At 48.9% G+C, this 72,089-nt stretch overlaps 1 pseudogene; it reads right to left on the bottom strand.

Annotated features, from left to right (window-relative positions):
* Nucleotides 1-22,006: 22,006 nt before the first annotated feature.
* Nucleotides 22,007-56,488, bottom strand: LOC145360042 (small ribosomal subunit protein eS6-like; annotated as a pseudogene).
* Nucleotides 56,489-72,089: the final 15,601 nt, after the last annotated feature.

The following is a 72,089-nucleotide window of genomic DNA, read 5'->3' on the forward strand; positions in this document are numbered from 1 at the left end:
CCAGGCTTTTCCCACAGCCAATCCACCTAACCTACACATCCTTGGAACTGTGGGCGTACCCAGAGCAACCCACGGAGACATGGGAGAATGTGCAATCTCCATGCTAACCTAAGGTTAGAACCAAACCCAGCTCCCTGGCACTGTGAGGCAGTGGTGCTAACCAGTATGCCACTGGCCCGTCTGATGAATTAGAACATAGAAAAGCAACAGCACAAACAGGCCCTTCGGCCCACAAGTTGCGCCGATGATATCCCTACCTACTAGGCTTACCTATAACCCTCAATTCTATTGTCCCATGTACTCATCCAGAAGTCTCTTAAAAGACCCTATCGAATTTGCCTCCACCACCACCGACGGCAGCCGATTCCACTCACTCACTACCCTCTGAGTGAAAAACTTACCTCTGAGATCTCTTCTGTACCTACTTCCCAGCCTGTGTCCTCTCGTAGCGACCATTTCAGCCCTGGGAAATAGCCTTTGAGAATCCACCCAATCTACACCTCTCAACATCTTATAAACCTCTATCAGGTCACCTCTCATCCTTCGTCTCTCCAGGGAGAAGAGACCGAGCTCCCTCAACCTATCTTCATAAGGCATGCCTCCCAATCCAGGCAACATCCTTGTAAATCTCCTCTGCACCCTCTCAATAGCTTCCACATCCCTCCTGTAATGAGGCGACCAGAACTGCGCACCGTACTCCAAGTGGGGTCTGAATTAAAATTTAATCATGGGCTGTGGTGTGATTCGAACCCCTGGGTCTGCTGGATCGATAACACCACTGCACCAGTGCCTCCCCGAACACCTATGAGAGGGAAGGAGTACGGATTGATCATTGAGTGGGAGTGAGCGAGATTATCACACACTTTCAGTTCACTGCGCCACCCTGTGGCTCAGGGAGTATTCGGCACTGAGTGTGCTCCCAGCTGCTGCGTGCTTGGCCTGTTCTGAATTCTGAACATTCTTTAAACAAAGCCATGACTTCAAGTGTCCTCCTGCCGTTTGGACTCCATTAAGGCTGCCAACCCTTGGCCTGGAGTGTCCAAATAGTAAAGATCAATCCTGGGTGTACTACCCAGGAGCAACGTCACTGGGACACTAAAACAAGATTGTCTTTTTTTGGGTAATTTTCTTGACCAATCATAAAAATGTTGAAAAACCCACACTGTTAGTTACAGTGCAGAGATCTACCCGTAGTGTGCGAGAATGGGTAAACTGGGACCTGACCTGGGACCATGCCCAGTAAAGGCATCTCCTACCCATAAGCTTCAAGACATGATCTGTACCTGGTATGCAATCATCCGGTACTGACATTTCTTTTAAACACGGACATTAACACCTTGGGTGGCACAGTGGTTAGCACTGCTGCCTCACAGCGCCAAGGGCCCAGGTTCGATTCCTGGTTTGGGTCACTGCCTGTGTGGAGTTTGCACATTTTTCCCGTGTCTGCATGGGTTTCCTCTGGTTTCATAGAATCATAGAAACCCTACAGTGCAGAAGGAGGCCATTCGGCCCATCTGCACTGACCATAAACCCACCCAGGCCCTACCCCCATATCCCTACATATTTACCCACTAATCCCTCTAACTTACTCATCTTACGACTCTAAGGGGCAATTTTCAGCACGGCCGATCAACCTAACCCGCACATCTTTGGACTGTGGGAGGAAACCGGAGTACCCGGAGGAAACCCACGCAGACACAGGGAGAATGTGCAAATCCCACACAGACAGTGACCGGAGCCGGGAATCGAACCCAGGTCCCTGGAGCTGTGAAGCAACAGTGCTAACCACTGTGCTACTGTGCCGCGCAACACATTGCAGCTCCTGAAACCATCTGAAAAGGTATTTCCTGACTTGAATGGCTCACTCTGAAACTGAGACAGTGATTGTCTCAAAGCCCCAGAGTGAACATCCGATAACAGTAATAAGGCTCTGGTTAATCAATGTAAGCCTGTGTTTAGAAGGGAGCTGGGAGAATCCTCATGGTAAGACGGGTGGCACAGTAGCACAGTGGGTTAGCACTGCTGCTTCACAGCTCCAGGGTCCTGGGTTCGATTCCCGGCTCGGGTCACTGTCTGTGTGGAGTTTGCACATTCCCCTCGTGTCTGCGTGGGTTTCCTCCGGGTGCTCCGGTTTCCTCCCACAGTTCAAAGATGTGTGGGTTAGGTTGATTGGCCGTGCTAAGAAATTACCCCTTAGTGTCCAGGGTAGTGGAGGTTAGAGGGATTAGTGGGTGGGATATGGGGGTAGGGCCTGGGTGGGATTGTGTTTGGTGCAGACTCGATGGGCCGAATGGTCTCTTTATGCACTGTAGGGTTCTGTGATCTATGAATCCTCAAGGTAAGACAGAAATGTTGGTCTCTCTGTTTAATCTTTCAGCGCTGTCTACAAAACACAACAAGTGCAGAAACAACAGCAGAGAAAAGGGCAGCAGCATCTGTGCCTTCAGACCTGGAGTTGCAACATCGTAATGTCCTCCCTTCATATCCACCAGTGTAGCCAACTGATAACACGTTGATGGATGGGGTTTTATGATCTCTCTGGATCCGACACTGGAAAATCCCACCCAAGGTCAACAGATATTTCTATTGTCCGCCCCTCGCCCACTCTGTGGCGGGCATGGGTGGCAGAATTCCGGCGTATAAGTAACTAACTCCCTAACGCACAGAAAATCCAGCACTTTATTGATGACCAAGAGTTGACTGATGGGGTGGCAATCGGCCGGGTTGGATTTGTCCTGCTTTTTGGATGTACCTGGGCCATGTCCCACATTGCCGGGTGGGTGTCAGTGTTGTAATTGCGCTGGGATAGCCTGGCGAGGGGAACAGTAAGCTCTGGAACCCAAGTCTTCAGCACCTTTGCTGGAATATGGTCAGGGTCCAAGGCCTTTGTAATCTGTGTCCCAAAGCCTGAGAACTCTTTGAATAATGAGAACATTAACATTTCTCTTATCTCAACTGTAATAAGTTGCATTGATTCAGCACATTTTACATCCTAGGACCATCCCATGATGCTTCACAAGAGCATAAAAGCTTGATTAGGTTTTACAAAGCAGCCTAAACGGCAGTGAGGTCAAAGGTCGGAGAGGTCAAAGAAGGAAATTCCAGTGTTTAGGGTTTAGGTGCTCCCATCCAATCCGTGCAGCGCTGTGAGTCCTGCCAGGGAGGGATTACCATTCTGCAGAGTGTGTTCACAACTACTTGTAAAGCTGCAGCAATCACTAAAAAGGCTCAAAATCATTACCTTGTGAGGTGAGACCTTTAATGAGAAGCTAGCATAGGAGGAAAGTCTTGCATTTATTACCCTGCTGTGACACTGAAGTGTTTCCAGCCAGCTCAGTGCTTTTGAAGTGTCTTTCCGGTTGTAATATTGTAACGCAGGTTAAACTAAAGCGGCAAGTGCGGATGTAAGTTGCACAGCTGATGAAAGAATGCAGTGCAGCAATCTACAGGACAATTACTCCAAAGCTGGCCAGCTTTCACTCTTGTCCGCCCCAGTTTCTATGTCTGCCTAAGTCATAAAATATGACGATGCCTCCTTCAGTAACCGTTCCATTTAAATACGGCCACACTTCCCTGAGAATGTGGGACACAGCATTGCATCACCAACTTTCTAACCCATCATCAGAGACGTTCCCAGTCACTGTGAGAGCCTCAGCACCGGGAGACTGTGGCATGTCGAAAACTCAACTTCCCCATTTGACTCATAACAGAACTATGCATTAACATACTTGACCATCAGATTGTGTATATATTTACTTGCAAGCAAGGGGAAAGTGCCTATTTAAAGGTCAGGACATTGGACAGGCGTGGTACTATCGCCGGGCTGTTAATCCAGAAACTCAGCCAATGTTCTGGAGACACAGGTTCGAGTCCCGCCATGGTGGGGTTCAACTCAAGGGCAGCACAATGGCACAGTGGTTGGCACTGCTGCCTCACAGCGCCAGGAACCTGGGCTCAACTCCCAGCTTGGGTCACTGTCTGTGTGGAGTTTGCACATTCTCCCCATGTCTGTGTGGGTTTCCTCCCAAAGTCCAATGCCGATTAGGTTGATTGGCCCTGCTAAATTGCCCCTCAATGTCCTGGGATGTGTAGGTTGGAGGGATTAGTGGGGTAAATACATGGGGATAGGGTTCGGGTGGGATTGTGGTCAGTGCAGACACGATGGGGCGAATGGCCTCCTTCTGTACTGTAGAGTTTCTATGACACATTGCTACAGGACAAAGAAAATCGTCATGATTTATACAATTCTGTAGTTCACAATCAGCTGGACACAACCCAATCAAAAGGGTCACAAGTGACGTACATTACATATTGATCCAATAAAATGAAATACTGACCATTCCAGGGTTGCGTGATGATGGGACCGCGAGGAACACCGATATATTACCATCAAGCCTTGTTAAATGTCCCTGAGTCCTTACCTCAATCATTCCCATCATCAGAAATCCTTATATAAAGTCTCTTATCTTTTTCCACAACACCAGGTTAAAGTCCAACAGGTTTATTTGGTGGCAGGAGCTTTCGGAGCGCTGCCCCTTCATCAGGTAAGCGAAGGAGAGACACTCCGAAAGCTACCAAATAAACCTGTTGGGACTTTAGCCTGGTGTTGTGAAGCTCCTTACTGTGCCCACCCCAGTCCAACGCCGGCATCTCCACATCTCATTTTGTTAGCAGCCTCACAAAGCAGCTTCATTAGGACAGTCACATGTGGCTGTTTCAATTGATAAAGGGCGTCTGCTGAAGGCATTAGTGTTTTATGGCCTTGTTAGTGAAGTTAACTGAGGTTCTAAGGGAATGCGGTCAAATCAACTTGCCTTTGGGATATTCTCTGATTATTTTGATAAGATTGTTCATTGTCAAGATACTTGAAACACATGTCTACATATACGTGGACTAACTTGTATTGCAATAATAATAATTGTTACACGGTATTAAATCACCTCATTACAACTACTGATAGCTTCCTCACTACTGAATTAAACTAGAGCTTTTACTTCTAAACTGAGTAAAAATAAGATCCTACTTATTTCTTTTCTTATACTTCTCCAGGTAACATTGCTGAACCGGATATCCAGCAGCCCAGGCTAATGTTCTCCATACGTGGGTTCAAATCCCATCGCGGCAGCTGGTGGTATTTAAATTCTGGAATATAAAGCTTGTCGATGGTCAGCATGACAATTATCGTCCGTTATAGAAACCCTACAGTGCAGAAGGAGGCCATTCAGCCCATCGAGACTGCACTGACCACAATCCCGCCCCAGCCCTATCCCCTTAACCCCATGCATTTACCCTAGCTAGTCCTTCTGACACAAAGGTGCAATTTAGCATGGCCAATCTACCTAACCCGCACATTTTTGGACTTTGTTATGCATATTGGCATGCAGTCCCTTTAAGGGAACAGTTCAGGTGACCCTGGGTATGGGGGTGATCTGCCCGGGGACAGCCCTGAGAGGGCAACTGTCATTGAGAGTGTGGGTGAGTGAGGCTGTAATAATAAATACCCGTGTTCCCTGACACATAGAACAGTACAGCACAGTACAGGCCCTTTGGCCCTCAATGTTGTGCCGAGCTGTGTCCAAACCCAAGATCAAGCTATCCCACTCCCTATCATTCTGGAGTGCTCCATGTGCCTGTCCAATAACCGCTTGAAAGTTCCTAAAGTGTCCGACTCCACTATCACAGCAGGCAGTCCATTCCACACCCCACCACTCTCTGAGTGAAGAATCTACCTCGGACATCCCTCCTATATCTCCCGCCATGAACCTTATAGTTACATCCCCTAGGGACACCTGTCTATAGCACAAATTCTTAGGATACACCTCATTTATAAAGAATTTAACATCGTCAATTGTGGTTGAAAACCACATCTGGTTCACTAACGTCCCTTTTAGAGAAGGAAATCTGCCGTCCTTACCCAGTCTGGCCTACATGACTCACGGTTGATCCTTATCTGCCCCCTCTGAAAATGGCTGGGTGAGCCATTTGGATCTAAAGACAATTAGGGGATGGATAACCAATTCCTGCCCAGTCAACGGCACTCACATCCCAGGGATGAATGAGAGGAGAGGGAGATGAATTTCCAGCTAGAGATTGCTTCTCGTCAGGCTCAATAACAGCAGGTCAGCTATTGAACTCTGCTTTGAAAAGGTTAATGTAGAAATTTGTGAGTTGGCACAGCAAAGGGAACATTCTCCACACTCCATCATCAACAAACCGAATATGGAGATAAGCATATTGGTGCCATGGGTTAGCTTGTTCTTCAGCACTAGCTGTACTGAGCTGTGAATGCGAACAGTGTATATCACTGCACTGTGATTAAAAACTGCCCTTGATAATTTTGAGAAGTATTTTATTGGGAAATGGCAGACAATTTGCACACAACTTTTATTTATAGCTTCCTTAAGATGGATAAACACTCTGGCACCCTTTCTTGAGATACACTAGAAACCCAAGAGGCGCCAAACCAGATGTCAGGGGGGATTGGTCAATGGGTTCAGCTTTTCCAAGGATCTCCCAGAAGGAAAAAGGCAGTAGTGGGGGGATTTAGTTTGTGTGGCCATTGTAGTTGAAGCACATCTGTCAATGATGGTGTGATCGTAGAATCCCTACAGTGCAGAAGCAGACCATTCAGCCCATTGAGTCCGCACTGACTCTCCAATGCATCTAGAACCCATCCCCATAACTCCGCTAAGCCCCCTAACCTTCACATAATGGTGATACGGTGGCACAAAGATTAGCACTGCTGCCTCACGGTGCCAGAGACCCGGGTTCAATTCCAGCCTTGGGTCACTGCCTGTGTGGAGTTCGCACATGCTAAATTCTCCCTCAGTGTTCCCGGACAGGCACCGGAGTATGGCAACCAGGGGATTTAGAACATAGAACATTACAGCGCAGTACAGGCCCTTCGACTCTCGATGTTGCGCCGACCAGTGGAACCAACCTAATGACCCTCTAACCTAAACTATTCCAATGTTATCCATATGCCTATCCACTGACCATTTGAACGCCCTTAAGGTTGGCGAGTCCACAATTGCTGCAGGCAGGGCATTCCACGCCCTTACTACCCTCTGAGTAAAGAATCTACCTCTGACATCCGTCCTATAATTATCACCCCTCAATTTAAAGCTATGTCCCCTTGTGTTAGCCATCACCATCCGAGGTAAAAGGCTCTCACTGTCCACCCTATCTAATCCTTTGATCATCTTGTATGCCTCAATCAGGTCACCTCTTCACCTTTTTCTCTCTAATGAAAATAACCTCAAGCCCCTCAGCCTTTCCTCATAAGACCTTCCCACCATACCAGGCAACATCCTGGTAAACCTCCTCTGCACCCTTTCCAATGCCTCCACATCTTTCTTATAATGCGGCGACCAGAACTGTACGCAATACTCCAAGTGCGGCCACACCAGAGTTTTGTACAGTTGTAACATGACCTCACGGCTCCGAAATTCAATCCCTCTACCAATAAAAGCTAACACACCATACGCCTTCTTAACAACCTTATCAACCTGGGTGCCAACTTTCAGGGATCTACGCACACGTACCCCGAGATTTTCGCCGTAACTTGCAGTGTGAACGTAAGCCGACTTGCGACTAATAAGTAAACTTTATCTCAAAGAACAAAGAACAAAGAACAAAGAACAACCCAGCACGGGAAATAGGCCCTTCGGTCCAACAAGCCCGCGCTGTCGCATCACCCTACACCTATTCTACCCTGCGTATCTACAAATAGAACCCCTGACTTAGCCAGATTCAGGGGAGATGAAGGGGCAATTCATCATCGCTAGTCCACCTAACCCGCACGTCTTTGGAAGTGCGGAAGGAAACTGGAGCAGCCAGTGGAAACCCATGCAGACACGGGGAGGACGTGCACACTTCACACAGACGGTGACCCGAGGCTGGAATCGAACCCGGGTCCCTGGCACTGTGAGGCAGCAGCGCCAACCACTGTACCAGCGTGCCGCCCATGATTGGGAGAAAGGGTGGGGGGGGCAGATCAGCGTTGACGAGGAGCACTATTGATGTGGTGTAACGAGGGATGTGTTGCCCAGTGTGTGGCGAGCTGTAGCGTCAGTTGGGCGCGGCTGACATTCATCTGCATCGAGTGGTAAATGGGCTGCAGTACACAGGAGGTACTGTGTGAATCTAATCTGATTGATGCTACACTCTACCGTACAATTTAATCAATCGCAAACGTTCCTTTGTGAAGGTTCAGCTCCACAGAGACTCAGTGTTCCTGCCAACTCTCCCCCCCCGGCTGTTTGTGCCAGTCCTGTATCTCTTGCCAGAGCCCTGACTCATTGTTCACCCATGTGCCACAGGCAACAGAGGGGACATTGTTTTGGGTGCTTTGCCCAGTGCTTGTGGAGCGCTGCTTTATTTTGGTCTCTAGCATTCCCAAACACATCTGGATTGGAAATTTAGCTCCACTTTTGATTTTTCTCTCAGCATCTTTGTTGCGGACTGGCTTTTTATTACATGGCTGCAACACATTAACTGCCCAATGAGGGCAAACAGGATTGGAAGTTTTGGAAAGTACGTTCAGTCATTTTTCCTCCATGATGTTAATTTCAAGCAAATCACGTGTTGATTTCAGTCAGATGACCCTACGGGTCAGCCCATCCCACCCGGAGGATACAGAGATGAGTGTATCGCAGAGGTTCAAATGCAGTTTAAAGTTTATTTATTACAGTCACAAATAGGCTTAACATTAACATTGCAATGAAGTTACTGTGAAATTCCCCTAATCGCCACACTCCAGCGCCTGTACAGGTCGATGCACCTAACCAGCACGTCTTTGGACTGTGGGAGGAAACCCACACAGACACGGGGAGAACATGCAGACTCCACACAGACAGTGACCCGAGCTGAGAATTGAACCCAGCTCCCTGGCACAGTGCGGCAGCGGTGCTGACCACAGCGCCAGGAGGATGGGTTGTTGCTGGGATTTGGGAGCAGTTTGCTTCCAGGGGAGCTGGGGGAGAGGCTGGGTCGTCGGGGGAGATGGGGGAGGGGCTGGGTTGTCGGGGGAGATGGGGGAGGGGCTGGGTTGTTGGGGGAGCTGGGGCAGATGGGGAGGGGCTGGGTCGTCGGGGGAGATGGGGGAGGGGCTGGGTCGTCGGGGGAGATGGGGGAGGGGCTGGGTTGTTGGGGGAGCTGGGGCAGATGGGGAGGGGCTGGGTTGTCGGGGGAGATGGGGGAGGGGCTGGGTCGTCGGGGGAGATGGGGGAGGGGCTGGGTTGTTGGGGGAGCTGGGGCAGATGGGGAGGGGCTGGGTTGTTGGATGGGGGCTGTGGGAGGGGCTGCTTTGTTAGGGGGTTGGGGAGGAGTTGAGTTGCTGGGAGGGGCTGGGTTGCTGGGGGAACTGGGGGTGGGGCTGGGTTGCCAGGGGGCTGGGGGAGGGATTGACTTTCTGGGAGGGCTGGGTTGCTGAGGGAGGGGCTGGGTTGTCAGGGGGTTGGGGGAGGAGTTGAGTTGCCAGGAGGGTTGGGGGCGGGGCTGTGTTGCTGGGGGAGGGGCTGGGTTGCTGGAGGAGGGGCTAGGTTGTCAGGGGGCTGGGGGAGGAGTTGAGTTGCCAGGAGGGCTGGGGGAGGGGCTGGGTTGCTGGGGGAACTCGGGGTGGGGCTGTGTTGTCAGGGGGTTGGGGGAGGGATTGACTTTCTGGGAGGGCTGGGGGAGGGGCTGGGTTGCTGGGGGAGGGGCTGGGCTGCCAGGGGGCTGGGGGAGGAGTTGAGTTGCCAGGAGGGCTGGGGGAGGGGCTGGGCTGCTGGGGGAGGGGCTGGGTTGCCAGGGGGCTGGGGGTGGAGTTGATTTGCTGGGAGGGCTGGGGGAGGGGCTGGGCTGCTGGGGGAACTGGGAAAGGGGCTGTGTTGTCAGGGGGTTGGGGGAGGAGTTGAGTTGCTGGGGGGGGGGTCCAGGGGAGGGGCTGGGTTGCTGGGGGAGGGGCTGTGTTGTCAGGGGGTTGGGGGAGGAGTTGAGTTGCTGGGGGGGGTCCAGGGGAGGGGCTGGGTTGCTGGGGGAGGGGCTGTGTTGTCAGGGGGTTGGGGGAGGAGTTGAATTGCTGGGGGGGGGGGTCTGGGGGAGGGGCTGGGTTGCTGGGGGAGGGGCTGTGTTGTCAGGGGGTTGGGGGAGCAGTTTAGTTACTGGGGGGCCTGGGGGAAGGGGCTGGTTGACCCTTCATTGCTGGAGCCAGACTTACTGGGTTTTCTGGGTGGGTGGGACACAATGTTCGGGGGGAGGTGGGTGATTTAGGTAGTTTTAACTAATTAACAACCTGAAGAGATGGGGAAGGTAGAAAGTTCAATAGCCAGTTGGCATTTTGATTTTGATTCTTTGAGAGAGCTGTGGTGGAAGTCAGTCCATGAACACAAGCAGAGAAACGTGAAGAAACACTCTGGAAAATACTCAAACTGCACAAAGCAAATACAACTTCTTCAAGAGCCTGACCCTACGGTGTGTGAATTTTCTGAATACTGTCACGAGATATGATAACTAATTGATTACACTGAGACATCTACGGATACAGGCACATTCTCCATTTATATAGCAGACCTCTGCTATATAAACTGATGGGTTGCTGTGTAGACCTGTCCAGGATGTCCATTTGGGGAATCCTCTGTTACTGACCTGCCTGAGAGAGCAGGAGCAAGTTGTTAGGGCATTAACTCCATGGCTTTGGGCACCAAATCACGCTTGGAATAATGTGCACAGTCTAGTCATCTGATTAGAGAAAGGATATTATTAAACTAGAAAGAGTGCAGAAAAGATTTCCTAGGATGCTACCGGGACTTGATGGTTTGAGTTATAACAAAAGGTTGGATAGACTGGGACTTTTTTCTCTGGAGCGTAGGAGGCTGAGGGGTGATCTTATAGAGGTCTATAAAATAATGAGGGGCACAGATCAGCTAGATAGTCTATATCTTTTCCCAAAGGTAGGGGAGTCTAAAACTAGAGAGCATAGGTTTAAGGTGAGAGGGAAGAAATACAAAAGTGTCCAGAGGGGCAATTTTTTCCCCATACAGAGGGTGATGAGTGTCTGGAACAAGCTGCCAGAGGTAGTAGCAGAGGCGGGTACAATTTTGTCTTTTAAAAAGCATTTAGATAGTTACATTGGGTAAGATGGGTATAGAGGGATATGGGCCAAATGCGGGCAATTGGGGTTAGCTTAGCGATTTAAAAAATAAGGGCTCATGGACAAGTTGGGCTGAAGGGCCTGATTCCATGCTGTAAACCTCTATGACTTTATGACTAACCCCGGAACTCTGCTGTCCCATCTGCCACGGGAATTGGAGTGGATGAGGGGCGGACCATGGAAAAGTCTGTTGGCCTTGGGCGGGAATTTACAGTTTTGGAATGAGAAAGGCTGTAAAGTCATGCCCTAGATGTCCCCTGAGCCGAATATGAATGGGGCATTTTTACCTTGGGGTATGTAACATGGAAGAACGGGTGAAACATCATCGTCAAGACTTTGCTCCAAATGGGCGGCACGGTGGCACAGTGGTTAGCACTGCTGCCTCACAGTGCCAGGGACCCGGGTTCGATTCCCGGCTTGGGTCACTGTCAGTGTGGAGTTTGCACATTCTCCCCGTGTCTGTGTGGGTTTCCTCCGGGTGCTCCGGTTTCCTCCCACAGTCCAAAGATATGCAGGTTAGGTTGATTGGCCATGCTAAAATTGCTCCTTAGAGTCCAGAGATGCATAGGTTAGAGGGATTAATGGGTAAATATGTAAGGATATGGGGGTAGGGCCTGGGTGGGATTGTGGTTGGTGCAAACTCGATGGGCCAAATGGCCTCTTTTTACACTGTAGGGTTTCTATGATTCTTTGATTCTAGTGGCTACCTCACAAGAGGTTATTGCAGAAGGTCAGGGGGCATGGAGTTGGGGGTAGGGTGTTAGCGTGGATAGAGGATTGGTTGTCAAATAGGAGGCAGAGAGTGGGGGTCAATGGGTGCTATTCGGATTGGCGGTTGGTGACTAGTGGGGTGCCCCAGGGGTCGGTGCTGGGGCCTCAGCTATTTACCATTTATATAGATGATCTGGAGGAGGGAACCGAGTGTAGGGTGTCGAAATTTGCTGATGACACCAAGATTGGGGGAAACGCAAATTGTGCGGAGGGTGTGGAGAGTCTGCAGAAGGATCTAGATAGGCTGGGCGAATGGGCCAGGAAATGGCAAATGGAATTTAATGTTGGCAAGTGTGAGGTGGTCCACTTTGGTAGGAAGAATGGTAGGAAGGATTATTACTTACGTGGCGAAAAACTGCAGCAGGCGACGGTGCAGAGGGACCTCGGGGTCCTTGTGCATGAGTCGCAAAAACCCAGCTTGCAGGTGCAGCAGGTGGTCAGGAAGGTGAATGGGATGCTGGCCTTCATCGCGAGGGGGATTGAATATAAAAGTAGGGAGGTCTTGCTGCAGCTGTATAGGGCATTGGTGAGGCCGCAGCTGGAGTACTGTGTGCAGTTTTGGGCGCCGCACCTGTGCAAGGATATTTTGGCCCTGGAGGGAGTGCAGAGGAGGTTTACTAGGCTGATACCGGAGTTGAGGGGGTTGAGCTATGAGGAGAGGCTGAATAAACTAGGCTTGTACTCGCTAGAGTTTAGAAGAATGAGGGGAGATCTCATTGAGACGTATAAGATGATGAATGGGATGGATAGGATAGAGGTGGAGAGACTCTTCCCGCTCAAAAAAGACAGTAGGACTAGGGGGCACAGCCTCAAGATAAAGGGGAGGTGGTTTAGAACGGAGTTGAGGAGGAACTTCTTCACTCAAAGGGTGGTGAATCTCTGGAATTCTCTGCCCGTTGAAGTGGTGGAGGCTGCCTCGCTAAATATTTTTAAGACGCGGGTTGATGGGTTTTTGATAGGAGAGGGGATTAAGGGTTATGGGGAGAGGGCGGGAAAGTGGAACTGAGCCACGACAGATCAGCCATGATCTTATTGAATGGCGGGGCAGGCTCGAAGGGCTAGATGGCCTACTCCTGCTCCTATTTCTTATGTTCTTATGTTCTTATGCTGTCTCGCAGTGCCAGGGACACAGGTTAATTCCCAGCTTGCGTCTGTGTCTGTGTGGAGTCTGCATATCCTCCCTGTGTCTGTGTGGGGTTCCTTCAGGTGCTCCTGTTTCCTCTCACAGACTGAAAGACATGCTGAGTTAGGTACGTTGGTCAGGCTAAATTCTCCCTCAGTGTACCCGAACAGGCGCCAGAGTGTGGCGACTAGGGGATTTTCACAGTAACTTCACTGCAGTGTTAATGTACTTGTGACACTAGTAGATAAACCTTAAACCGTATTTGAAGCTCCATATTTGAAGCTAATCTGTGTATCCTCCGGGTGCCCGCAGTTTACTCACAACCAAGAAGTAAACTTTAACTTTAAAAATAAAATGTGTTCATTAGAGAGCAACGTTCGTTGTTTTGTTGGGTCTATCCACAGTCTGAAATTAGCCTGATATTTGTGAGATTGTGGGGGGGCGTTGTTGAATACTCTCTCACCTAATTGTAAGATCAGGACTGGATAATTCATCGTTCTTGGGAGAATGTTTCCCAGTGTTCTGGCAGATAATACCCTCAATTAACATTATCCATTTTCTGAATTATACTCATGATTACACTTGAAAGGTACATCAGTGACCGGGAAAAAAACCTTGCGATATCTGGGATTGTGAAAGGGGCTGGATATAGAACTCACTGCGCAGAATGTGATCTTGACCCTTTTATTAACAAGGCGTATGAGCCCCCGGCCACCCGGCCCCTCCAGCCTAGTCCGCACCATTCCCGCTGATCTGACTGTAACCTGAATCCCACATTCCCAAGCACCCCACCTCTTATTCAATAATCTAATCCTGGCACCAAACACTAATACCTTTGTCACCGAGTGTTTGGTGAGCAACTTTATTCTCATCACAGAATTCCATTAAAATTCATGTCACTTTAGCAACATTCTACACGGAAAGAGAAATACTCTGCAGCGATGGAGGTGTGGGACTCTCTGACAGTTTGCAGCCTCATGGCACGTAAAGGACTCAAATACTAATTGTCACCTTGGAAGCGAGCTCTGGTTTTTCAAACTAACCCAAAACACAAAGGGACGAACTTTGAAATGAAGCACTGTCAATATTGTAGCTCTTGTGAGGTTTCTGACAGACAGGGGAATTAAGGGTTATGGGGAGAAAGCGGGAAAGTGGAACTGATCCACTTCAGATCAGCCTTGATCTTATTGAATGGCGGGGCAGGCTCGAAGGGCTAGGTGGCCTACTCCTGCTCCTATTTCTTATGTGAGGTTTTTGACATGGGAAGATAAAACCTTGAAATACAGGAAATTTTTAATAGAATTGTGTGACGCACAAAACTGAAAGAGATCTTTGTGAGTCCGACTGAATGCTATTGGGATTCACCAATTATTCTGTTCAAAGATTTGTATCATAGCACGTTGTTGATTTTATTTGTTAGTGAACTTGCATGTTTAATTGTGCATGTGAGTGCTTGTTAGCAATGCATGTGTGGCATGCGTGCATATTGTGTGCATGTCACGTTACTTTGGATATGTAGTCCCATTTATATATCACACCCCTCATCTTCCTCCTTTGATGAGATAGCAATGTGCTATTATACTAATAGAACACTATTACGGAATGATGGTCCTCTGGTTTGTTTTCGGGAGGTTGACACAAGAAAGTAATTATATAATCTCGATTGTGGAACAAGGGATACAGGAGACTGTTCTAAATAAGGATCAAGAGCCTTGGGACGTTCCTGGGAATCAGTTGATTCCTATGGACCGTCCAACATATTTCATGGCTCACTTGTCTTACTTCTGAGTTTCTGGGGATTCCGTGAATGTCTCTCTGTACAAGTTGTGCATGTTTATTGATGTCTTTTCTTTTGATCCACAGGAGATTTGGTCCGCCTTGTTGTCCAACAAGGGGTGGTGGGTCGTGCGAGGGCTGCTCTTGGATGTTGCTTCGAGAGTTGCCTAGTGCTTCACGTCATTAGTGTACCCTTAAACTGGACCAACTGACGGGCATCATGACAGCTCAGTGACTATCACTGGTTGCAGTGCAGGTACATGGATTTGGGCCGGTGTCTGTGGGAGTTTGCACATTCTCCCCATGATTGCGTGGGTTTTCTCCGGGTGCCCCGGTTTCCTCCCACACCCCAAAGATGTTCTCTTAGGCTGATTGGTGTGAACAAATTGTCCCTAAATTAGTCTTCCCTCAATCTGCTTATGGTTCCGTTATTGTGGAGTCCAATAGACGTAGACAAAGGTCTTAGTTAGAAGAGGGCACTCACGATGTTAAAATGGCGGCGTGGGCTCGTTGGGCCGAAGGGCCTGTTTCCCAGGCTGTGTTGTTCTTTGTTCTAAGTTGCCAATGACCGAGCCAATGCCCTTACTGAAATCAATGAGGAAAGCTATGAGCACCATGACACTTCAGCACTGAATGGCACTGGATTTTATCTTGGTATGATGTGGAGCTGCTGGCATTGGACTGGGGTGGGCACAGTCAGAAGTCTCACAACACCAGCTTAAAGTCCAACAGGTTTATTCAGAATCACAGGTTTTTGGAGCACTGCCTCTTCGACTGATACATCCGATGATGGAACGACGCTCCAAAAACTCGTGATTCCAAATAAGCCTGTTGGACCTTAACCTGGTTTATCTTGGCAGCGGGGGTTGGCACATGTGCCATAATTTGACCATAGTGCTGCATATAATCCAGAGTCCATTATCAATCGAGCGAGTCATGTTGAAAAAGAAGTGGAAAAACTCAAGCCAGGCCCAACACTTCAATCTCGGGGATGGGCTTCAGGCTGGCTAGGTTCCCTGGGAACATCAGTCATGCAAGGGATTGTGTTCTTTTCAATTATGGTCTGATCATTTGTAGCAATTGTGTGCCTGCTCAAATGCTGCGGCGCACTGGTAGTCAGGTCCATACACAGTGCAGTGATAGCAGTTAGTGTGGGGAAAAGAGGATCCCAAATGCCAAACAACCCTTTGGAATCCAAGAACATTTAGTGGCCTAATCTTGCCCTAGCTAAGGGCCAAAAGGCGGGGGGAGGGTGTATTTTAGAGGATTTCAAAATACTCTGGGCTTAAAACACTAATAAAAACTATTAGAACAGAATGGCTTAGCTTAGGATAAGAATCACAGACTGCCTTATATATATTTTACAGAGGTACTGTCTGCACAGAAACACATATAACCACAGTTAGACAATTTAAACATGTATTTCTGAAAAGTGTGTTATTGAAGGGGCATGCAGCATGGCTAATGGCACAGAGTTCTCAGGCATCATGGGAAAATAGCCAAGCAAAGTGAACCACATTCCTTATAACAATACACTCATAGAAGCATAGCTCTTATCAATATTGTATCAGATAGTTCAGTGAAGGAGACATTCACTGGGCAAGGAAAAGCTAGTGGTTCCAGACAGCTTAATGAATAGGCAGAATATTAAACCAGATAAGAGTTCAGAACAGGTGGCCATGGGAAAGTCAGGCAGAAACCACTAGAACTTCTTGTCTCCGTGCTATCAGAGGCGAACTGCAATTGGCCAAGATATATGACATTTGCTAATAATGACTGACATGTGCTAATGAAGATTGGTTCATTTCCAACTGGCATCAGCCAGCGGGCGTGAAGAATGACTTTTGGAAATTGTATAATTATATTGCCGATGTGATGTAACTGCAGAGAAGTGTTGGATTGCCCAGTCCTGCTCTCCCAGAGTACGTTGTTCAATAAAAGTCTTTCGCCAGGATATCAGCAAGTCTTTGTATTAGCTGAAGTTAAGCTCAATACTTCACCTCTGAAAAAACCCCTATAGTGTGCCATACATGTTGTGTGTGCGTGAATGTGTGTCATGTATGTGTATAGTATGTGTGCGTGTTGTGTATATGCATTGTGTGCATGTGTGTGTGGTGTGTGTCCATATATTGCATGTGCTTTAGGCATGTGTGTTGTTTGTGTGGGTGCCATGCATGTGTGGTGCATGCGCATGCTGTGTGTCATGTATGTGTGCATGTTGTGGGTGTCATACATGTTGTGACACATATGCATTGTGTGTGTGTGTGCATCATGCACGTGCGTGGTGTGTGCATGTGTACGTCATGCGCGCGTATGTGTGCATGTTGTGTGTCATGCGTCTGTGTTGTACATGTGCATTTTGTGCATGTGTGTGTCATGCATATGTGTGCATGTTGTGTGTGTGCCAAGCATATATGTGGTGTGTGTGTGTGTCATGCATGTGAGTGGTGCACATACACATGTGCGTGTCATGTATGAGTTTGGTCTGTGTGGACATGTGATATGGGTGTGTATATACTGTAAGATATGTGTGTGTGTGTGTGTGTGTGTATTTATGTAGGGGCAGCGTTCCATGCTGGGAAAGTGCTCCGGTAACTTTTCCAATACAGTTGAGCCTTGGCTGGGCTTCAAATAGCCCTGAGCTCTATGTATTTTACATGGATTACTTACTTACTGATAACTGCATAGGCTGATTCACATTGGAAAGTGTGTTTCCAGCCTCTCTGAATGCCACAGGAGCAGCGAGATAATAACCTGTACAAACTTTCAAACTGTGCTGGTCTGAGACAGCGATAGAATTGTTAGGAGTGGCTTCAACTTTTCTTGGGCTAGTGGGACAGAAATCAGGTCAAGTTCCCCTTCTCCTCGCCGATCTGTCACTGCAGCTGGAAAGTGTAGGTATTGGAACACGGCAGGCATCAGGCTGGACATTGAAGGCTTTCAGAACTGATCATTCTCCTTGCTTGAAGCGAGAGGAACGAGGGTTTGGAGAAGGTACTGGGAGGAGTCCCTGTGGAATTCTACCCCAGGCTTGTTGGCAGGAATGGAGTGGGAAATTCAGGAAAAGAGAACAAGGACGGCGTGCATTCGAAGAAATCAGGAGAAATGTGAAGCAGTCCTGAAACTAATAAATTACCCAAAGCCTGTGGTGCAGATGTTGCAGGGACGCACACTGAACATAACAAGGAACAGATGAATCTTGGCACAATGCTGCAGGCTTGAAGATAGCGATTCTCTGTGGCATGTTAGACCATTCAGATACACATGGAAACAATCTGAGTTCGTGCCAGAGTGGAACCCTGCATGCTTGCTGTCAATTTTTAGAAAGGGAGGGCAGCACAGGATTCAGAGTGTAGCCTTAACCCCTTATTATCAAGGCATATAATCACGAGCCCAAAAAAAGGCACCATCGTCAATAAAATGTGTTTAGTGAGCAGTCTGAAATTTGTTTACTAACAGGGCAAGGTCTGCTACGAGGAGACTCTCTGCTGGGACACGGGAGATGGGCCAAAGCATCTCGGGGAATCCAGAACAAGGGCACACAGTTGGCGATTTTCAGTCAAGGTTATAGGCACTTAAAGGGTCTTCACCGTGGTCCCGATGGGGACCAAAGCTGTAACAAAGATCCTTAGACAGCAAACTCATGACCCACTTCCATCTAAAAGGACAAGGGCAGCAGATACATGGGAAGACCAACATCTGTAAGCCTGCCCCAGTCGCTCACCGCCCTGACTTGGAAATATATCGCCATTCCTTCACAGACACTGGGTCAAAATCCTGGGATTCTCTCCCTAACGGCATTGAGCGTCAGCCCACAGCACGTGGACTGCAGCGATTCAAGAAGGCAGTGACCTTCTCAAGGGCAACTAGGGATGGGTATTAAATGTTGCCCAGCCAGCGATGTCCCGTGTCCCACGCATGAATAAACAAAAACCTGGCTTTAACCTGCGTTTAGCGCCTGAGGGCACCTTGGTAACAGAGTTGAAGTCAGTGCGAGGGGCGTCAGCCCTGGGGGTGCTTGGAAAGAAGCTGAAAATGTCAGCCAGAACCTTCCGGAAGGAGCACAGCACTGTGGTGGATTGTATCAGTCCCAATACCACGAGCAGATTCAGAAAAACGCGAGTCAGCTTGAGGTGATGCAGCGACAATACCCATTTCATAAATGTTGGAATGGCGGAGAGAGTCTCTAACACACGGCAGATTATTTTCAGGCCCAGCGATGGGTGACTGTGTGGAGGTTGCACATTTTCCCCATGTCTGTGTGGGTGTCCTGCTTTAGAACGTAGAACAGTACAGCGCAGGAACAAGACTTTGGCCCACATCCTTCCTGTAACATGGCGACCAGAATTGAACGCAAGTGCGACCTAATCAAAGTTTTATAAAGCTGCGGTATGACATCCTGATTCTTCCCTGGCCTATTAAGGCAAACGTGCCAGATGCCTTCTTTACCACCCTATCTACTTGTGTGGCCACTTTCAAAGAGCTATGGACTTGAACCCCAAGATTCCTCTGTACCTCAATGCTGTTCAGAGTCCTGTCATTAACTGCATACTTACGCTTAACATTTGATCTCCCAAAGTGCAACATCTCACACTTGCCCAGATTGAACTCTATCCCATTTCTCCACCCATATCTGCAGCTGCTCTATATTCAGCTGTATCCTTTGACAACCTTCTACACTATCCACAGTTCCACGTGTCGTCTTACTAACCCGGCCATCTACATTTTCATCCAAGTCATTTCTATATATTAAGAAACACAGTTTCCTCCCACAGCCCAAAGATGTGAATGTTAGGTGGATTGGTCATGCTAGGTTGTCTTTTAGTGTCCCAGGATGCGTTGGTTAGATGGATTAGCGATATAACTGGGTGGGGTTACGGGTATAGAGCTGGGGAAAGGGCCTGGGTAAGAAATTCTGTCAAAACTCAATGGACTGAATGGCCTCCTTCTGCACTGCAGGAGTTATAAAAAAAAATTAACTACTTACTGTGTTTACCCCAATCCAATGCCAGCATCTCCACAAAATGCAGGCACACAGGGTACACAGATTGCAACATTTGTAACATGGACCAAGCATCGGGGTTGCTGTGGTAACTGGCTTTGTAGGCTTTTGAATTCTGAGCGCCTATCAGTTTAGAGAAGACACTCAGCCATCAGGAACCTATCTTCCAGAAATGAGGTGTGTTACTCCACCTTATTAGATGGCTATCAATTTCACTGGGACTAAGAGAGTGCTTTGCCAATGGGAATCTTTGCTGGGGTTCTGGAGGAAGAAGGGAGGACGAGGTGAGGTCACCTAGGAAACGACGTGTGGGGTGAGGTGACACACTTCCTCAGTACAGGTACAGAATAATCCTCCTCCACCACAACCATCATGCTTTTTCCAAGAGCCAAGAGCTCTCTCTCAGCCCAGGGGCATGCCGCTGTATGTCAGCCTGGGCACTCTGAACCTTCAGTGGAAATGGGCGCACGGAGTGCCCACCCTCTGCTCCGAGATGGTCCATCTATCCATGAACTCCAGCCGAGGTAGTTAGTCATTAGACGGACTGGAATCATACGCTGGTATCTGCTGAACACTTGTTGATTAATATTACATCTAACCAGGTTACCGAGTAGGTACATAGCTTCTCGACAACCTTTCTCTATCCCTTTCCAGAGAGCCAATCACTCAGTCCCAATTAACAGTTCTTTATGTGCACGTTTAAATTTACCTCCCTGATTTTATGTTCCACAGCCTGGTTATTAAAACTTTGACCCAAACTCCCCCCCGCCACCTCCCCACTGCCAATACATTCACTTGACAATTTATCTCATGATTTTAAAGATTGATGTAAGTCTAAAATGGAACCTTCAACTATATTTTCACCTTTAATCTCTCTCCCAAAATGTACCAATTTACTTTCTTTACCTAGAACCATAGAATCTCTACAGTGCAGAAGGAGGCTATTCGGCCCATTGAGTCTGCACTGACTCTCCGACAGAGTACCTTACCCAGGCCCTCCCCTCTGCCCTATCCCCATAACCCCAAGTATTTACCCCGCTAATCCCCTAACCTGTTGGGACACTAAGGGGAAATTTAGCATGGCCAATCCACCTCGCCCACACATTGTAATGTCCTGATGTAGTGGTATTTACTACCTATCTGCCCAATCCATCATCCTGTCTCTGTTCTCCTCATTTTAACCATATTTGCTATGTTTAGCTTATCTCCTGTTGTGGAGTTGAATTTGTGGAGTGTGGTCCCTTTAAAAGCTGGTTATGTGTAGTGCTGGGATGTTTAAAATGCAGGCACAGTAAGAAGTCTCACAACACCAGGTTAAAGTCCAGTAGGCTTACTTAAATAAACCTGCTGGACTTTAACCTGGTGTTGTGAGACTTCTTACGGTGTTTACCCCAATCCAATGCCGGCATCTCCACAAAATGCAGGCACACAGGGTACACAGATTGCAACATTTGTAACATGGACCAAGCATCGGGGTTGCTGTGATAACTGGCTTTGTAGGCTTTTGAATTCGGAGCGCCTATCAGTTTAGAGAAGACAGTCAGCCATCAGGAACTTATCAAATTTGAATTTGTTGTTGTTGACAACATCAGACCAATCCTGGGGCAGGAAAGTTGATTAGATCATCAGGATTATAAAGAGGAGCTTGATTAGCGGGGTAAATACTTGGGGTTTTGGGGGTAGGGCAGAGGCGAGGGCCTGGATAAGATGCTCTGTCGGAAAGTCAGTGCAAACTCAATGGGCTGAATAGCCTCCTTCTGCACTGGAGAGATTCTATGGTTCTAGATAAAGAAATTAAATTGGTACATTTTGGGAGTGAGATTAAGGGTGGAAATATAGTTGAAGGTTCCGTTTTAGACTTATGCCAACCTTGAAAAGTGGGAGAATCATTAGATAACTTGTCAAGGAAATGTATTGGCATAGGGGGTGCGGGGGAGGAGGTTGGGTCAAAGTTTTAATCAAGTACAGTTACTAAAGAGCTGCCACCTCTAAACGCCTACAGAGGGTAAGAGCTGCTCCCTGCCAGCTAAAAAAATCTCTTTAGAAAACTCTCCATCTATCTAATGAAGGGTACCAAATCAGAAAGAGTTTTACAGTCAGCGGAATCAACGGAAGAACTCCAAAGGCTTTCTCAAGACGAAACACCTGGTTGTATATTTTTTTTCAACAAAAGCTGTTTATTTTGCCTATTCCATCAGTATTTTTACTCTTGGCTAGATTCAGATGTGGAAGCCCTCAGTGAAGAAAGGCGATGTCTCTTTGTGATTTGCCCTTGACATTTCTCCTTAGCCTCCTTCATTCTCTTGGCCAAAAATGTTGCAGTCTCTGCTGCCGCTTCCTTGAATTTTTGAATACAATGTTCCTTCAGGAAAATGAGTCTTTTGTGCTGCAGAACCCGAGGAGTTACCAAACACTGAGAGCTTTGATTCCAGGCTTCTTACCTTCCTTGCTCAGAGGTCTCCTCACTGGCGTAAGTCACCCTCTTTGGAGAGGTTAAACATCTCGTGGATTTTGCTAGCCTTCTTTGGTCCAAGACAACAGAGCACGGAACTGTTCTTCAGACCAGGGATGTCCTTCTCACCTTTCTTAATAAGAACTAAATTCAGGACACTGAGGTGGGCGTCAACAATGCATCCATGGGCAGATTTTCGTTTGCGTTCACCACTCCTCCCAGGACGATGACAGGAATGCACCTTGCTAAGCAGCAGACGGACACGGCCATTAGTCAAGATACCTTATAAGAACATAAGAAATAGGAGCAGGAGTCGGCCATCTAGCCCCTCGAGCCTGCCCCGCCATTCAATAAGATCATGGCTGATCTGAAGTGGATCAGTTCCACTTTCCCGCTTTCTCCCCATAACCCTTAATCCCCTTATTGATCAGAAATCTATCTGTGACTTAAACACATTTAACGAGGTAGCCTCCGCTGCTTCAATGGGCAGAGAATTCCAAAGAGTCACTACCCTCTGAGAGAAGAAGTTCCTCCTCAACTCTGTTCTAAATTGACTCCCCGATATTTTGAGGCTGTGCCCTCTAGTTCTTGTTTTTACCTTGCTTAGTGGGGAAGTCCTGCTTGTCATTGCCACCACTGATGTGCACAATGTATCCCTTCGTCTCCAAGTCCGCAGTGACCTCGATGCCCACGCACTTCTCATAAAAAGTCCAAAGTTTCCGTTCATTGTCTACTTCGATCAGTTTCTGGCAGTTACCATCTTTTGTAGCCAAGGCGTGGACCTCGTGTTTATTTCGACGGCATTCCAGAAGTATCTTATTTTAACTGATGTTATTTGTTTAGCTAAAGTTCCCAGTTGGTTAAATAAGTAACTCGTTAATTGTTCACTCAAACTGAGTGTCAGGTTACTGACCCTCCAAACATTAATGGAGAACAGTTCACACCTTCCCAAACACTTTTAACAGATTAGGAAGCGAGGTAGTCACCTTTGGGGGATTTGGCGTGGTTTCTCATAAAGGGATCGATCTTTCCACCGTAACATTGCCAACTCCTGCCCCCATGCAGAGGGGTGGCACAGTGGTTAGCACTGCGGCCTCACAGCACCAGGGACTTGAGTTTGATTCCCGGCTTGGGTCACTGTGCGGAGTCTTGCACATTCTCCCCGTGTCGGCGTGGGTTTCCTCCGGGTGCTCCGGTTTCCTCTCACAGTCCAAAAGACGTGCTGGTTAGAGTGCATTGGCCGTGCTAAATTCTCCCTCAGTGTACCCGAACAGGCGCTGAAGTGTGGGCGACTGGAAGTTTCATAGTAACTTCATTGCAGTGTTAATGTAAGCCTCACTAATAAATAAACTTTTAAACTTTAAATGTTGAAATTGTACCCCCCGCTACCTGAATCCAGATCATTCCTACAAAATGAACAAAACAAGGTGTCCACACTGAGACGGGAAGCTCAGCACTAACATGAGGAATGCATTTTTATCATTTTATAATGGAACATCTTTAGGCTTCAAAATTACACAATCTTCACAGCAAACACATTCTGTCCAGCAGAGAGGGGAGATTAATGAGGTGTGCTCCAATTGTGACAGACTAATTCATTGGGAGATGAGTTACAATACTGCACTGTCAGGAAGTGGCTTTGGACAGGAACAAAAATATACTTCATTCATAAAAATCTCAAATAAACTATTGCAAATCTACATGGCTTTGAATTGCAAACAGTGCAGAATCAAAACATTTTTACAGTTTTATACAAATTACAGTCATTACATTTCAATACTTAAAGCTATATCCATGCCTCAATAAATTACTGTGTGCCGTTAGTGCTCAGATTGGCACACAGTTACGCAGGTCGAGGGTGTTCTGCAGTTCCTGGGCCCTCGGTCTGCCTCTGTTAAAAGGCCTTACAGTGTGGCCTTTCCCCATTGCCCCTTTGCAGCGGCTGCCCCAAGCTTCAGCGCGTCCCTCAGCACTTAGTCCTGGACCTTGGAATGTGCCAGTCTGCAACACTCGGTCAAGGACAGTTCTTTCAGCTGGAAGATCAGCAAGTTTCGGGCGGACCAAAGTGCGTCCTTCACCGAGTTGATGACCTTCCAGTCAGATCCTTTATGCAGGCTCGAGTTCTCGACATCACCGCACGCTGCCCTCGAAGCGGCTGCGGGGCTGACGAGACGGTCGCGCACCTCCTCGTGGCATCTGCCTTTGCGAAGAAGGTCCGGAGCGAGGTGCAGTGGTGTTTGTCGAGGTTCGTCCCGAGCAGCTCGGTGACGCAGGACTCTGTGCTCTACGGGCTGTTTCCGGGGACGCACACCGAGACAAATATCTGCCTCTCCTCTGAAATGGTGCTTTCAATAGGACCCAGTCCGAGCGACAGGTCAGCCAGATAGAGCTGTGAGTCCCCCTCATCCTCAGTGTGGGCTCATTTCAGTTGCAGCCTCCCGCTGGCTTCCTTCTGTCGCTTCTCCCAGTTCCAGAGTGGTTGGCCTCTTCCAACCGGGCGTTCACGGCACAGTGCTTAGAACTGCTGCCTCACAGCACCAGGGACCCCGGTTCGATTCCCGGCTTCGGGTCACTGTCTGCTCGGAGATTGCATGTTCTCCCCGTGTCTGCGTGGGTTTCCCCTGAGTGTTCCGATTTCCTCCCACAGTCTGAAAGATGTGCTGGTTAGGTGCATTGGCCATCTAAATTCTCCCTCAGTGTACCCGAACAGGAGCCAGAGTGTGGCAACTAAGGGATTTTCACAGTGACTTCATTGCAGTGTTAATGTAAGCTTACTTTTGACACTAATAAATAAAGCTTTAAACACAGGCCATTCCAAGATTCCCTGTTACTATCCGATTCCCCTTCACTCCGGCCACTACCCGCTGATACTTGGGGTTGAGTGAGAGCAGCAGTCACTTTTGCAGGCCTCTCTGACTGGATCAGATTCAACTCCTTCACCACCTTGTACCTTCCCGTGTTGCCGAGCGTGACTCGATCCCAGTTGTGGAGTCCCATTCCGGACACCAAAATGTCACCTGAGACTCGAGCACACAGACTGTACGAAGGATCCTGGCATCAAACCTGTGTCAACGTGATGGAGAAGCTCAGCTCCCAGAAATAAATTATTTGTGTTGGGTGTGGACGGCACGGTGGCCCAGTGGTGAGCACTGCTGCCTCACAGCGCCAGGGACCCGGGTTCAATTCCCGGCCTCGGGTCACTGTCTAGATTTTCAGAAGGCGTTTGACAAAGTGCCTCACAAGAGGTTATTGCAGAAGGTCGAGGGACATGGAGTTGGGGGTAGGGTGTTAGCGTGGATAGAGGATTGGTTGTCAAATAGGAGGCAGAGAGTGGGGGTCAACGGGTGCTATTCGGATTGGCGGATGGTGACTAGTGGAGTGCCCCAGGGGTCGGTGCTGGGGCCTCAGCTTTTTACCATTTGTATAGATGATCTGGAGGAGGGAACCGAGTGTAGGGTGTCGAAATTTGCTGATGACACCAAGATAGGGGGAACGGCAAATTGTGCGGAGGGTGTGGAGAGTCTGCAGAAGGATCGAGATAGGCTGGGCGAATGGGCCAGGAAATGGCAAATGGAATTTAATGTTGGCAAGTGTGAGGTGGTCCACTTTGGTAGGAAGAATGGTAGGAAGGACTATTACTTACGGGGCGAAAAACTGCAGCAGGCGACGGTGCAGAGGGACCTCGGGGTCCTTGTGCATGAGTCGCAAAAACCCAGCTTGCAGGTGCAGCAGGTGGTCAGGAAGGCGAATGGGATGCTGGCCTTCATAGCGAGGGGGATTGAATATAAAAGTAGGGAGGTCTTGCTGCGGCTGTATAGGGCATTGGTGAGGCCGCAGCTGGAGTACTGTGTGCAGTTTTGGGCGGCGCACCTGCGCAAGGATATTTTGGCCTTGGAGGGAGTGCAGAGGAGGTTTACTAGGCTGATACCGGAGTTGAGGGGGTTGAGCTATGAGGAGAGGCTGAATAAACTAGGCTTGTACTCGTTAGAGTTTAGAAGAATGAGGGGAGATCTCATTGAGACGTATAAGATCCGCTCAAAAAAGACAGTAGGACTAGGGGGCACAGCCTCAAGATAAAAGGGGGGCGGTTTAGAACGGAGTTGAGGAGGAACTTCTTCACTCAAAGGGTGGTGAATCTCTGGAATTCTCTGCCTGTTGAAGTGGTGGAGGCTGCCTCGCTAAATATTTTTAAGATGCGGGTTGATGGGTTTTTGATAAGAGAGGGGATTAAGGGTTATGGGGAGAAAGCGGGAAAGTGGAACTGAGCAGCGACAGATCAGCCATGATCTTATTGAATGGCGGGGCAGGCTCGAAGGGCTGGATGGCCTACTCCTGCTCCTATTTCTTATGTTCTTATGTTCTTATGTTCTGTGGGGAGTCTGCACGTTCTCCCCGTGTCTGCGTGGGTTTCCTCCGGATGCTCTGGTTTCCTCCCACAGTCTGACAGGCATGCTGGTTAGGGGCATTGGGCCAGGCTAAATTGCCCCTTAGTGTCTCAAGACGGGTGTATTGGGGAGATTGGTGAGATAAATGCCTTTAGTTACGGGAATAAGGCAAAGGGGGGGATCAGATGCTCTGTCAGGGTTGGTGCAGACTTGATGGGCCGAATAGCCTCCTTTTACATTGTAGGAGTTCTATGATTGACGGACAGTGAGCAAAGCAAATGCCCACTGACTTGGGCAGAACCCAAAGATCCCATCCCAGCCAATGGCGAACTGCCTCTTCTGTTGGAAAACACGCCACGATGGAGGGTCAGGAAACCCCTTGGCCTGATTGTAAATCAGCTGGGTATCAGTGTTCAGTTGGTGGAGCCCCTGTTGCTAATTCCCCCTTACCATGTGACCCAGATCACCTCGTCTCTCTCAGTGAGGGGGACCTTCCTCTCCTTGTGGCTCCTTAGCCCCAGGAGTGTTGTCTCTAACAATGGTCTCCAGCAATGATATGCCCACTCAATTCTTTAGCCACCACGGCCCTTGAACCCACCACAATATGAGTTGCAAGTCTTGGTCTTCTGCCTCTTGCTGCTGCTCTCATTCTCTCCCCACTCCTCGTGGCGTAAGGCCTTCTTCAGCCCACACTCCAGGTCCCAGGCCCCACTCTCAGCCAGCCCAGGTCCTAGGCCCCACTCTCAGCCAGCCCAGGTCCTAGGCCCCACACTCAGCCCACACTCCAGGTCCTAGGCCCCACTCTCAGCCCACACTCCAGGTCCTAGGCCCCACACTCAGCCAGCCCAGGTCCTAGGCCCCACACTCAGCCAGTCCGGGTCCTAGGCCCCACTCTCAGCCAGCCCAGGATATTTTCCCTTGTCCTGGGGAAGGACGCCCAACAAGAACTGAGTCCCCTGCCAGCTGATGGGGACCCAGTGCCCCACAGGGAATAAATACCCTGCAGTGGGCTGAGCCTGGCATCTGACCTCACCCCAATTTAGAACTCAGAAGCTGGCATCCTGGTTTCTCCCCCACCAGCACCAACGCTCACGCACCACCTCTTTCCCCCACCCCACCACTATGTTCCATGCTGCCCTGACCTTAAACAAAGCTGTCAAACCCGTTCTTGCCATCCCACACTGACCCAGAGATTGTTGCAGGGACTGAGGTGGAGCCCCAGACATCTGCAACCTTTCGAGTGAAAACCTACCTCCTAATTTCACTGCTAAATCTAACTCTAGTTTTACGATCTCGGAGGTTACTTTGGCTCCAGGGTGAAAACAGAAGCTAATGAGACACGACTGTTTGAAAGTCTGGTTAGAACGAACATTTTCCGTCTTAATTATTGATTACCATAATCTGAACTTGCCCGGAGGAGCAGAGCCAGGATTCTGCAGAGCTGGCTCACAAATGTTGATTAGATACAATTTTTGTGGAATCATGTTTTGCGTGGACACATTTCCAGCGAAGGAATCGCGTATTCTGTCTGGCACACAGCAAAGGGAAGCAAAATACATTTTTAAAATATTAATTTATAAGATGTGGGTGTTGCTGGCTAGGCCGGCATTTATTACCCATCTCTAACTGGGTGGCACAGTAGCACGGTGGGTTAGCACTGCTGCTTCACAGCTCCAGGGTCCTGGATCGATTCCCGGCTCGGGTCACTGTCTGTGTGGAGTTTGCACATTCTCCTCGTGTCTGCGTGGGTTTCCTCCCACAGTCCAAAGATGTGCGGGTTAGGTTGATTGGCCATGATAAGATTGCCCCTTGGTGTCCAGGGATGCGTAGGTTAGAGGGATTAGTGGGTATAATATGTAGGGATATGGGGGTAGGGCCTGGGTGGGATTGTGTTCGGTGCAGACCCGATGGGCCGAAGGGCCTCTTTCTGCACTGTAGGGTTCTATGATTCTTCAACTGTCCTCGAGAAGGTGGCGATGAGCTGCCTTCTTGAACTGCTGCAGTCCCTGAGGTGTAGGTGCACCCACAGTGTAGTTCGGAAGGGAATTCCAGGATTATGAACCAGCAGCTGGGAAGGAACAGACGATATAGTTCCAAGTCAGGATGGTGAGTGACTTGGAGGGGAACTTCCAGCTGACGATCATAGACTCATGGAATCATAGAGAGTGGAATCACAGTGCAGAAGGAGACCATTCGGAGCCACACCAACCACAATCCCACCCAGGCCCTATCCCTGTAACATCACTCTGCTAGTCCCCCTGACGCTGGGGTCAATTTATCACGGCCAATCAACCAAACTCGCACATCTTTGGACTGTGGGAGGAAACCAGACCATCCGGAGGAAACCCACACAGACACGGGGAGAACATGCAAACTCCACACAAACAGTGATCCGAGGCTGGAATTGAACCTGGATCCCTGGCGCTGTGAGGCAGCATTGCCAACCACTGTGCCACCGTGCCGCCATGTTCTCAAGTATCTGCTGCTCTATGTTCCTCTAGATGATAGTGGTCATCCAAACCACCCCAATAGGCCCCACTCCCATCGCACTTCCGCATGCCCAGTGGTCAGCACCAGGGTGCCACCTGGACGTGGGCACTTTGACAGGTGCTGTCAAAGGAACCTTGGTGAATTCCTGCACTGTATCTTGTACACGGGGCTGCCATTGTGCATTGGGGGTGGATGCGGTGCCAATCAAGTGGGCTGCTTTGTCCTGGATGGTGTCGAGCTTCTTGAGCTGCACTGACCAGGCGAGCGGGGCAAATGGCCACTTTCAAAAGACAAGTGGATAAATACTTGAGAAAGACCAGAAACTATGAAAAGAACCGGGTAGCTTTTACTGAGGGGCCCGATCAGTGCAACAGACTGAGGGACCTTCCTTTGTGTGAGAACCCCCTACGTCCCAGATTCAACTGTTGGAAAGTGGTTGATGAGATCCCACTTCAGTTAAAGAGCTTCCGCAGATGTCCAGCTTCACCAGAGAATTACTTACATTCTTATTCCAAAGTGTTGAATTTGTGGGGAAACGGGAGTAATTCATGCTGTTTCTTCCAGTCAGAGTTCAGACTAGAATCTCCTCCACTCTGTCCTCCAGTTTCCTCCCACAGTCCAAAGCTATGCAGCTATGTTGATTGGCCATGATAAATTGCCCCTTAGTGTCAGGGGGATTACCAGAGTAAATATGTGGGGTTATGGGGATAGGGCCTCGAAGGGCTGAATGGTCTCCTTCTGTCCTGTAGGGTTTCTATGATTCTAAAAGTTGTCTTAAAGTAAGAAAGTATGAGGTTCTCTTGAGTGGAAAGGTGAAATTGGGCAACATTTGAGGTCACTCAACACTTTTAAAAGATGATCGAATTTCCTGTGACTGACTGAAAGGATTTCCAAGAAAGTTTCAAAGCCTTTACTCTACTGAAGAACTGATGTGGAGGTGCCAGCGTTGGATTGGGGTAAGCACAGTAGGAAGTCTCACAACACCAGATTAAAGTCCAACGGGTTTGTTTGGCAGGACTAACTTTTGGAGTGTCGCTCCTTCATCAGATGAGTGGGAGTTGTGTTCACAAACAGGGCGTATATAGACCACAAACTCAATTTACAAGGCAGTGGTTGGAATGCAAGTCTTTACAGGTCATCAAGTCTTTCCAGGTGCAGACAGTGTGAATAGAGAGAGGGTTAAGACAGTAAAAAGTGTTTACTTTAACAGTAAAACAGTAAAGCTGGCATATCCACATCATGACTACTATCGAGATTGTTTAGCACAGGTTAAAGAGATGTGTATTGTCTCCAGCGGGGCAGTCAGTGAGATTTTGCAAGCCCAGCAAGTTGTGGGGGTTACAGATAGTGTGACAAGAACCCAAGATCCTGGTTGAGGCCGTCCTCATGTGTAGAGAACTCGGCTATCAGTCTCTGCTCAGCAACTCTGCACTGTCATGAAGGCCATCTTGGGGAGCGTTTACCTGAAGATCAGAGGCTGAATGCCCGTGACTGCTGCAGTGTTTCCCAACAGGAAGGGAATACACCTGCCTGGTGATACTCTCACTCTCTCATTCTCACTCTCACTCTCACTCTCACTCTCACTCTCACTCTCACTCTCACTCTCACTCTCATTCTCACTCTCACTCTCTCACTCACTCTCACTCTCTCACTCACTCTCACTCTCACTCTCTCACTCACTCTCACTCTCACTCTCACTCTCACTCTCACTCTCACTCTCATTCTCACTCTCACTCTCACTCTCACTCTCACTCTCATTCTCACTCTCACTCTCTCACTCACTCTCACTCTCTCACTCACTCTCACTCTCACTCTCTCACTCACTCTCACTCTCACTCTCACTCTCACTCTCACTCTCACTCTCACTCTCACTCTCACTCTCACTCTCACTCTCACACACACACACGAATGATCTCAACTGGGATCTTAGGACACACCCTGACCGATGTGCCCCCCTCTTCCAGTGCACCCTGGATCATGTAAGCCTTAAGAATGGCCTCCCCACTCCCACCTGCCTGCTCACGCCAACCGTATCATAGCATTGGAATGTGTTAATCGAATCAATCACCCTATTCACAGGCATAAATTGTTTGTAATTGTAAATTATTTAAATAAGGTGGGCGGCCTGTTGATTTCAACGCCCACCCACCTCGCTCATTGGCCGATTGTGGGGTTGTACTCGGGTGTGGGTGGGACGTGGTGGAATAGCCACCTGATCCAGTATATATACCCACTCCCCTCATCATGGTTGGGTGGGTGTGGGCCCATGTCAAATCCAGTCCGATATATCTGCAGATCAGTGGGATTCCCAGGGGGTCTGTTGCTCTTTATTCCCTCTCTCTTTGCTATTAGTATTCCCTACAGGGCAGAAGGAGGCCATTCAGCCCATCGAGCCTGCACTGACAATAATCCCACCCAGGCCCTATCCCTATAACCCCACATATTTACCCTGCTAATTCGCTGACGCTAGGGTCAATTTAGCACGGCCAGTTCACCTAACCCACACATCATCGGGCTGTGGGAGGAAACCAGAGCACCTGGAGGAAACCCACACCGACACGGGGAGAATGTGCAAACTCCACACAGACTGCGACCCAAGGCCGGAATTGAACCTGGGTCCCTGGAGCCGCGAGGCAGCAGTGCTAACCATTGTGCCACCAAGCTCTCTGCACACATCCAGTGGGCATCATTACTCTAAGAATCCAATGGGATTCACAAATCTCACACATCCCAAAGGGGAAGATAATAAAAAGTAATTCGTAGGGTTTTAATTTTATTTGTATTCTATTGTGGGACATGGGTGTCGCTGGCTGGCCAGCATTGATTGCCCATCCCTAATTGCCCTTGAGAAGGTGGTGGTGAGCTGCCTTCTTGAATCACTGCAGTCCCTGTGCTGTGGGTTGACCCGCAGTGCCATTAGGGAGGGAATTCCAGGATTTTGACCCAGCGACTCTGAAGGAATGGTGATATATTTCCAAATCAGGATGGTGAGGGGCTTGGAGGGGAACTTGCAGGTGGGGGTGTTCTCAGGTATCTGCTGCCCTTGTCCTTCTGGATGGAAGTGGTCTTGGGTTTGGAAGGTGCTGTCTAAGGATCTTTGGTGAATTGCTGCAGTGCATCTTGTAGATAGTACACACTGCTGCTACTGAGTGTCGGTGGTGGAGGGAGTGAGTGTCTGTAGATGGGGTGCCAATCAAGTGGGCCGCTTTATCCTGGATGGTGTCGAGCTTCTTGAGTGTTGTTGGAACTGCACCCATCCAGGCAAGTGGGGAGTATTCCATCACACTCCTGACTTGTGCCTCGTAGATCATGGATAGGCTCTGGGATTCAGGAGGTGAGTTACATGCCGCAGTATTCCTAGTTTCTGACCTGCTATATATGGTGAGTCCAGTTGAGTTTCTGGTCAATGGTAACCCCAAGGATGTTGACAGTGGGGGATTTAGTGATGGTAACACCGCTGAATGTTAAGGGGGGGTGGTTAGAGTGTCTCTTATTGGCGATGGTCATTGCCTGGCATTTGTGCGGTGCAAGTGTTATTTGCCACTTGTCAGCTCAAGCTTGGATATTGTCCAGATCTTGTTGCATTTGAACATGGACTGCTTCAGTACCTGAGGAGTCACGAATAGTGCTGTACATTGTGCAATCATCAGCGAACATCCCAGTAAGCCCAGGAAGGAGTCTCACGACACCAGGTTAAAGTCCAACAGGTTTATTTGGTAGTAAACGTCACTAGCTTTCGGAACGTTGTTCCTTCATCAGGTCAGTTCTGATCATAAACAGCGGATATAAAGACACACACAGAATACTGATTACAATGTGAGTCCTTTTGTCAGAACTCCCCACTCACCTGACAAAGGAACAGCGTTCCAAAAGCTAGTGGCGTTTACTATCAAATAAACCTGTTGGACTTTAACCTGGTGTTGTGAGACTTCTTACAGTGTCCAGTCCAACGCCGGTGTCTCCACAACCTGAAGCCGTGAGACTTCATGGGGTCTGGAATCGATGTTAAGGATTCCCAGGGCAACTCCCTCCCGACCGTGTACCTCTGCACTGCTACCACTGCTGGGCCTGTCCTGCTGGTGGGACAGGACATACCCAGGGATGGTAATGGTGGTGTCTGGGGTGTAAGCTGTAAGGTATGATTCTGTGAGAATGACTATGTCAGTGAGACCGCTGTAATTTTAGGTGGGATGCAGCTGAAGTATTTGTCACTCGTGAGCCTGGAGCAGACTGGGTTGTTCCTGCGTGAACATCTGGTGTCTAAATTTATGCCCATCTTTCGTGGAATGACTTTGGGCAGTGGGATACCACGCCACAAAATAGCAGTGTTGGAGTCGGCAGGCTGTGTTTAAAAAACGGTCAGATTGAGGTTTGTGGGTTCGTGTTTGGTCTGGTTGACCCAGACAGCTTGCCCTGCTGGAGGTTTTAAAGAAAGAGTGAGATCTGACTCATTCCGCCGATGGCGCTGTCAGGTGTAAGAGTGACTGCGCCTCACACATTAACAAGCTCACTCACTGAAGCCGTTCCGTTTATGTTTGCCAGAATGTTTAATACCAGCAACTTGGGAATGAATCCTGTAGCTAGCACTCTCTCAAATCTGCAACAAACAATTTCAACGTATGAGCCAGTTTTTGGTTTCATTCTTTGTCTTCATTTTTTCCCAGAGTGAGAGCATGTAGTGCTCATTTCGTAGGTGCCAAAATAGTGAGAGCAAGTGTGTCAATTGTCACCAGCCTTTACTTTTGCTCCAAGTTGGCAGTGGACACATTATTTATTAGTGTCACATGTAGGCTTACGTTAACACTGCAGTGAAGTTACTGTGGAAATCCCCGAGTCGCCACACTCCTGTTCGGGTACACTGAGGGAGAATCTAGCACGGCCAATGTATCTAACCGGCACGTCTTTCAGACTGTGGGAGGGAACTGGAGCACGCGGAGGAAACCCGCACAGACACGGGGAGAATTTACAAATTGCCCGCAGAGAGTGACCCAAGCCAGGAATCGAACCCGTGTCCCTGGTGCTGTGAGGCAGCAATGCTAACCACTGTGCCATCCTATCTTGTATGCTCTGATGTTTGAACTGATCATCTAAATGGTTCTTCAGTGCTGAGTTCTGAGTTCCAGATTCTCACCACCTTCTGGCGTACTGTGGAGTACTTCTGCATCACCAGCTGGAGTACTGTGTGCAGTTTTGGTCGCCGCATTTGCGGAAGGATATATTGGCCTTGGAGGGAGTGCGGAGGAGGTTCACTAGGCTGATACCGGAGATGAGGGGGTTGGCTAATGAGGAGAGATTGAATAGACTGGGTCTGTACTCGTTGGAGTTTAGAAGGCTGAGGGGGGATCTTATAGAGACGTATAAGATAATGAAGGGGATGGATAGGGTAGAGGTAGAGAGATTCTTCCCACTTAGAAAGGACAGCAGGATTAGAGGGCACGGCCTCAAGATAAGGGGGGGGCATTTTAGATCAGAGTTGAGGAGGAACTTCTTCACTCAAAGGGTGGTGAATCTCTGGAATTCTCTGCCCGTTGAAGTGGTGGAGGCTGCCTCGCTGAATATATTTAAGTCACGGGTAGATAGGTTTCTGATAGACAGGGGAATTAAGGGTTATGGGGAGAAAGCGGGAAAGTGGAACTGATCCACTTCAGATCAGCCATGATCTTATTGAATGGCGGGGCAGGCTCGAAGGGCTAGATGGCCTACTCCTGCTCCTATTTCTTATGTTCTTATGTTCTGGATAGAATCCCCTTGAAAACTCTTGCCCCTTACCTTAAATCTGTGCCCCCCACCTCGGTTATTGACCCCTCTACTCAGGGGAAAAGGTTTCTTATTGTGCACCCTATCTCTTTCCCTCATAATTTTGTACATCTCAATCCCCCCTCAGTCTTCTCTGCTCCAAGCAAAACAACCTAACCAGCCTCTCTTCATACCTGAACCCTCCAGCCCAGGCTGGTGAATCTCCTCCACCCCCTCTCGAGTGACCAGCCAGTTCTGTAATCTAAGGCATCCATCGTTGCGAGTTACCACTCCATGTTAGGCCTTGTGGGAGAAGCAAGGAAGTGTAAGGATGTGTAGATGGACAAGGATATTGTTACGAAGCGGAGGTGGATCCCCCCAGCCTTTGAGAAATAACCCCTAACTTCGAACATCACCTCATAATGTGTAAGAGTGTGAAGTGTTACGATCTGCTGTTCAGCAACTTTTGGTGGTTAAATCCTAATAAGTACCCGACACTCTCTTTAAAATCAACAAGTAACCATTTTTTATTTAAAGGGCAGGACCTTCTCCGATGCTATACATCGATGACATTTTCTTCCTTTGGACTCATGGTGAACAATCACTGAAACAACTATTTGATGACATCAACAAGTTCCATCAGACTCAACATGGACTATTCTCCAGAATCGGTTGCATTCTTGGACACGTGCATCTCCATTAAGGACGGTCACCTCAGCACCTCACTGTACTGCAAGCCCATGGATAACCTCACAATGCTCCACTTCTCCAGTTTCCATCCTAAACATGTTAAGCCATCCCCTACGGACAAGCCCTCCGTATACACAGGATCTGCTCAGATGAGGAGGATCGCGACAGACACCTCCAGACGCTGAAAGATGCCCTCATAAGAAAGGATATGGTGCTCGACTCATCGATCGACAGTTCCGACACGCCACAGCCTAAAACCGCACCGACCTCCTCAGAAGATAAACACAGGACACGATGGACAGAGTACCCTTCGTCGTCCAGTACTTCCCTGGAGTGGAGAAGCTACGACATCTTCTTCGGAGTCTTCAACATGTCATTAATGAAGATGAACATCTCGCCAAGGCCATCCCCACACCCCCACTTCTTGCCTTCAAACAACCGCACAACCTCAAACAGACCATTGTCCGCAGCAAACTACCCAGCCTTCAGGGGAACAGTGACTACAACACCACACAACCCTGCCACAGCAACCTCTGCAAGACATGCCAGATCATTGACATGGATGCCATCATCTCATATGAGAATACCATCCACCAGGTACATGGTACATACTCTTGCAACTCGGCCAACATTGTCTACCTGATATGCTGCAGGAAAGGATGTCCCGAAGCATGGTACATTGGGGAGACCATGCAGACGCTACGACAACGGATGAATGAACATCGCTCGATAATCACCAGGCAAGACTGTTCCCTTCCTATTGGCAGTCACGGGCATTCAGCCTCTGATCTTCGGGTAAACGTTCTCCAAGGCAACCTTCACGACACACGACAGCGCAGAGTCACTGAGCAGAGACTGATAGCCAAGTTCCACACACATGAGGATGGCCTCAACCGGGACCTTGGGTTCATGTCACACTATCTGTAACCCCTATGACTTGTTTGGACTTGCAACATCTCACAAACTGTCCTGTCTGGAGACAATACACGTCTCTTTAACCTGTCCTTAATGCTCTCTCCACTCACATTGTCTGGACCTTCAAGACTTGATTAGCTGTAAAGATTCGCATTCCAATCAGTATTCTGTAAATTGAGTTTGTGTCTTTATATACCCTGTTTGTGAACAGAACCCCCACTCACCTGACGAAGGAGCAGCACTCTGAAAGCTAGTGACGTTTGCTACCAAATAAACCTGTTGGACTTTAACCTGGTGTTGTGAGACTTCTTAATGTGTTTACCCCAGTCCAATGCCGGCATCTCCACATTGTGACTATTCAAGAAATCCAGATACGATCTAAGGAGATCCATCCAAGATGTCAAAAGACAATATTGGACCAAGCTAGAGTTCCAGGCTAGCCACACACACCCCCGCAGACTATGGCAAGACCTGCATAACAGGCATAGGACGAAGACGTGTAAAATCGCCAGCTCCAAGGCACGCCATCCTGCTGAGCTCAATGCATTCTATGCCCGTTTTGAGCAAGAGATCAGCGAGAGCATGCCCTCCACCCCGGAAGCCTCAGATGAACCTATATTTGGGGTCACCACTGCAGATGTCAGAGCAGCTTTCTCAAGGGTCAACCCACAGAAAGTGATGGCCTGGATGGGGTACCTGGACTTGCACTCAGATCCTGCACGGATCAGCTGGCAGGGATATTCACAGACATCTTTAACCTCTCTTTACAACAATCTGCCGTCTCTATCTGCTTCAAGAAGACAACCATCACCCTGGTGCCTAAGAAAAAACCAAGCATCATGCCTTAATGACTATCAGCCAGTGCCTCTGACATCTATCATTATGAAGTGCTTCGAAAGGTTAGTCAAAGGTTAATCTTGAATCAGTTCCAGCCTCCCGGATTACCTGGATCCACTACAGTTTGCCTATCGCCACAACAGGTCCACAGCAGACGCCATCTCCCTGGCCCTGCACTCAACTCTGGAACACCGAGATAACAAAGGCACTTATGTCAGACTCCTAATTATTGACTACAGCTCAGCCTTCAACACCATTATTCCCACGAAACTCATCTCCAAACTTCGTGGGCCTGGGCCTCGGCACCTCCCTCTGTGACTGGATCCTGAATTTCCTAACTCACAGACCACAGTCAGTAAGGATAGGCAACAACACCTCCTCCACGATCATCCTCAACACCGGTGCCCCACAAGGCTGTGTTCTCAGCCCCCTGCTATACTCCTTATACACCTCTGACAGTGCGGCCAAATTCCCCTCCAATTCAATTTTCAACTTTGCTGATGACACCACCATAGTGGATCGGATCTCAAACAATGATGAGACAGAGTACAGGAATGAGATAGAGAATCTGGTAAACTGGTGCGATGACAATAATCTCTCCCTCAATGTTCAACAAAACAAAGGAGATTGTCATCGACTTCAGGAAGCGTAACGGAGAACATGCCCCTGTCTACATCAATGGAAACGAAGTAGAAATGGTGGAGAGCTTCAAGTTTTCAGGTGTCCAGATCACCAACAACCTGTCCTGGTCCCCCCATGCTGATACTATAGTTAAGAAAGCCCACCAACCCCTCTACTTTCTCAGAAAACTAAGGAAATTTGGCATGTCAGCTATGACTCACCAACTGTTATCTACCCGTGTCTTAAATATATTTAGCGAGGCAGCCTCCACCACTTCAATGGGCAGAGAATTCCAGAGATTCACCACCCTTTGAGTGAAGAAGTTCCTCCTCAACTCTGTTCTAAACTGCCCCCCCTCCCCCTTATCTTGAGGCTGTGCCCTCTAGTCCTGCTGTCCTTTCTAAGCGAGAAGAATCTCTCTACCTCTACCCTATCCATCCCTTTCATTATCTTATGCGTCTCTATAAGATCCCCCCTCATCCTTCTAAACTCCAACGAGTACAGACCCAGTCTATTCAGTCTCTCTTCATAGTTCAACCCCCTCATCTCCGGTATCAGCCTAGTGAACCTCCTCTGCACTCCCTCCAAGGCCAATATATCCTTGCGCGAGTGCGGCGACCAAAACTGCACACAGTACTCCAGCTGCGGCCTCACCAGTGCCCTATACAGCTGCAGCAAGACCTCCCTGCTTTTATATTCTATCCCCCTCGCTATAAAGGCCAGTATGACTCTGTGACTCAGTGATTTCTCCAAGGGGACGTTGCTCACTCATACAGCAGGAAAACGCAGGAATCTTCAGGATGGAGTCAGTTTTCCAATACATTTTTCCTGAACTGCTCCTCCCCACCCACACCCACTCACTCACCCACCCACATTAACATTCTCCGCAGTATTCCCGTGGGATCTGAGCTAATCTCATTCGGAACATCATTGGACGGTGGAGCAATCTTGACGGGCTGAAGGGCCTGCTGCTGCTCCTATCTCTTACAGTCTTCGAGATTAATTGCTTCCATCTGATTTTCCTGTTTAGCTGCTCCCGATTTCCCCTCTCTCATTATTTACCCCTGCGAGCGTCCGTGTACTTTGAGGGAACCTCAGGCAGAATCGGCACAGGGTTCTTCAAAGCTGTCTGTGCTTGTGGCTGGCCGAGGGCTTTTTCCTTTTTGAAAAGTCTGTGGGTTTTGGGTGTGGGAGCCACACCTCGGTTCAGTGGCCAGGACTGAAGTGGATCCAGGGCGGGCTTGGAACCTTAGGGGAAGCCAGAAGTTCTAAAATCGGGGCCTCAGAATCAGCAGTTAGCAGCCAAAACCCCAACAGCAGGCGCTGGTGTCTCCCTGAACTGGTGTCACTCACACACATGCAAAAATAATTCCACTTACCAGCAACGCAAATAATGGGTTTTAACCCAGGGTCAGTCGGGGGACGGATAATGCACATTTGAGAGCCTGAATTGACACTCTGATAATAATTATCATAGATCCCTACAGTGCTGATAGAGGCCCTTCGGCCCATCGAGTCTGCACCGAACACAATCCCACCCAGGCCCCACCCCCATATCCTACCCACTAATCCCTCTAACCTACACATCCATGGACACTAAGGGGCAATTTCTTAGCACAGCCAATCAACCTAACCCGCACATCTTTGGACTGCAGGAGGGAACCGGAGTACCCGGAGGAAACCCACACAGACACAGGGAGAATGCGCAAACTCCACACAGACAGTGACCCGAGCCAGGAATCGAGCCCAGGACCCTGGAGCTGTGAAGCAGCAGTGCTAACCCACTGTGCTACCGTGCCGCCCATGCAGTTTTTCCACATGCGATGTACGGTTGACTCTCACGTGAAAGCCACCCCCTTGTATGCGATATTTTTTTAAGGAATTTGTGGGGTGCGGAAGCCGTCCGTCCCTATTTCCCCTTGAACTCAGAGTCAACCACATTGCTGAACGAGGAGGTGTATGCCAGACCAAGTGAGGACGGCTAGGTCTCCTTATGTGGAACATGGCCCCTTTAAGGGGTGGGGGGGGGGGCGATCCTTTTGAGGATCATGTGATCGGGCCGGCGTCTGTGAAGGAGCATAGAAACCAGAAGCAGGACTAGGCCATTCAGCCCTTCAAGCCTGTCCCACCATTCATTTTGATCGTGACTGATCAGCAAATTCAGTCCTCCACTTTCCTCCACTTTGTTCATATGTAGGAGCTGGTCCTCTAACGATCGCAATCTGCCAAATATAAAAGAGTATCTTTAATTGATTATTCCACCAACGTATAAACACAGGCAGAGCAATGATAGGAATGTCAGACAGCTACAAACAAAACTGTCATTATCTTCCTGCCCAGCTACCCACTCTTACTACCCTCTCCTTCCTCCAGCCTATCCCCATTCTCTGCCTGTCCCCATTCTCTGCCTGTCCCCATTCTCTGCCTGTCCCCATTCTCTGCCTGTCCCCATTCTTCGCTTGTCCCCACTCTTCGTTTGGCCCCATTCTCTACCTGTCCCAATTCTCAGCCTATCCCCATTCTCTACCTGTCCCCATTCTCTATCTGTCCCCATTCTCAGCCTACCCCCATTCTCTATCTGTCCCCATTCTCAGCCTACCCCCATTCTCTACCTGTCCCCATTCTCAGCCTACCCCCATTCTCTATCTGTCCCCATTCTCAGCCTACCCCCATTCTCCGCTTGTCCCCATTCTCTATCTGTCCCCATTCTCTATCTGTCCCCATTCTCAGCCTACCCCCATTCTCTATCTGTCCCCATTCTCAGCCTATCCCCATTCTCTACCTGTCCCAATTCTCAGCCTATCCCCATTCTCTACCTGTCCCCATTCTCTGTCTGTCCCCATTCTCTGCCTGTCCCCATTCTCTGCCTGTCCCCATTCTCTGCTTGTCCCCATTCTCTATCTGTCCCCATTCTCAGCCTACTCCCATTCTCTATCTGTCCCCATTCTCAGTCTACCCCCATTCTCTGTCTATCCCATTCTCTGCCTGTCCCCATTCTCTATCTGTCCCCATTCTCAGCCTACTCCCATTCTCTATCTGTCCCCATTCTCAGCCTACTCCCATTCTCTATCTGTCCCCATTCTCAGTCTACCCCCATTCTCTGTCTATCCCATTCTCTGCCTGTCCCCATTCTCTACCTGTCCCCATTCTCTGCCTATCCCCATTCTCCGCTTGTCCCCATTCCCTACCTGTCCCCGTGCTCTACCTGTCCCTATTTGGATATGAAAGACGTTGGGCGATGTTGGGGCCAATGCCCATTCTCTGCCCATCTCCCTTCACTCCAGGTTGTGTCAGTGTTATTGCCATTCACGAGAAACAAACTGAAAAGCCTCGACACTCAGCAGTTGTCACACTTTTACAGATTAGGCAATTAGTTAAGAACACAAACCAATAATTAGTATAACACCTTGATTATAAAAGTCTCTGTGAGTTAAGGACTGAGTACAGTACAGAAAGCTGTTCATTTCACGGGAATGTTACTAGTTTATATAGTCAATATCTCCCCCTCCGCAATTAGCATCACCATGGCGGCCATACCACTCAACTGATGAAGGAGCAGTGCTCCAAAAGCTGATGATTCGAAATAAACCTCTTGGATTTTAACCTGGTGATGTGAGACTTCTTACTGTAAGGGCTGGCATTGACAGATTACTGTCTGCTTCACTGACATGTAGATATAAAACAAATAGCTAACTGATGTGACAGGGAATGAGATACAAATCAGCCAGGATCTAATTGGAGGGACTCAGGACTGAATGGCACACTCCCATTGTTGCATGGCACAGTGGCACAGTAGTTACTGCTGCTGCCTCACAGCGCCAGGGACTCCGGTTCAATTCCAGCCTTGGGTCACTGTCTGTGTGGAGTTTGCATGTTCTCCCTGTGTTGGCGTGGGTTTCCTTCTGGTGCTCTGGTTTCTTCCCACAGTCCAAAGCTGTGCAGGTTAGGTGGATTGGCTATGCTAAATTGCCCCTTAATGTCCAAAGATGAGCAGATTAGGTGGATTGGCCATGCTAAATTGCCCCTTAGTGCCCAAAGAATGTGCAATTAGGTGGATCGGGCATGGTAAATTGTCCCATAGTGTCCAAAGATGCCTTGGTTAGGAGAATTGGCCATGCCAAATGTGTGGGGTTACAGGGATAGGATGGTGGGTTGGAATGATCTGTCAGAGAGTCAGTACAGACTCGATGGGCCGAATGGTCCCCTTCTGCACTGTAGGGATTCTATAAACATACAGACTTGGGAGAAATAAGCACTTGAATGAAGAAAATTGCCATGCGTTTGAATAAAGTCAAATCTTTTTTCATATTCAAATCAGGTGTGATGAATTCCAGGAAAGGCAGTCAACGGTCTGAGAGATAAACCTGGCCAGTCTGTTACAAACTTGAGCCCTCTGACACACTGCACTTGGTCCCCAACTCCAAATCGTCTATGTAAATCGTAAACAATTGCAGTTCCAACACTGATCCCTGAGTCACACCACTAGTCACTGATTGCCAACCAGAAAAACACCCATTTACCCCCACTCTTTGCTTTCTGTTAGTTAACCAATCCTATATCCATGCTAATACATTACCCGTAACACCGTGCACCTTTATCTTACATCGTAGCCTTCGGTGCGGCACCTTGTCAAATGCTTTCTGGAAATCCAGATACACCACATCCACAGGTACCCCATTGTCCACTGCACATGTAATGTTCTCAAAGAATTACACCATATTAGTCAAACATGATCTGCCCTATTGCATTTTCACAATTTACATCCAGACGCCTTGCTATTTCATCCTTGATGATAGATTCAAGTATTTTCCCTACCTCAGAAATTAAGCTAATTGGCCTATAATTACCTGCCTTTTGTCTGCCTCCTTTTTTAAACAGTGGCGTCACATTTCCAATCTGTGGGAACCACCCCAGGGTCCAGCAAATTTTGGTAAATTACCACTAGTGCATTTGTTATTTCTCCCTCCATCCCTTTTAGTATCCTGGGATGCACTCCATCAGAACCAGGAGACTTGTCTACCTTTAGCCCCCATTAACTTTCCCAACACTATATTTTTAGTGATAATGAAAGTTTCTAAGTTCTCACCTGCCATAGCCTTCCTGTCATCAAGTTTTGGCATGTTATTTGTATCTTCCACTGTGAAAACCAACACAAAATACCTGTTCAATGCCTCAGCCATTTCCTCATTTCCAGTTATTACATTCCCCTTCTCTAGAAGACCAATGTTTACTTTAGCCACTCCTTTTCATTTTATGTATTTGTAGAAGCTTATTTTTTTTAATATTCTGAGCTAGTTTACTCTCATAACCTGTCTTACTTTTCTTTATAACCATTTTTGTGGTTTTCTGTTAAAGATTGCCCAATCCTCCATTAATTTTTGCCACTCTGTATGCATTTTCTTTCAATTTGATACCCTCTTTTGTTTTCTTAGAGATCCATGGCCGATTCTCTCTTTTTCTACAGTTCTTCGTTATCGCCGGTATACGCAAATGCTTCATGAGAACAGAGACCTGTTCTTGGCCTGATCTTGAGAAGCATTCATCGGAATTAGCCCTCAAAATCACCAAAATACAATATCTTTAATGGGACATGGTCATTGTTGGCAAGGCCAGCATTTGTTGCCTATCCTAACTGCCTTTAAACTGATTGGCTTGTTCGAACCACATTGCTGTGGCTCTGGAGTCACATGTAGGCCAGACCAGGTAAGGACGGCAGATTTCCTTCCCTAAAGGGGCATGAGTGAACCAGAAGAGATTTTTAATGATAATCAATGATAGATTCACAGTCACTATTACTGAGAATAGATTTTCAATTCCAGGTTTTGTTGAGTTTGAATTCCATCTGCAGCCTGAAGGAAGGGGCAAGTAGAGGTATTAGAGAGGATAGAACGTAGAACAATCAATGTCGATAGGGAAAAGGTACTCAGCAAACTGTTGGGATTGAAGGCGGATGTGTCCCTTAGCCCTGATGGCCAACAGCCTCAGGTATTAAAGGATGTGGCGGCAGAGATAGTAAATCCCTGAGATTATTTTCGTTAGAGAGAAGAAGGTTAAGAGGTGACCTGATTGAGGCATACAAGATGATCAGAGGGTTAGATAGGGTGGACAGACCATTCACTGCTTTTCCTGGAATTCGCCACACCTGATTTGAATATGAGAAAAGATTTGACTTTATTCAAACGCATGGCAATTTTCTTCATTTATGTGCTTATTTCTCCCAAGTCTGTATGTTTATAGAATCCCTACAGTGCAGAAGGGGACCATTCGGCCCATCGAGTCTGCACTGACTCTCTGACAGATCATTCCAACCCACCATCCTTTCCCTGTAACCTAACACATTTGCCATGGCCAATTCTCCTAACCAAGCCTTTTTCCTCGGGTGGCGATGGCTAACACGAGGGGACATAGCTTTAAATTGAGGGGTGGTAATTATAGGATGGATGTCAGAGGTAGGTTCTTTACTCAGAGGGTAGTAAGGGCGTGGAATGCCCTGCCTGCAGCAGTTGTGGACTCGCCAACTTTAAGGGCGTTCAAATGGTCAGTGGATAGGCATATGGATAACATTGGAATAGTTTAGGTTAGAGGGTCATTAGATTGGTTCCACTGGTCGGCGCAACATCGAGGGCCGAAGGGCCTGTACTGCGCTGTAATGTTCTATGTTCTAAATCCATTTGTTATAATATTCCCAAATCCCCTGGACACGGGCGGCATTGTAGCACTGCTGCTTCACAGCTCCAGGGTCCTGGGTTCGATTCCTGGCTCGGGTCACTGTCTGTGTGGCGTTTGCACATTCTCCTCGTGTCTGTGTGGGTTTCCTCTGGGTACTCCGGTTTCCTCCCACAGTCCAAAGATGCGCGGGTTGGGTTAATTGGCCATGCTTAAATTACCCTTCAGTGTCCTGGGTTGTGTAGGTTAGAGGGGTTAGCTGGTAATATATGGGGATAGGGCCTGGGTGGGATTGTGGGCGGTGCACACTCGATGGGCTGAATGGCCTCTTTCTGCACTGTAGGATTTCTATGATGAGAAAGCTGCCAGTGGATTTGAAAAATGCTAATGTAGCACCCTTATTCAAAAAGGAAGCAAAATGTGGGAAATTACAACAGTTAGTTAAACATCTGTCTTTGGGAAAGTGTTAGGATCTATTATCAAGGAAGCAATATCAGAACATTTGGAAAGTCAAAACGCTATCCATCATAGTCAGCATGGTTTATGAAGGGCAAGTCATGTTTGACTAACTTGTTAAAGTCCTTTGAAGATGTAACAAGCAAAGTGGATAATGGGGAACCTGTCAATGTAATATATCTGGACTTCCGGATGGTGTTTGATAAGGTGCCGCACAAAAGGTTATTTCATGTAACCACATGGGATTATTATCTTGGATAGGTGACTGGCTGATGGACAGAAGACAGAGAGTTAGGATATACGTTTTTTTTTTCTGGATGGCAAGAAGTAACAAGTGGGGGGCCACAGGATTCAGTCCTTGGGCCGCAGCTATTTACAATCTGTATTAATGACTTGGATGCAGGGATAGCGGGCTCTGGAAGCAAATTTGTAGATGATATGAAAACAGGCGGGACAGTAAGTTGCAATGAGGAAATAAGAACCTTACAAATGGATATAGATAGGTTAGGAGAGTGCGGCAGATGGAGTTTAACTCGGATAATGTGAGCTCATGCATTTTGGTCGGGAAAATGGAAAGGCGACTTATTACCTAAATGGGGAGAGACTTCGGGGAGCTGCAGTGCAGAGGGATCTGGGTGTCCTTGTTCACGTGTCACAGAATACTCACATGCAGATACAGCAGATAATAAAGAAAGTGAGTAGAATGTTGGCATTTATAGCTAAAGGAATAGAATATAAAGGTAAGAAAGTATTGTTGCAATTATACAAGGCATTGGTGAGGCCACACCTGGAATGCTGTGCACAGTTTGGCTCCTCTTATTTGAGGAAAGATGTGGAGGCATTGGAGGCAGTTCAGAGGAGGTTCACTAGATTGATTCCAGAGATGAAGGGTTTGTTGTATGAAGAGAGATTGAACAGCTTAGGCCGATACTCTCTGGAATTTAGAGGAAAAAGGGAAGATCAAATTGAGGTCTGTAAGATGATAAAAGGTACGGATAAATTAGACATGGAGAGGATACTTCCTCTTGTGGGACATTCTAGGGCGAGAGAGAATAGTCTGAAGATAAGGCGTAGCAAATTTAAAACAGAGTTGAGGAGAAACTACTTCTTCTGAAGGGTTGTGAAATTCGCTATCCCAAAGTGTGGTGGATGCTGAGTAAATTTAAGGAGGAGTTAGACAGATTTTTAATTGGTAATGGGCTATGGGAAGAAGGCAGGAAAATGGGGATGAGAGCGTATCAGCCATGATCGAATGATGGAGTGGACTTGATGGGCTGAATGGCCTAATTCTGCTCCCATATGTTATAAACTTATGGTGGGATTTGAACATGTGTCCCTCGAGCATTCGTCTGTGCCGCTGGATTACTTATCCAGAAAGATCCCACGACACCATCAACTTCCCATGTATCATCACCCGAAATACGATGCATTTTTATCCACTTAAGCGAGCCAGATCAAACCCTGAGTCCTACAAAGATTTCAGAGCAATAGTAGTTGATGTTGCCGCCCTGTGGAGTGAAAATGGCTCGCAATGTGGCAGAAGCGGAGATTGCACGAGGAACCAACAAAAGATCTTGATGGTAAAATGACCAGTCCCCAGCCATCCAAAATTAGACAGCAGTAAAAGGCACGAGTATCCATAATCTCACATTAGCAACGTGGATGAAGCATCCATGAGCTTCGATGTGTCCAATAGCCAAACTGGAAAGTATCGAAAGCCGTTCTCAAATTGGAGGAGACCAATCTTCAGAAAGACATGTGCTGGCCCACTTGATGTTTTCTCTGTGGCTTTAGCATCATGGTGGGATGTTATTAACGTGCAAAATGTCATCAGACCACTCAGAAAAAGTGGAATGAAATTTATTTATTAGCTACATGTAGGCTGACATTAATGCTGCATTGGAGTTATTGTGAAAATCCCCTAGTTGCCACACACTGGTGCCTGTTTGGGTACACTGAGGGAGAATTTAGCATGGCCAATGCACCCTAATCAGCACATCTTTCAGACTGTGGGAGGAAACTGGAGCACCCAGAGGAAACCCACGCAGACACGCAGAGAATGTGCAAACTCTACACAGACGGTGACCCAAGCCGGGAATCGAACCCGGGTCCCTGGCACTGTGAGGCAGCAGTGCTAACCACTGTGCCACCGAAATATCCAATTCAAAGGATGGAAAGGAGGGTGATCTGTTGTGGAGCGATGATTCTGAGAGTGAAAGAGTCACATCTGATCCAGAAAGGGATGATGCCAAAGGCATGGCGAGCCAATAAAGTTTGCTGAACTCAATAAAAGCAAATTACTGCGGAATCCGAAACCCAAAGAGAAAACGCTGGAAAATCTCAGCAGGTCTGGCAGCATCTGTAAGGAGAGAAAAGAGCTGATGTATCGAATCCAGATGTGGCCTTCCCTCTCCATCACACCCCCTTTGGGACTCTTCAGGGGTCATCTGGACTGGAAACGTCAGCTCGTTTCTCTCCTTACAGACGCTGCTAGACCCGCTGAGATTGTCCAGCGTTAAGTGGCTGAACTCTCTGGGCCTAACCGGAGAGATGGAGAATTTGACAATTTGTAAAAGTGTCACAGATAATTGGGTTTGTTGAAAATTCTGATGGCGATTACTGGTGATGAAGATACAAAATAGACAAGCAATCTGACACAGCGAGGTACCGTCACTGGGAATGGAAATGAAGCATAAAGTAACCAAAGGATTGCACAATTAAGAACATTTCAGTGTACCGGTCATGACAACATGTTCCAAAAGTAAATTTACTGAATAAAAGTGAAATATTCATCACAAATTAAAGTTGACAGCTCATATGTTGTCAGGTTGAGTAAACTAAATTGTTAACCATTCACATACTATTTATGAGTTTTATTAAGTAAGATACTCGACTATCTGGAGATCTATTTGGTCTATACCTTTATGCAATAGTGTATTTTTACTTTTTGATTGTGGTTTGAACGATCCTTGTCGAATCACTTCACTAAATAACATTTGAATACAATTTGAACTGATAAGTCTGCCTCCCACATCAACACCGGTCATTCACATTTCATACTCAGACCGATCCCAGCTGCCGCCTGGATTTTTCTAAGGTCTCCTTTGGGCCACAGTCCATGGTAAATGGCGCTCAAATTCATTGGAGGGATCCAGGATTACTGGACCATTTCAGCGGGGCAAAGGTGTTTGGGAAGCATTGCCCTGGATCAGAAGCCTGAGTTACGTCCGTCACTCAGGAAACAGAGGCTGAAAGCTACTCTGTCTCCTCACACTGACAGAAGGAGCAATGCCACCATCTAGAGACCACTGAAGATAAAGACATGAGGAATGCAGTCAACAGGAACAGTCTTCCCAATAAACCGACAAATCCTCGGGATTCAGTTCCACACTGAGAGCTAGGACAAAGACAGTTTCCAATATCGGCTACCTCAGGACAAAGGGGAGCAACACAAATCATTCCATTGGGTCCAATTGGATGTAAATATTTTCAGTCCAAAGATTATCACCAAAACCCAACACCCACACTCCCGTCACCCGCACCCCCGTCACCCACACTCCCCTCACCCGCACTCCCCTCACCCGCACTCCCGTCACCCACACTCCCATCACCCACACTCCCGTCACCCGCACTCCCGTCACCCGCACCCCCGTCACCCGCACTCCCCTCACCCGCACTCCCCTCACCCACACTCCCATCACCCGCACCCCCGTCACCCGCACTCCCCTCACCCACACTCCCATCACCCGCACCCCCGTCACCCGCACTCCCCTCACCCACACTCCCATCACCCGCACCCCCATCACCCGCACTCCCCTCACCCGCACTCCCGTCACCCGCACCCCCGTCACCCGCACTCCCGTCACCCGCACTCCCCTCACCCGCACTCCCCTCACCCGCACTCCCCTCACCCGCACTCCCCTCACCCGCACTCCCCTCACCCGCACTCCCCTCACCCGCACTCCCGTCACCCGCACTCCCCTCACCCGCACTCCCCTCACCCGCACTCCCCTCACCCGCACTCCCCTCACCCGCACTCCCCTCACCCGCACTCCCCTCACCCGCACTCCCCTCACCCACACTCCCGTCACCCGCACTCCCCTCACCCGCACTCCCCTCACCCGCACTCCCCTCACCCGCACTCCCCTCACCCGCACTCCCGTCACCCGCACTCCCGTCACCCGCACTCCCCTCACCCGCACTCCCCTCACCCGCACTCCCGTCACCCGCACTCCCCTCACCCACACTCCCCTCACCCGCACTCCCCTCACCCGCACTCCCCTCACCCGCACTCCCGTCACCCACACTCCCCTCACCCACACTCCCCTCACCCGCACTCCCCTCACCCGCACTCCCCTCACCCACACTCCCCTCACCCGCACTCCCCTCACCCGCACTCCCCTCACCCGCACTCCCCTCACCCGCACTCCCCTCACCCGCACTCCCCTCACCCACACTCCCCTCACCCGCACTCCCCTCACCCGCACTCCCCTCACCCGCACTCCCCTCACCCGCACCCCCGTCACCCGCACCCCCGTCACCCGCACTCCCGTCACCCGCACTCCCGTCACCCGCACTCCCCTCACCCGCACTCCCCTCACCCGCACTCCCCTCACCCGCACTCCCGTCACCCGCACTCCCCTCACCCGCACTCCCCTCACCCGCACCCCCCTCACCCGCACCCCCCTCACCCGCACTCCCCTCACCCGCACTCCCCTCACCCGCACTCCCCTCACCCGCACCCCCCTCACCCGCACCCCCCTCACCCGCACCCCCCTCACCCGCACTCCCCTCACCCGCGCCCCCCTCACCCGCACCCCCCTCACCCGCACCCCCCTCACCCGCACTCCCGTCACCCGCACTCCCCTCACCCGCACTCCCCTCACCCGCACTCCCCTCACCCACACTCCCGTCACCCACACTCCCCTCACCCACACTCCCCTCACCCACACTCCCGTCACCCGCACTCCCCTCACCCGCACTCCCCTCACCCACACTCCCGTCACCCACACTCCCGTCACCCACACTCCCGTCACCCACACTCCCCTCACCCGCACTCCCCTCACCCGCACTCCCCTCACCCGCACTCCCCTCACCCGCACTCCCGTCACCCACACTCCCCTCACCCGCACTCCCCTCACCCGCACTCCCCTCACCCGCACTCCCCTCACCCGCACTCCCCTCACCCACACTCCCCTCACCCGCACTCCCCTCACCCGCACTCCCGTCACCCACACTCCCCTCACCCACACTCCCCTCACCCGCACTCCCCTCACCCGCACTCCCCTCACCCGCACTCCCCTCACCCGCACTCCCGTCACCCACACTCCCCTCACCCGCACTCCCCTCACCCGCACTCCCCTCACCCGCACTCCCCTCACCCGCACTCCCCTCACCCGCACTCCCCTCACCCGCACTCCCCTCACCCGCACTCCCCTCACCCGCACTCCCCTCACCCGCACTCCCCTCACCCGCACTCCCCTCACCCGCACTCCCCTCACCCGCACTCCCCTCACCCGCACTCCCCTCACCCGCACTCCCCTCACCCGCACTCCCGTCACCCACACTCCCCTCACCCGCACTCCCCTCACCCGCACTCCCCTCACCCGCACTCCCCTCACCCGCACTCCCCTCACCCGCACTCCCCTCACCCGCACTCCCCTCACCCGCACTCCCCTCACCCGCACTCCCCTCACCCGCACTCCCCTCACCCGCACTCCCCTCACCCGCACTCCCGTCACCCGCACTCCCCTCACCCGCACTCCCCTCACCCGCACTCCCCTCACCCGCACTCCCCTCACCCGCACTCCCCTCACCCGCACTCCCCTCACCCACACTCCCGTCACCCACACCCCCGTCACCGTGATTTGGATACTCACACTGCTTCCATTGTCCTCCCTCTCTGTTAGTTTCCGTTCCATGATTATGATTATTTTCTGGAGAAGTCGATGCGAGCTGATGGAGAGAAAACGAGGGGATCAAAATGACCGCTTCCTTCACAACTTAGTTTCAACTAAAGTCAAAGTTTGACCAGGTGTGGGTAAACTGGGTGTAAATCAGTAACATTCACACCACACCAGGCAAGGACCATTGGTAACAGGAGAGGATCCAACCATTGCCCCTTGGCATTCAATGGCATTCCCATCACTGAACCCCCACTATCAACACCCTGGGAGTTACCATTGACCAGAAATGACCCAGCCATATAAATACTGTGGCTACAAGAACAGGTCAGAGACTGGGAATCCTGCAGTGATGAACTCACCTCCTGACTTCCCAAAGCCTGTCCATCATCTGAAAGGCAGGAGATGGAATTCTCCCCGCTTGCCTGGATGAGTGCAATCACCAACAACACTCAAGAAGCTCGACACCATCCTGGACAAAGCTTTATCCCTTCCATTCGCTCCCTCCACCACAGTGGCAGCTGTGTCTACCATCTCCAAGATGCACTACGGAAACTCACCAAGCTCCTTGACAGCAATCAATCCCACCCTGAAATCCGCTTGTTCAAAAGACCCTCCACTAACTCTCCCAACTTTATTCCCACGCAGCTCCCCTAACTGGCTCCAGATTTCCGCCCCTCCTCCTCTCATATCTATCATTGCCTCCCCTCAAAACATTCAGCCTGAACGCTTCTGTTATTGCAAACGCACACCCCGGCGGGATTTTCCAGCTCCAAAGCCGGAAAATCCCACCCGAAGTCAACAGATCTTTGCATGGTCCGTGTACCGTTCGCGATTCCCATGGTGGGCGGGACAGGAAAACTCTGCATCCCACCTCCAACCTCCCCTTCTCCTCCCATGCCTCTCTGAAGGTACCCTTCCTGTCCAGCTCTCTGTGCCTATCAGTTCTGTGTTTGATTTGTCTGATCAAGTTACTATCCCTGTCACGGCGCCAACTCTTAGCAAAGTCACAAAAGACTTCCTCTGTGAGTGTTAATTTACCCTCCCCTCCTTGCCTTGTGGGGTGGCACGGTGGCACAGTGGTTAGCACGACTGCCTCCCAACACCAGGGACCCAGGTTTGATTCCCCGGCTTGGGTTACTGTCTGTCTGGATGTTCTCCCTGTGTCTGTGTGGGTTTCCTCCAGGTGCTCCGGTTTCCTCCCACACTCGAACAGACGTGCTGGTATAGAGTTGTATCTGTCCAGTCCTAGTCAGAGATTAAAGGCAAAATACTGCGGATGCAGGAATCTGAAACAAAGATAGAAAATGTTGGAAAATCTCAGCAGGTCTGGCAGGATCCGTGGAGAGAGAATAGAGCCAAAGTTTGGGTGATCCTTTATCAGAGCTAAAAGCAAAGAAAATCAGATGAGATTTATACTGTGAGGGTGGGGGGGATGGTGTATTCAGACTAAGGGAATGTAAATGAGGGTGAAGAAGACTGAGAAAGGTGGTAAAAGTGTCCAGTAAGTGATCAGAATGTGTGAATGTCAGAGCAGAGGTACAGATGGTTAGGGGACTGTCTGAGGAATGTGGCAGAAGGTGGGGTGGTGAGGGGGTGTGGCTGGAAACATGATGGAGAACGAGATTGGAGAAGTGATAAAAATGGATGAACGAAATGAAAAGAAGGAATGACAAAGAATGGAAACGCAATAAAGCTGGTCGTTCTCTGAAGTTGTTGAACTCAATGTTCAATCTGGAAGGCTGAAAAGTGCCCAGTTGGGAGATAGAAACCATAGAACATTACAGCTCAGAAACAGGCCTTTTGGCCCTTCTTGTCAGTGCCCAACCATTTTTTTGCCTCGTCCCACTGACCTGCACTTGGACCCTATCCCTCCACACCCCTCTCATCCATGAACCCGTCCAAGTTTTTCTTAAATGTTAAAAGTGACCCCGCATTTATCCGGCAGCTCATTCCACACTCCCACCACTCTCTGAGTGAAGAATCCCCCCCCCCATAATATTCCCTTTAAACTTTTCTCCTTTCACCCTTAACCCATGCCCTCTGGTTTTTTTCTCCCCTAGCCTCAGTGGAAAAAGCCTGCTTGCATTCACTCTATCTATACCCATCAAAATCTTATACACCTCTATCAAATCTCCCCTCATTCTTCTACACTCCAGGGAATGAGGTGCTGTTATAAGAACATAAGAAATAGGAGCAGGAGTTGGCCATCTAGCCCTTCGAGCCTGCCCCGCCATTCAATAAGATCATGGCTGATCTGAAGTGGATCAGTTCCACTTTCCCACTTTCTCCCCATAACCCTTAATTCCCTTGTCTATCAGAAATCTATCTACCCGTGACTTAAATATATTCAGCGAGGTAGCCTCCACCACTTCAAAGGGCAGAGAATTCCAGAGATTCACCACCCTTTGAGTGAAGAAATTCCTCCTCGACTCTGTTCTAAACTGCACCCCCCTTATCGTGAGGCTGTGCCCTCTAGTCCTGCTATCCTTTCTAAGCGGGAAGAATCTCTCTACCTCTACCCTATCCATCCCCTTCATTATCTTATACATCTCTATAAGATTCCCCCCTGTTCCTCCAGTTTGTGTTGGGGTTCACTGGAATATTGCAAAAGGCCAAGGACAGACATGTGGAGAGGAGATGTGCATGTTATTGATGTTTTTCTCTTTTAATCCCCAGGTGATTCGGTCCACCTTGTTGTCCAACGAGGGGCATACACGTGGTGGGTCGTGCGAGGGCTGCTCTTGGATGTTTCAAGAGTTGCCTAGTGCTTCACGTCATTAGTGTACGCTTAAACTGGACCATCTCACGGGCAACACGACAGCTCAGTGACTATCACTGTTTGCTGTGCAGATACATGGATTTGGGCCGGTGTCTGTGGGAGTTTGCGCATTCTCCCCGTGCTTGCGTGGGTTTTCTCCGGGTGCTCCGGTTTTCTCCCACACCCCAAAGATGTGCTCTTAGGCTGATTGGCAGGAATAAATTGTCCCTAAATTAGTCTCCCCTCAATCTGGTTTCCAATGTGGAGTGCCATAAGCGTAGACAGGGGTGGAAGAGGGAACTCGCAATGTTAAAATGGTGGCGCGGGCTCGTTGGGCCGAAGGGCCTCTTTCCCGTGCTGTGTTGTTCTTTGTTCTTTGAGAGCAGGGTGGTGTGTTAAAGTGGGAAGCAACAGGAAGGTCTGGGCCCCACTCGCGGACGAGTGTTCAGCAAAACAGTCACCCAGTCTGCGTTTGGCCTCTCCGATGTAGAGGAAACAGAGACAGCCAGAGATAGGTTGCTATGACGAACCTTCTCTCATTTCCCCTTTTGCGTTTCGATTTGTTTGATCAGAAACACTGTGCAGTGTCTTAGAATGTTTAAGGGCATCTTATAAGTGCAATGAAAATAGAAGAAGCTGGAGAACAGACAGAGAAACAAGAGTTAACGTTTTGATGTCCATATGTGTGTATCCAACATTTTCTGTTCTTAATTCCCAATTTCCAGAATCTGACTTTGGATGTCATAATTGTTGTTGAGTCATTTCCCATGTGGAATCTCCTGTGGATTTTATTGTTGCTCCAATTGGGAATTTTATCTTGGATTTTACAAGGATGTTACCTGGATTGGGTGGCATGCCTTATGAGGATAGGTTGAGGGAGCTAGGTCTCTTCTCCCTGGAGAGGCGAAGGTTGAGAGGCGACCTGATGGAGGTTTATAAGATGTTGAGAGGAATAGATAGGGTGGATTCTCGGAGGCTATTTCCCAGGGCTGAAATGGTCGCTACGAGAGGACACAGGTTTAAGGTGCTGGGGAGCAGGTACAGAGGAGATGTCAGGGGTAAGTTTTTCACTCAGAGGGTGGTGAGTGAGTGGAATCGGTGGTGGTAGAGGCGAACTCGCTGGGGTCTTTTAAGAGACTTCTGGATGAGTACATGGGATTTAATGGGATTGAGGGTTATAGATAGGCCTGGTAGGTAGGGATATGATCGGCGCAACTTGTGGGCTGAAGGGCCTGTCTGTGCCGTAGTGTTCTGTGTTCGATGTTCTATTACAGATTGCAGTTCAGCTGTGCGTTGAAGGGTTGGGTTATCTAATGGAAGGACCAACCTCATAACAGGTGGAGACTCCACTCGATCAGCTGCCATGCTGGTGTGGTTCAGTGTTTGCAAAGCGCCAGCAATTAAACGTGTCGAATTACTGAAGGAAACCGTTGAAAGGAAATATTTGCTCAGGATTGGAATGTATCTCACACACTCTGACAGAAAAGCTGCAGGACGGAAGGGAACACTGTGTTCTGCGAGTGGCCACTTCTAAATCTCTCCCTGAACATAATTAAACACCAGCAGTGGCAGGACTGTTTAACCTTGATTGACCAAATACAATGCTGCTCTGCATGCGTGGTGAATGCCAAATTAGCTGAAAGTGGAGCGCTATACTCAGCGTAAATCCACTCTCCATTTCCAACACTTACTGATCACACAGTCACTTGCTCCAACACACAGTGCCAAGAGCCATCAATACTGTGAAAGATCCCAAAGAACCTTTGACTCGCTTCATCCTTGAAAACTATCGCCAATCCCCCCCACCACCTTATCTCCAACCTTCCCTTCCTCTCCAGAGATGTTGAACGTGGTGCAACCTCCTGCGTTTATGCCTATCTTTCCCCCATCTCTACTTTTCACAGGTGGCTCAGTGGCACAATGGTTAGCACTGCTGTCTCACAGCGCCAGGGACCCGGGTTCAATTCCTGGCTTGGGTCACTGTCTGTCCGGAGTCTGCATGTTCTCCCCGTGTCTGCGTGGGTTTCCTCCGGGTGCTCCGGTTCCCTCCCACAGTCGAAAAGACAAGCCGGTTAGGGAGCGTTGACCCAAACAGGTGCCAGAGTGTGGCGATCAGGGGATTTCCATAGTAACTTCATTGCAGTTTTTTTTGAAGTTTATTTATTAGTGTCACAAATAGGCTTACGCTGCAATGAAGTTACTGTAAAAATACCCTAGTCTCCACACTCAGGTGTCGGTTCGGGTACACTGAGGGAGAATTTAGCACGGCCAATGCAACTAACCAGCACATCCTTCAGACTGTGGGAGGAAACCGGTGCACCTGGAGAAAACCCATGCAGACACGGGGAGAATGTGCAGACTCCACACAGACAGTGACCCAAGCCGGGAGTCGAACACAGCAGTGAGGCAGCAGTGCTAACCTCTGTGCCACCGTGCTGCATGATCCTGTGACAAGAATAATAAATGATATACCAAATGCAAATGATATCAAAAGACCATTGACCCCCTTCACCTTCACAACCTATCGTCCACCCCCCATCTCCAACCGCCATGTTCTCTCCAAAGACTTTGAATGCGCTGCCACCTTCTGTGTCAATGCCCATCTTTCTTCCATCTCTATGGTTTTACATCCTTCAGTCTGATTTTCATGCCTGCCACTCCTCTCCGTGGGTCCATGGTTAAAGTACTTAAACACATCACGACCATGGTGATAAACTTTCCCTTCTAGTTGTTCTGGACCTGACTGCGGCCTTTGACCCTGTCGACCATCCATTTTAGGTGCCACATTGTCAGTGTTCTATATGAAGCAATGGTATATTAGACGGAACTAATCTTGACCGCGATATGTCCGTCAGCAGTCGATTGAAGTGGGTTGAGGTGGGGAAAGTATTTGACCGTGAGTAGGTTTAACGTGACTTTTCCCTGCCTGACCCTCGGAGATTAGTCCAAAGGTGTCAGAAAGGCTGTGACCATTGGAGATTTCAATTCACATATTGATTGGAAAGATCGAATGGAAGATGGGGAGTTCATCGAACGCTTTCGGAATAGGGGCAGCATGTTGGCGCAGTGGTCAGCACTGCTGCCTCACAGTGCCATAAAAAATATCTGGGATGATGTACCTACTGGTGACCACAAAACCATTGTCGATTGTCAGAAAAATCCATCTGGTTCACTAATGTCCTTTCGGGAAGGAAATCTGCCGTCCTTACCCGGTCTGGCCTACACGTGACTCCAGAGACGCAGCAATGTGGCTGACACTCAGCTGCCCTCGGGCAACTAGGGATGGGCAATAAATGCTGGCCAGCCAGTGACACCCATGTCCCATCAATGAATAAAAAAACCTTACAAATGTACACATACCTGATGCCCAATATGGCTCGTTAAGCAAAAACTTAACATTGATCACCACATCTCTGCGTTTTTCTCTCTGCTGTCTAATCTGCTGAGTGTTTTCCAGAATTTCCTGTTTCCATTTCAGATTCCCCACATTTTGCTGTTAACTCTTATTATTAGCAAGAGGGCACATTGGCACACGGCTGCCTCACAGCGCCAGGGATCTGGATTCAATTCTGGCCTCCGATCGCTGTCTGCGTAGAGTTTGCACATTCTCCCCGTGTCTGCGTGGGTTTCCCCTGTGTGTTCCGATTTCCTCCCACAGTCCAAAGATGTGTCGGTTAGGTGGATTGACCATGCTAAATTGACCCTTAGTGCCAGGGGAGTTAGTAGGGTGAATATGTGGGGTTTTGGGGCTAGGGCCTGGAGAGGGGATTGTGGTCGGTGCAGACTCGATGAGCTAAATAGCTTCCTTCTGCACTGTAAGGATTCTATGAAGAGATTTAAGTTCAATCATTCTATTGGTGTACATTGCTGGGCAAGGCTGCAGGAATATTATACAAATAAATAAACCGCAAATACTTCACAAATAATGTGCATAAATATGTCTCATTTTCAAATAAATAAGCTTTGCTTTGGAGAAATTTGCACTAACCAAAAGCATTGCATGTTTAACAATCTTTCCTAATGGCACAACACTGGCACCCAGTGACTCACTCGATATAATCTCTTGCTTTATCAAAACGGTGTCACTTAATATTATTCAGAAACGCATGAGTCACCGCGTTGACTTCAACCTTGTGCTATTCCTGATGGAGACGCTGGTAACCGCGTCGACTGGGGTCCCGCTTAGAACGCTAACATCGTCTTCACGGGCTATTCTGGCTTGAACGAGCCTCCATCCTCCCAGCTCATCCTAAAGAAAACATGTCAATTCGAACCCAATTACATTGCACTTACTGGAAAAAAAAATACCCTACCACAGCTCTGGATCAAAACACATTCCGCCTGAATAAATGCTAAGAGGGTTCTTCAACCTCATGCTGAGCTGGTGCGGTTCCATTACCTGGACTAAGTATTTTGAAATACACCCAATGTCTCCGGAATTCATTTTATGTCTGCTTCATGCAGTTGTGTCCTTGTACAATTATGAATTGGTAATTGTAAATTGCATACACAATGCTTTTAAAGATACTACACTATATATGTGCAGATATAAATTAAAACGTTGTAATATTCCTTAATGTATCGGCAAGTGAGCTCAATAATCAATAGTTGCGTGATCCCATCTACCTATCTCCTCACTCCTAATCCAGCTTAAAATTCTGCCACGTCAACTGGAGAGTTGAGTTAAGTGACTACAGATCTTTGGTAAGAAGTCTCACAACTTCAGGTTAAAGTCCAACAGGTTTATTTGGAATCACGAGCTTTCGGAGCGCTGCTCCTTCATCGTCTACCTGAAGAAGGAGCAACACTCCGAAAGCTCCCGATTCCAAATAAACCTGTTGGACTTTAACCTGGTGTTGTAACACTTCTTACTGTGCTCACCCCAGTCCAACACTGGCATCTCCACATCATGACAGGTTTTTGAACCATGTGGCTGTGTAGTCCCAGATGTGTCCCTCCAAGGAGAGTTCCTGTAATGTCCCAAATTGTTCACCTCTACGTTTCCAGATGTGTTTTTTTTTGTTGCAAACATTCTCCTGCATAATTCCAGACAACCTGCACAGATTTGTCTCTTGTGTGATTGCAGGTCATAGAATCATAGAACCCTACAATTCAGAAAGAGACCCTTTGACCCATCGAGCCTGCACTGAACAGAATCCCACCCAGGCCCTACCCCAACATCCCTACATATTTACCCACTAATCCCCCTACCTACACATCTCAGGACACTAAGGGGCAATTTGTTTTTAGCATAGCCAATCAACCTAATCCGCACATCTTTGGACTGTGGGAGGAAACCAGAGCACTCGGAGGAAACCCATGCAGACACGAGGAGAATGTGCAAACTCCACTCAGACAGTGACCCGAGCCGGGAATCGAACCCAGGACCCTGGAGCTGTGAAGCAGCAGTGCTAACCCACTGTGCTACCGTGCCACTCCAAGGTCTTGCTGTATGGTTTTGGATATCCATTGTATGGTTCCCATTGTTCACCTGTACCTGTATGTGTATCGTTGACTAAATTGGCTGACCATTGGTGACCTGCACTGCAGCTGTCTGGAACTTAAATTCTGAAAATATCACCCTAAACACCTTCAAATCCTCACCTCCTTGATAAGTACCTCAATCATAACTCTGATTGCAAATTGGTCCAAAGTGGGTGGACTGACTCTGTCCTACATTTGAGTCCATTTATCAGTATTTTCCCCACTCATCCAATCCTTCAAAGTTTGTTTATTAGTGGCACAAGTAAGCTTACATTAACACTGCAATGAAGTTACTGCGAAAATCCCCTAGTCGCCACCCTCCGGCGCCTGTTCGGGTACACTGAGGGAGAATTTAGCGCAGCCAATGCATCCTAACCCGCACATCTTTCGGGCTGTGGGAGGAAACCGAAGCACCCGGAGGAAACCCACGCAGACACGGGGAGAATGTACAAACTCCACACAATAGTGACCCAAGCTGGGAATTGAACCCTGGTCCCTGGCGCTGTGAGGCAGCAGTGCTAACCATTGTGCCACCATGCCACCCATCTGGAAACTAACTACTTATACCCACTTTCGCCCATATCTCTTAACACCTCTAGTTAACAAAAAAAATCTATCAACATAAAGACCAATCTTCTATCAGTCTCTTTGGCTATGTTTTGTATCTGCTCATTACATGTCAATGATCTGTGTACTCGGGCCCCCAAGTCTTCCTCAATCTTCACTGATTTGGAGAAAATTCTCTGAATGGATCATCCTTGCCTTAAAGTCAAAGGATTATTGGCTCAGATACCCAGCCTTGAGCACAAAATCTAGCCTAGCGTTCCAGCACAGTTCTGAGGGAGTGCTGTACCATTGAAGATGTGGGGAAGAGGTGGGGTGAGGGGGGGGGAGGCAAATTTCCTGGCCTTTTCGTGGCATGATGCTCATGGGGGGGTGGGGGGGCAGCATGCCATTGGCTGGTGGCATGATCTTCTGGCCCTGGCGCTGTCAGTAGGATTTCCACCCCATGCCGCCAGGAACCCACCCCCCATGATGGGGGCACACTGTTGGTGGGACCTGAGGATGTCGCTGCTGTGAACAGTCGGGAAATCCCAGCTGTCTTTCAGGGAAGACGTTACAGTCGACCCTCTCGGGCAGACAAAGCAGATGACATGGGACCATCCAAAAAAAGAGCAGGGTGAGGGGCTTCTCCCTTGGATCCCAGTGAAAGATCATGACCTGAAACATTCCCTCCGTTTCTCTCCCTACAGACCCGCTAAGTATTCCCAGCCTTCCCAGCAGGCGGCACGGCGGCACAGTGGGTTAGCACTGCTGCTTCACAGCTCCAGGGTCCTGGGTTCGATTCCCGGCTCGGGTCACTGTCTGTGTGGAGTTTGCACATTCTCCTCGTGTCTGCGTGGGTTTCCTCCGGGTGCTCCGGTTTCCTCCCACAGTCCAAAGATGTGCGGGTTAGGTTGATTGGCCTGGCTAAGGAATTGCCCCTTAGTGTCCAGGGATGTGTAGGTTAGAGGGATTAGTGGGTATAATGTGTAGGGATATGGGGGTAGGGCCTGGGTGGGATTGTGTTCAGTGCAGACTCGATGGGCCGAAGGGCCTCTTTCTGCACTGTAGGGTTCTATGATTTATTTCTAATTTGCAGTCACTTTACAAAATGACTTAGAGTCATAGGCCGGAATTTTACCAGCACGCCAGCCCCTACCATATCGGAGAACGGCATTTTCCATTAGCCTTGGGCGGGATCATGCGAAATATGGGTGGACGTGCCGGTAAAATTCCACCCATAGAGTCATAGAGATTTACAGCGTGGAAACAGGCTCTTAGAACCATAGAAAATTACAGCTCAGAAACAGGCCTTTTGGCCCTTCTTGTCTGTGCCGAACCATTTTTCTGCCTCGTCCCACTAACCTGCACCTGAACCCTATCCCTCCACACCCCTCTCATCCATGAACCCGTCCAAGTTTTTCTTAAATGTTAAAAGTGACCCCGCATTTATCCGGCAGCTCATTCCACACTCCCACCACTCTCTGCGTGAAGAATCCCCCCCTAATATTCCCTTTAAACTTTTCTCCTTTCGCCCTTAACCCATGCCCTCTGGTTTTTCTCTCCCCTAGCCTCAGTGGAAAAAGCCTGCTTGCATTCATTCTATCTATACCCATCAAAATCTTATACACCTCTGCCCAACTTGTCCATGCTGCCCTTTTTTTTAACCACTAAGCTAGTTCCAATTGCCCACGTTTGGCCCATATCCCTCGATACCCATATTACCCATGTAACTATCTAATTGCTTTTTAAAAGTCAAAATTGTACCCGCCTCTACTACTACCTCTGGCAGCTTGTTCCAGACACTCACCACCCTCTGTGTGAAAAATCTGCCCCTCTGGACCCTTTTGTATCTCTCCCCTCTCACCTTCAACCTATGCCCTCAAGTTTTAGACTCCTCTACCCTTGGGAAAAGATATTGACTATCTAGCTGATCTGTGCCCCTCACTATTTTATAGACCTCTATCAGATCACCCCTCAGCCTCCTACGCTCCAGAGAAAAAGGTCCCTGTCTATCCAGCCTCTCCTTATAACTCAAACCATCAAGTCCCGGTCGCTTCCTAGTAAATCTAGTTTTAGACTCCCCTACCTTTGGGAAAAGATATTGACTATCTAGCTGATCTGTGCCCCTCATTATTTTATAGACCTCTATCAGATCACCCCTCAGCCTCCTACGCTCCAGAGGAAAAAGGTCCCTGTCTATCCAACCTCTCCTTATAACTCAAACCATCAAGTCCATCATGTTTACATTACATTTAAGAATGTCAGAACTTTTTTTGATAGGAAAAACTTCAAAATGCATCAAAATGTGAAAGGTTTTAGCAAATTTCTATAAACAGGGAATTTATGCATACACAGTGCTTTGATTATATAATATACGTATACGTATCAATTAAAATATTGCTATGTTTCTGAACACATTCTGCAACTGTGCTCAATAATCAATAGCTACATGATCCCATCAGCCTGTCTCCTTACCTTACTGGTGGTGAACATAAGAACATAAGAAATAGGAGCAGGAGTAGGCCATCTAGCCCTTCGAGCCTGCCCCACCATTCAATAAGATCATGGCTGATCTGAAGTGGATCAGTTCCACTTTCCCACTTTCTTCCCATTACCCTTAATTCCCTTGCCTACCAAAAACCTATCTACCCGCGTCTTAAATATATTTAGTGAGGCAGCCTCCACCATTTCAATGGGCAGAGAATTCCAGAGACTCACCACCCTTTGAGTGAAGAAATTCCTCCTCAACTCTGTTCTAAACTGCACCCCCCCTTTATCTTGAGGCTGTGCCCTCTAGTCCTGCTGTCCTTTCTGAGCGGGAAGAGTCTCTCCACCTCTACGCTATCCATCCCTTTCATCATCTTATATGTCTCAATGAGATCTCCCCTCATCCTTCTAAACTCTAACGAGTACAAGCCCAGTCTATTCAGCCTCTCCTCATGGCTCAACCCCCTCAACTCCGGTATCAGCCTCTGCACTCCCTCCAAGGCCAAAATATCTTTGTGCAAGTGCGGCGACCAAAACTGCACACAGTACTCCAGCTGCGGTCTCACCAATGCCCTATACAGCTGCAGCAAGACCTCCCTACTTTTATATTCAATCCCCCTCGCTATGAAGGCCAGCATCCCATTCGCCTTCCTGACCACCTGCTGCACCTGCAAGCTGGGTTTTTGCGACTCATGCACAAGGACCCCGAGGTCCCTCTGCACCGTCGCATGCTGCAGCTTTTCGCCCTGTAATTAGTAGTCCTTCCTACTATTATTCCTGCCAAAGTGGACAACCTCACACTTGCCAACATTGTATTCCATCTACCAGGTCCTCGCCCACTCGCTCAGCCTGTCCCGATCCCTCTGCAGACTTTCCACACCCTCCGCACAATTTGCTGTTCCACTCATCTTTGTGTCATCAGCAAATTTCTTTTTCTGTCTCACCAACTGGTCAGTTGTGTTAAATGCCTAACTTAACAGAGAGAAAAAAGTAGGATTTTCTGAAGGCAAAAATCTGTGTTGGTTTAATTTTTTTCAAATAGAGAATGGGATTGGTAACTAGTAGATCCGAAATTTCTTTCAGAAATTCAAATGTGGAAACAATGCCATGAATAATACATTCTTGGCAAATAGTTCACCACGTTGTTTAACCGACTCATTAACTACAAATTACTATATGGTAATTTAAATTACTATGCGTGCACACATCATCAAACATGAGAATATAAGCAGTGCTCCAAATAAGAAACAAAATTGGAATTAATTTTTTTTGTAACCTGTGTGACATATTTACTCTTTGCAATCTCTCCAAATGTGTCCAAGCGGGGAAGTATCCAATTAGTGTTGATCACTTATCCAGCAAAACGAATTCCATTTTATCTACTGCAGTTCTGAAGTTCAGCGTTTTATCTCAGCAAAAGGGATAGAGGCACCAGGCAGTGTTAACCCTTCGAGAGAGAGTGGGACTGAGTGAGTGAGTCAATTCACAAATATCATCACAAAAAGATGTTCTCAGTTTGTGCATAGATTTCTCCCTGGGAGAACACCAGATGCAGCAGACACTGGACAAGTGTCTCCCCGAGAGAGAGGGGCTGAGAGACCACAGTCGGTATTCGAATGTCTCCCTGAAATAGAAATACCGAGTGAACAGTCAGTGTACAGATATCACCCTGAGAGAGTGCCAGAGGGGCTTCAGTCAGTGTACAGTTATCTCCCCGAGGGAGAGTGAGAAACCCCAGTCAGTGTACAGCTATCTCTCCGAGGGAGACTGAGAAACCCCAGTCAGTGTACAGCTATCTCCCTAAGGGAGAGTGAGAAACCCCAGTCAGTGTACAGCTATCTCCCTAAGGGAGAGTGAGACCCCACTGAGTGTGCAGTCATCTTACTGAGAGATAGAGTGAGAGACCCCAGTCGGTCTATAGTTATCTCCCCGAGAGAGAGTGAGACCCAAGTCAGTGTACCGTTATCTCCCCGAGAGAGACTGAGACATCAAAATCAGTGTACAGCTATCTCCGAGAGAGAGAGAGACAGAGAGATGCCAGTTAGTGTAGTTATTTTCCCAAGAGAGACTGAAGGACTCCAGTCAGTGTACAGTAATCTCCCTGAGACAGAGAGACTGAGAGACACTAGCCAGTGTACAGCTATCTCCTTGAGAGAGAGAGACTGAGACTCCAGCCAGTGCACAGATATCTCCCTGAGAGAGAGACTGAGAGACTCCAGTCAGTGCACAGATATCTCCCTGAGAGAGAGAGACTGAGAGACTCCAGTCAGTGTACAGATATCTCCTTGAGAGAGAGACTGAGAGACTCCAGCCAGTGTACAGATATCTCCCTGAGAGAGAGAGAGAGAGACTCCGGTCAGTGCACAGATATCTCCCTGAGAGAGAGAGAGTGAGACTCCAGTTAGTGTACAGATATCTCCCTGAGAGAGAGAGACTGAGAGACTCCAGTCAGTGCACAGATATCTCCCTGAGAGAGAGACTGAGAGACTCCAGTTAGTGTACAGATATCTCCCTGAGAGAGAGACTGAGAGACTCCAGTCAGTGCACAGATATCTCCCTGAGAGAGAGACTGAGAGACACCAGTCAGTGCACAGATATCTCCCTGAGAGAGACTGAGAGACACCAGCCAGTGCACAGATATCTCCCTGAGAGAGAGAGAGAGACTGAGAGACACCAGCCAGTGCACAGATATCTCCCTGAGAGAGACTGAGAGACTCCAGCCAGTGCACAGATATCTCCCTGAGAGAGACTGAGAGACTCCAGCCAGTGCACAGACATCTCCCTGAGAGAGACTGAGAGACTCCAGCCAGTGCACAGATATCTCCCTGAGAGAGAGACTGAGAGACACCAGCCAGTGCACAGATATCTCCCTGAGAGAGAGAGAGAGACTGAGAGACCCCAGTCAGTGTACAGATATCTCCCTGAGAGAGAGAGAGAGACTGAGAGACCCCAGTCAGTGTACAGCTATCTCCCCGAGAGTGTGGGATTGAGGGACCTTAGCAGATTTTCACGGTTCCAAACACATTCGTGTGAAACACCTTCACTGTGAATTCATAATGAACATATTTACCGAAGATAATCTATTTACTTTTCTTTATGTATCTTTCTGCGATTTTCCCCTGTGGTTTTATGGACTCTGAGCTGTCCTTTGCTGACCTGAGTAAGTGGTATAGTTAACACGGACGGAATGCTGACAGTATCTCCTGTGCCTCACATTCCTGCTTTCTCACCTGACGCCCATTCCCTTTCCTCCTTACTGTTTGTGAGGGGCCCTCTTTAATTTGAAATACTTTTCCTGTTGTCCACGAGACCTGAAAATGACAGTTACTATTGGCCCAGGCAATGTTTAATTTGAAGAATGGGAGGTGTGGAAGTTCTTGAGGGGGACTTGACAGGGCGGACGCTGATCCTGCCCCATGTGCACAAGTCTAGAACTGGGGAGGGTGGGGGGGGGTCACGCTTGAATAATAAAAGCTTTGTGAGAGATGCAAATTGTGAGGTGAGTAACCCAAACCCTGAGCCTCCAAACCTTGTCCACCATCTACAAGGCAGAAGTCAGGAGTGTGGTGGAATACTCTCCACTTACCTGGATGGGTGCAGCTCCAACAAGAGTCCATCCAGGACAAAGCACCCTAAACATGCACTCCCTCCAGACACCCACACACAGTCTGTTGCCATAGTATTTACATGGCTACTGCACTTCAATTTCTGGTCAATGGTAACCTCCAGGATGTTGATACAACTGTGGGACACAGACTGTAAAGGTCTACAGCGCCGCGGTACTCAGTACCCTCCTGGATGCACCAGCCTGCTCCTCATGCACCGTACACAGAACCCATAATCACAATCAGATACTACAGGCAGTGGACCAGTTCACTTATCTTGGCAGCACCCTCTCCCAAGCAGTGACTATTGATACTGAAGTTAACTGCAGAATAGCAAAGGCAAGTTCTGCTTTCGGTAGACTGCGCTCCACTGTATGGGAACGTCAAGGAATCAGCCCAGCAACAAAACTGAAGGTCTACAGCGTCACAGTACACACTACCCTCCTGTATGCCTGTGAAATGTGGACTTTGTGTCGAAGGCATGCAAGACAGCTCAATCATTTCCACATGACTTGTCTTCGCAGAACATTACGCATCCGATGGCAAGACAAAGTACCAGACACTGAAGTTCTCTCTAGAACAAGTCTACCATCAGTCCAGACACTGCTGATGAGAGCGCAGACCAGTGGGCAGGTCACACCATCTATATGTCAGATGAGCACATACCCAAGCAGTTCCTTTTTGGGGAACTCTCTGCTGGAAAACGCTCGCATGGAGGGCAGAAGAAACGTTACAAAGACACACTCAAAGCCTCCCTGAAGCCGCTTGACATTGACACGACCACCTGGGAAACGCTGGCACAAACCTGGCGCTGCCTCACCCACAAAGGCTGCCAAGCTCACGAAGCAAGGTGTATTGCTGAAGCACAACTTAAGCCAAGCAAGTCCAGAGCCACCAGCGCAACAACTACAGTGTGTCCAAGTCTGTCCAATATGTACCAGGACATTCCGTGCCCGAATTGGCCCTGATCAGTCATCTCCGGACACACCGCAACCAGCCTCAAAATAACTAATGGTGTCGAGGTCCTCATCGATGACGATGAACGAATAACATTTACATGGCTGCTGCACTTCACTTTCTGGTCAATGGTAACCTCCAGGATGTCGATACAACTGTGAGACACAGTTTACAAAGAAGAGGTCTCTGAGATGAGGAGGTTTCTTTATCTCTCAGAGGGTCGTTAGTCTGTGGCATTCTCTTCCTCAGTGAGAGGTGGAGCCTGTGGGTGAGTGGATATATTGAAGGCTGGAATGGACAGATATTTGACGGACAAGGGAGTCAGGGTCATGGGGGAGTTAGGCAGGAGAATGAACCACAATCAGATGTGCTGTGACCTTATCAAATGGCGGAACAGGTTTGAGAGGCCGAATGGCCTAACTGCTGCCCCTCCTTCTTGTGTTCATGTCTAGCACTGTTCCCCAGCGTGGGCAGGCATGGGGCAGTTAAGACTGGGGACTCTGATTTATAGGGTACCACCAATGGCTCAGTGGGTAAAGTTCTCTGAGTTCAAATCTCGCCACTTCAGGTTCCACTCAAGCAATTGAAAGAATAGATAAAGTCGCCATAGTCCCAGGGGACCCTGTAGGCCGTTCTCCCCTTTGAGGTGACTGGTGCTGGTTTAGCCTGAGGCTCATAAGAACATAAGAAATAGGAGCAGGAGTAGGCCATCTAGCCCTTCGAGCCTGCCCCGCCATTCAATAAGATCACGGCTGATCTGAAGTGGATCAGTTCCACTTTCCCGCTTTCTCCCCATAACCCTTAATTCCCCTGTCTATCAGAAACCTATCTACCCGTGACTTACATATATTTAGCGGGGTAGCCTCCACCACTTCAACGGGCAGAGAATTCCAGAGATTCACCACCCTTTGAGTGAAGAAGTTCCTCCTCAACTCCGATCTAAACTGTGCCCCCCTTATCTTGAGGCTGTGCCCTCTAGTCCTGCTATCCCTTCTAAGCAGGAAGAATCTCTCTACCTCATTATACCTCAGATGAGGGGCAAGGTTGAGAAGGCAGGACATTGATTGAAAGCACGTAGCCCCATCGGATGTGGCATTGTCTGAATTGTTGCACCCTGTGGCTTTTTCAGATGCAGGGCAGGGGTTACAGGGTGTAATTCTTCATTTATTATCCATTCCTGTGACATGGGGGTCGCTGGTTAAACCCAGCATTTGTTGCCCATCCCCAATCGCCCTTGACAAGGTGGTAGTGAGCTGCCTTCTGCAACTCTGCAATCATAGAAACCCTACAGCTTAGAAAGAGGCCCTTCAGCCCATCGAGTCTGCACCGACCACAATCCCACCCAGGCCCTACCTCCATATCCCTACATATTTACCCACTAATCCCTCTAACCTACGCATCTCAGGACACTAAGGGACAATCTTAACATGGCCTATCAACCTAACCTGCACGTCTTTGGACTGTGGGAGGAAACTGGAGTACCCGGATGAAACCCACGCAGGCACGAGGAGAATGTGCAATAACAGTGACCCGAGCTGGGAATCGAACCCAGGTCCCTGGAGCTGTGAAGCAGCAGTGCTAACCCACTGTGTTACCCTGGGTGGTGTAGGTACACCCACAGTGCTGTTAGGGAGGGAGTTCTAAGATTTTGACCTAGTGATGGTGAAGGAACAGCCAATATAAGGTTACTGGGCCCGGTATCCATGAATCTCTGGACTGGATACGGGGAGTTTCCGGATTTTGGGCTGTGGGAAGAGGGGGGAAACTCAATATTTCTTTCATGAACAGCCTTTGACTAATTACTGTGTCAGGAACTGAAGATGCTTCCTCCGTCTCTCTCTGTGGTTGACCTATCTCCCCACTGCACTAGATTTTGTTTCTGGTTTTCCAAATATGTTAAAGCACAGAAGGAAACGGATGTTGGGAGTCTTTCCTCCAATTTCCTATTTTTGGTTCATATTAAATGTTTTCTCACAATCACCAGTTCTACTGAGGGTTACACCGGGAAGCAGCTTTACTCCCTGGGCAGGTGTTGGCTAATCCATAAACTTCAACAAAGGTCGCTACAATCTCCAGCACGGGGCCCAGTTTTCTGGGATCTTGGATAAGGTGCCAGGAATCCCAAGTCAGGACAGTGGAGAGGACTAAGTAAGTTAAATTTATTTATTCGCCACAGGGAGGCTTACTTTAACACTTGCAATGAAATTACTGTGAAAATCCCCTAGTCACCACACACCGGTACATTGAGGGAGAATTTAGCATGGGCCAATGTACTTCATCAGTCTGTGAACTGTGGGAGGAAACCTGGAGCAGACACGGGGAGAGTGTGCAGACTCCACGCAGACAGTGACCCCCAAGCCGGGAATCGAACCCGGGTCCCTGGCGCTGCGAGGCAGCAGTGCTAACCCACTGTGCCACAATGCCGTCCCAGGTTTTGGCAGGCGGGGACATTTCCAAGCAGCTGCTGCCCTTTTCGATGGCAGTGGTCACAGGTTTGGAAGGTGCTGTCAAAGGAAGCTTAGAGAGTTCCAGTATCTGTAGACAGTACACAGCGCCGCCTCTGTGTATCGGCGGCTGGAGGGGAGTGAGTGTTTGAGGCTGTAGATGGGGTGTGAGACTGGATGGTGTGGAGCTGCACTCATCCAGGCAAGTGGAGGGTACGCCATCACACTGCTGACTTGTAGATAAAATCATAGAATCATTACGGTGCAGAACAAGGCCATTTGGCCCATCGAGTCTGCACCAACCACAATCCCACCCAGACCCTATCCCTGTAAACCCTCATATTTACATTGCTAACTCCTATGGCACTAGGGTTAATTTAGCACAGCCAATCACCTAACCCGCGCATCTTTGGAACGTGGGAGGAAACTGGAGCACCCGGAGGAAACCCACGTAGACACAGGGAGAACGTACAAACTCCACACAGGCAGTGACCTGAGGCTGGAATTGAACCCGGGTCCCTGGCGCTGTGAGGCAGCAGTGCTAACCGCTGTGCCACCCTGGTGGTTAGGAGGTGAGTTAATCACGTCATAACTTGCAGCCTCTAACCTGCTTTTGTAACCCACTGTATATATATGGCCAGTCCAGTTCAGTTTCTGATCAATGGTGACCCCCCCCAGGTTGTTGATAGCGGGGGAATCAGTGATGGTAATCCATTGAATGTCAAGGGGTGTGTGATAACCGCCCCCCCCAAGACCCACCGGGAAATCGCTGACTGATCTCCCTGTGGGGCTTGTTTGAATATGAGTTCCCCTGGTAACAGGCAGTGGTTGCCCTGTTGGAACATATAGCTGACCCTTTTGTAAGGCAGGCTCAGGCCTGGGCCTGCTGAATTGTGGCCCCAGACAGGGACTTGTGTATACACTACAGTAGTGGCTTTACTTTGCGTTCTGTAATCAACCACATTCCTTTCCAGTCAGGCTTCCTGAGTCATTCCCGGGCAATAGCCAAATTTCCTCTTGTTGCCCAGATAAATGTTAGGGGATAGGGTGGGGGGGAGAGAGCTCCGACAGAGAGTCAGCGCAGACTGGATGGGCTGAATGGCCTCTTCTGCTCCGTAGGGGTTGTATGATTCCATGAACATGGCCTCCGGCAAGGAAGAGATCAAGGAAACAGGTCCTAAATCCATCCCAGCCGGATTGGAGATCAAATCCCATGCAGCCAACTGAGGCTCCCAAGGAGTCAAACCTGTTGTGGCAACATAAACTCTTAAAGGCTCCTGAGAAACAAAACAAGCTAACCGAAGTTCAAATTAAGTAACAAGTTAAATTAAAGTGATTGCCCCTCAAAAAGGCACCAGAACGGAAACAAAACCTTCGTTGAGGGGTTGGTGAATGAGGCAGAGGTTGGTGGATTTTTGAGTGTGCGGAGAGAGGGGGAGAGAAGAGTTGATGTCGAAAATCAGCCGCAATTTTACTGAACGGGCTTGCGGCCCACACCCTGCTCCAGTTTCGTTCGTTCTGATCAAGGGAGGGAGGCTGCGGCCTAGTCCTCAGGAGGCAATGTGGAGCGTGGCTCCAGCTGACATAACGGAGGCTCTGCCGAGGTGCGGGGCTATTACTGGTACTGCTGAAGAGTGAGCACTGCTGACATACAATCTACACAACGATATATTTAACCGTAATCCACTCCGCCAACCATAATTATTACAATTCGCTTCGACTAATTTGTGCTTGTCAGTCTGTTGTGGTGTTGTCCCCAGACAAAAGAAGACAAGGTGTTTTTTTTCTGCTGTGCTTTGAGCTGAACTGCTTCACCTTCTGCCTGCTGTCTCCGTTGCAAGAATCCTCAGACCCACGTCTCCTTTAAGGGAGTAATCAGTAATTACTCCTTATTAACAAAGCACCCGTGAAGCCAATTCCGTGTCTCATTTTGGGTCACGCACTGTGTAATCTTCTCCCCCTCCTGTCTTCTAGCTGAGTCGTGCATTTTCTCCCCTGTCTGTCTCTCCCTTAATGCCTCCTGTTTCACTCACCTCAGAGAATTATCGAAGAAACCTCCGTCCCACCGAGCCTGCTCTGACAATAATGCCGCCTAGGCCTTTTCCCCGTAACCCTACATGTTTATCCTGCTAATCCTGCTAATTTCACGCAAAGGGTAGTGGGGGTGTGGAATGCACTGCCGAGTAAGGTGGTGGAAGCGGGCACGCTAGGGTTGTTTAAGAGTCACTTAGACAGCCACATGAGCGGTCTATATATAGGGGGATATAGCAGGCCTTACTAAACATTGTAGTCTTGGGATTACGTTTTTTGCCTCAGGGATGTTACAGTCTTTGCCTGTTTAATAATGAATTTTTTGTCTCCACAGGCATTTAAGTCCACCTTGTTGACCAGCAAGGGGCATGCATGCGGCAGGTTGTAGTGGGCTGCTCTTGGACGCTGCTTCGGGAGTTGCCTATTGCTTCATGTCGTTAGTGTGCTTAAACTGGACCATCTCGAGGGCAACATGACAGCTCAGAGACTATCTCTGTTGCTGTGCGGACACATGGATTTGGGCCTGTGTCTGTGGGAGTTTGCACGTTCTCCCCGTGGTTGCGTGGGTTTCCTCCGGGTGCTCCGGTTTCCTCCCACATCCCAAAGATGTGCTTTTAGGCTGATTGATTGGGTAACAAATTGTCCCTATATTGGACCTCCCTGATCCTCGCACATTAGGCGTAGACTAAAATCATGAATAGGTCACTGAGACAATGGGACGGCGGCGCGGGCTCGTTGGGCCGAAGGGCCTGTTTCCCGTGCTGTGTTGTTCTTTGTTCTTTGTTCTTGTTCTTTTAATCCCTCTAGCCTACACATCTTG

Source organism: Carcharhinus amblyrhynchos, chromosome 30 (genome assembly GCF_965287045.1).
Source record: "Carcharhinus amblyrhynchos chromosome 30, sCarAmb.v2.hapA, whole genome shotgun sequence".
In the NCBI taxonomy this organism is placed as follows: domain Eukaryota; kingdom Metazoa; phylum Chordata; class Chondrichthyes; order Carcharhiniformes; family Carcharhinidae; genus Carcharhinus; species Carcharhinus amblyrhynchos.